General features: G+C 37.8%; 3 protein-coding genes across 3 annotated transcripts; all 3 read left to right on the plus strand.

Annotated features, from left to right (window-relative positions):
• Positions 1-15,556: 15,556 nt before the first annotated feature.
• Positions 15,557-18,234, plus strand: LOC139727578 (neutral cholesterol ester hydrolase 1-like). Its single transcript, XM_071638560.1, has 4 exons — positions 15,557-15,697; positions 15,984-16,221; positions 16,640-16,703; positions 17,208-18,234. The coding sequence occupies exons 1-4, from the start codon at positions 15,557-15,559 to the stop codon at positions 18,232-18,234; spliced, it is 1,470 nt and encodes a 489-aa protein (XP_071494661.1).
• A 3,438-nt stretch (positions 18,235-21,672) lies between these two features.
• LOC139727579 (neutral cholesterol ester hydrolase 1-like) lies at positions 21,673-28,515 on the plus strand. Its single transcript, XM_071638561.1, has 5 exons — positions 21,673-21,813; positions 22,759-22,996; positions 23,847-23,910; positions 25,047-25,633; positions 26,928-28,515. Exons 1-5 carry the CDS (start codon positions 21,673-21,675, stop codon positions 27,140-27,142), a joined length of 1,245 nt encoding a protein of 414 aa, XP_071494662.1. The 3' UTR covers positions 27,143-28,515.
• A 12,903-nt stretch (positions 28,516-41,418) lies between these two features.
• On the plus strand, positions 41,419-42,597 carry LOC139727581 (octopamine receptor beta-2R-like). The gene has a single exon (XM_071638562.1). It carries the CDS (start codon positions 41,419-41,421, stop codon positions 42,595-42,597), a length of 1,179 nt encoding a protein of 392 aa, XP_071494663.1.
• Positions 42,598-72,089: the final 29,492 nt, after the last annotated feature.

Below are 72,089 nucleotides of genomic sequence, written 5' to 3' on the forward strand. Positions count from 1 at the left end.
GAAAGATAAAACTGCAGAATGAAATATTCAGTAAATCGATCTCACTTACCGGCACCAGTAGAAATACTGAAGACGTTCTTTTAAGCGCACCTGCATCTATATATGCATTCACGTTCATCCCCGCTCATAACAATGATAATAATAATGACAAATTCTTATATAGCGCATTTCAAACTTGAAAAGAATTTCACTGCGCTTTACAAACAAACAAACAAACAAATTATACCATAATACAAAATATAACAAAAATTACAAATTACTAAGCACAATATATTAGAGTTGCCAGTACTACTGAGATAACTGCATTAATGACTTCAAATTTAACAATCATAGGCTACTTTGTATAGATAAGTTTTGAGTTTTAACTTGAAATTTTCTGTTGGCATCTGACTTCTCAGTGGGTCTGGCAGAGAATTCCATAAAGTAGGTGCGGCAAAAGAAAAAAAAACCCTTTCCCCATAAGACTTTGTTCGCATGGTGGGTACGACAAGTAAGTTTCGAGCAGAGGATCGGAGACATCTAGAAGGCTTGTATAAGGTTATGAGTTCTGTAATGTAGTGCGTGGCTATTCCATGTAGTGCTTTGAAAGTGATGAGGAGAATCTTGTATTGGATGCGATACCTTATAGGAAGCCAGTGGAGATCTTGAAGGATTGGGGTTATGTGTTCTCGTTTCTTGGCAAGTGTAACAAGGCGGGCAGCGGAATTTTGAATTCTTTGAAGTTTGGAGACCTGTTTGGCCGGGAGACCAATGAGGAGACTGTTGCAACAGTCCAAGATTGATGAGACAAGAGCGTGGACCATTATTTCAGTAGTGGATTTACTGAGATAACTACGAATTTTCCCTATTTTGCTCAAAGCGAAGGATCCGCGACGGCAAATGTTGTTTATGTGACTGTTCATGTTGAGGTAACTGTCCAAAAGCACACCAAGGTCACGGACAGATGAAGAAAAATTAACTACAAGATTGCCAACAGTCAAAGGAGTGAGTTCCTTACATGGCTTCATGTTGGAACGAATGTGAAGCAATTCCATTTTACTGTCATTTAGTACCAGAGAATTGTTGGACATCCACAGCGACGGACTTCATGCAGACACTGCACCAGTTCTTCGTGAGTGCGTTCCATGTCAACGGGGTCTACGGTGATATACAACTCTGTGTCATCAGCATACATGGCGCAGCTGAAACCATGCGATTCAATGATGTCTTGAACTGGTGTTGTGTAACACATAAAGAGGAGTTGACCAATCACTGATCCCTGCGGTACTCCAAATTCTAATGGTGTACAGGAAGATACATGTTGTCCTAATGCCACTTGCTGTCGTCTTTCCTTCAGGTAAGACTCAATCCATTCTGCTGGACGACCAGATATCCAAAAACGTTGCCTCATTCTATGGGATATAATTGTATGGTCTACGGTATCAAAAGCCGCAGTCAGATCAAGCAGGATGACCACAGCTTCCTTTCTTGCATCAAGGCTAAGGAGAAGATCGTTCATCACTCTCACAAGAGCCGTCTCAACACTGTGATCTTGTCGATAGGCAGGTTGTGATTTAGCTAAGAGAGAATGTGAGTGAAGATGTGCGGTGAACTGGCTACAGGCTGCTCGCTCGATAACTTTGGCTAAAAAAGGAAGGTTGGAGATTGGTCGGTAATTCTTCAATATTTCAGAGTCAAGATTGGGCTTCTTTAGAATAGGTGTGATTAAAGCAGTCTTGAGGTCACGTGGAAAGATCCCTGATGCTAATGACTGATTTGTTATATCAGTGATAGCTGGAAGGAGCATGTCGACACATTTTCCTACGGTAGATGCAGGGAGCGGATCAAGCTGACATGTCTTTATCTTGGATGTAGTAATAATCTTCTGAACATCAGATTGACTGACAGCATCAAATGTCTTTAACATGAACTCCTGTGGAGCCTCTGCTGAGTCATTCAATGATGCACTGTGAACTTCACTTGCGGTAAGTACAAGAGAATGGCATCAATTGATGATCAGGAACAATAATTGTTTTGGATTGTCAGAGCTCATTCGATTCCTTCATATGATTCCTTATAATTTTGTGTAACAGTTTTGACAAGGTCATACTATGAAATAATGAACAAGAACTGAAAACAAACTTTAGAAATCAGTAGGTCTTACAAGACTGCAATAATCATGTCTTTGTGGCTGGAAACTATGACAGTACACTAATTGTACTCTCCTGTCTATGCATCCAAAATTAGGGGAAAGTCTCCTATTCCATTCTCACCATTTATTCTACCTTTGATATTCAACATAGTTGTCTTTAGTATTCCAGGTATGCAACAATTGTATTTATGTGATGTTCAATACCTACTTGAATAGTGAATGTGATAGAGGTATGGCCAATCAACAACAATCAATGAACAATAAAGAACTAAACGCCGCAACAACAAAGGAGGTTCATTTACCAATAATAGGTGAGCGATTCTTGTCAATGGGACAATTATGGCAAGTGAGGGTGTATATATACACACAGGACGGCCCCTCAGAAAACGGAAACGAATATTAATTTTTTTCAAAACCAAAACGAAATTGTCCAATTTGGTTGTAATGAGTACTTCTCTTTCTAGACATGTTTTTGTTGATCATTAATTTCTTACTTTATTTTATCAAAGCTCAGCAACGGAGACTACCCAACAATTGAAGGTAAATTTTCGACAATAATCCCATTCAAGCATTCCACATTGTGATGTGCGGCCTCAATTCTTTGTTAGTCTCCCAAGGCAGTGGCTTTTGTTCAATGCTGAAATTTGTTGAATTGAGCTAAGAAATTTACGCTCGACCCGTCTTTACAAAAACATCTGTAGAATGAAAACTGCTCAACCAAATTGGATGATTTTGGTGTCATTCTTCTTCTAGATAGATTCTCTATAACTCTATGTCATTCATTTTGGCATCAAAGTAAAGCAAATGTGCAAATATTTGCGAAAACTCGCGTTTCCGTTAATTCTAGGCCACACTGTGTATAATGTGTGTGTGTGTGTGTGTGCATACTCTATGTAGTGCGGCAGTCATATTTATCAAAATGGACATGAAAACGAAATGTGTTAGTTCTATTCATCAACAAGTTAATGCTTGTTTAAAATCATTGACCCCAAGTTTCAAAGACGTACAGTATAGTATATAGTGCGGTGGCCATGTTTTAAAATGGCAGCCAAAACATAGGATGCGATGGTTGTATACACGAAAAGATGTATCCATTTAAATAATTGAACCTCAAAAACATATTTTTGTACCAGAATCATGAAGATGCATCCATTGGTTTTAAAGATATATGAATAGAATGTAGAGCGGCAGCCATGTGTTTTTGTTTTTCAAAATGGCCGTTAATGGTTTTATCTTCTCAAAAATTATTTGATTGGAAACCTTGACCCTCAAAACCTATACTTTGGTACAAGAATCACGACAATCGGACTTATAGTTTCCAAATTACACGACATTGCTATATCACATGGCGGCCATTTTGAGAGGCCGCCACGGCCGCCACGGGCAAAATCAGAGTGGCTTCCATATCAGAAATGACTTGTATTGGCATCATGTACATGTGTACCAAGTATGGTGCTTGTGCATAATTCACCGTTATGTGCTCTATATCCGCTTGACTAAAAATCCTTTTGTTTCGCAAATCATCTGTGTGAAACTCAGAGCCCATTGACATGACGTGTACAGTAAGAAGTTTGCATGAATGTATAATCGTTCACATGTTTAGTGTTGACACTAGGCGTGGCTGCTTTTTCGCGCCACGGCCTACTGATCTCCTCTGGTAATCAAGCCACTGCAAGTGGCACCTACGTTTGACGCATGTTGAACGGGTTGCTGTTTTAACACCCTGATTTCCATTTTAATAGTATTTGTACTGTATTTTTTTTCTTTGATACGTGTGTTAGTGGGTGCACGGTTAAAAGTCTCGCATTTAATAGCCAATGCAGATGTTGCAAGAAATGTACCTTAACTCCCCCTTTACTCCCCCCCCCCCCCCCCCCCCCAATACTGGAAAGTCTCACTGAACTTCAACTGGGCAAGTGTCACTGTCCTTTGATTCTCATAAAGGAACTCTAAAGCTTATAATGAACTTGGTAAGCTTGGAATGACCACCAATTATACATCTTGTTTGTTATTCGTTTTTCTTTTTAATGGTCACTGTATGATATAGTTGAGCAAAAACATCCAAACACGTTCAAGCCTCCGCGCACTTTCCTCCTTTGTATACACATATGGCTGCGTTTATCAACTTTCCCCAGTTTAAACGACTTTCGAAAGCCCTTTCGATAGCCCTTTCCATAGCCCTTTCCATAGCCCTTTCGAAAGCCCTTTCCATAGCCCTTTCGAAAGCCCTGTCCACTCCCTGTACTATTAATATGCCGCTTGTTTTCGTCGGCTGCGTTTATCAACTTTCGATAGCCCTTTCGATAGCCCTTTCGAGAGCCCTTTCCAAAGCACTGACTGCCTGTACTATCAATGTGCCGCTTGTTTTCTAAGAAGGGACGGTGAAAAGCAATTACCATCATAAAGACATATCTTCCTTTGAGAGTGACGAGTCATGATACAATGGCACATGAATCAATTGTCTTCCTATCTGTGAGGCAGCTCCAGTTTAGCACATACTTCAAATATTTCTGAGTGGCGGCATGAGACATGGGATCAAAGGGAATGAGACTGTTGTTACTCTATTTCTCAAACCTTGTTGGTGAAAGAAACACCTCCTTGTTCCAAGCATATGCGTGCATTACACACAGCTGTATGTATACACCTGTGTACACGTACTCGTGTGCACGTTACGTGGCGCGCGTCTTTTCAGAAACTGGAAACGCATGGTTGCGTAACCGCAGTAGGGCGACCTAAAGGGCTTTCAAAACAGCTTTGCGTTTATCAACTTCGAAAGGCTTTTACAAACAGGTTTCTGATAACCTGTTTAGGAAACCTGTTTGGATCGTCACAAATTTCGGGCTTTCGAAAAGGCTTTCCTAAAGGGCTTTCAAAACAGCTTTGCGTTTATCAACTCGTGAAAATTCCTTGAAAGCTGTTTGGATAACCTGTTTCTGCCGAGAAGGGAGAGTTGATAAACGCACCCTTTTGTAAAAGGCTTTCCTAAAGGGCTTTCAAAACAGCTTTAGGTTTATCAACTCGTAAAAATTCCTTGAAAGCTGTTTGGATAACCTGTTTCTGCCGAGAAAAGGAGTTGATAAACGCAGCCATAGATACACACACACGTGCACACATAATTTCCTCTACATCTATGTTTCCGTACGTGTAATGTCGACAAAGGGCGTGAATTGTTTCTCCTCCTCGCCACGGCTGACTGATCCCACGTCAGTCCACTGTCACTTGGTGCTCTCAAGTTGCATTGGGTTCACTGTGTAAATAGATTACTTGACCAGCCTGATTTAGTTTTTAAAATTGCGTTTTGTTTGTTTGTTTATATTTGGTCAGAATTTAAACTTTAATGAGAAAGTATGAATTATATGTTTTCTTTATTCTTTGGGAATGCCAATATACTTTAGTTCTCACAATAGGGATGTATGCTGAAGAGTTACTCGCAAAAATGTACGTTTAATATCTCGCATGATACACGTGAACGTCTCGCTGTGTGGATTGCGTTGGCGGATACGATATTTATTTTCCACAACATTTCCTTTTCTTCGTGTACGTGTTTGAAAACACAAGACCCTTTATACTGGGTGGTCCGGTTTCCCCTGGTGATCTGTTGTAATTGAGTAATTATTGTAACTGTGACCAAGATGGGTCTAATTTTGTATTGTATATTGAAACCCCACACACATTTGCACTTCGTACACACACCTGCACACTAGTATGCACTTGCAAAATGCACATTAGCACATATGCAGTTGTTGTTTTTCAAATCTCCGGTAATTTACATTTCTGTACTACAAAATGGCGTCACAGGTGAATACTTCCGATATTCTTGCTGACAATATGCCTATGCACGACAGTAAATATTACACACCTCTTGAATTCAATGATACCATACCGTATAGTCCAGATAATATTTCACTTCTTCATATACGTAAACTCTAGGAGTTTGAATAAAAAAATTGAATATTTGGAAAATCTTTTGCACTCTCTAAATAATTTTGAATTTTCTGTTATTGGAATAAGCGAAACTTGGTTACATCAGAACTCCCCAGATATATTCAATTTACCTAATTATGAATTGATTAGGGCTGATCGTCAAGGAAAAAGAGGTGGCGGTGTTGCGTTTTACATTGCTCAAAATTTACAGTTCAAAATCCGTTCTGAAATCACATTGAGATATGCAGAAACGTTTTTCATTGAAATTGATAACCCAGTCTCTTAAAATGTTATTATAGGTTTAATCTATCGACCCCCTGATCTGAACTGTGAATTATTTTGTGATGAACTGGATTTATATCTCCATAACATAGGTAATGAAAGTAAACATATTTTCATTTTTGGTAATTTCAACATTAATTTTTCCCCCACATCCGACAACAACAATTCCCTTAATTTTATGCATTTAATGTACTCATATGGTTTTTGTGTCGATTATCAATTAACCCACCAGAATAAATCCGCACTCATCAACTCAGATAGATAATATTTTTTTTTTCGAATGTATATAATAAAACAACTATGGGGGTATATTGTGTTCTGAAGTTTCTGATCATTTACCAATATTTTCAATTTGTGAATGTAAGTTAGGTTGTAAAAAAATATTTGATAAAATTTGGTATCATAAAGAATCAAAACGCAATGTAGAATTCCTGAAACAGAAATTATTTTTAGTGGAATGGACAGACATTTATAGTGTTAATAATGTTAATTTGACATATAAATGTTTTAATGAAAAATTGTTGTATTATTATGAAAATAACATTCCTTTATGTAGAATAAAAAATAACCGAAGTAAACCAAGAAATCCTTGCATTACAAGTATTTTGAAATCTATAAACACTTTGTATAAGTTACATATTCGTAACCCAACTGAATTTAATTTGAATATGTATAAAGTTTATCGAAATAAATTGACAAAATTGATTCGTTTATCCCGCAGATAATATTTTTCTGATAGAATGAAAAAGGTCTCTTCGAATATCAATGCAACATGGAAAATCATCAAAGAGGTCCTAGGTAAAAAGCCCGATTCTCCAGCAATGGATGATATCACATTGAATGGCATCAAAATAAGTGATTCCAATATGTATGCAAACTCATTTAATTCATTTTTCGTTAATATCGGTACGGAAGTTGCTACTAGTTAATCCTATTCATAAAAAAAAAGATGATCCCCATGAAATTAGCAATTATCGTCCCATTTCTTTGTTGCCTAGTATATCCAAAATTTTAGGAAAAATTGTTTATAATAGACTTCTTAAATTTATCAATAAGTATGATATACTTATTCCAAATCAATATGGTTTCAGAAAGAATTGTTCTACTGACTTAGCATTGATACAAATCTATGATAAAATTACGAGTGCTTTTGCAAACAAAGAACATGTTGCAGGTACATTTTGTGATTTGAGTAAGGCATTCGACACTCTTGACCATTCTATTTTACTCTCCAAACTTAGTTATTATGGTATTCGGGGTCAAGCACTTTTATGATTTAAAGATTATCTAACTAATAGAAGACAACATGTTATTTTTAATGGTTGTGAATCTGATCCCATTTTAATCAAATGTGGTGTTCCTCAAGGCTCAATTCTGGGCCCACTATTATTCCTTCTTTATGTCAATGATATCATTAATACATCCTCTCTGCTCTCTTTCGTTTTATTTGCTGATGATACCAATATATTTTATTCTCATAAAGATCTTAAGATTTTAAATGATACTTTAAATATTGAAATTAGTAAAGTATCAAATTGGTTTAAGTCTAATAAACACTCTTTGAATATAGAAAAGACTCATTTCATTTACTTTAAACTTCATTCTCATAATGCAGATACGCTGATACATATTAACATTGATGATATCCCATTAGAAAAGAAAACAAATTCAAAATTTCTGGGAGTATATTTAGATGAAAGTTTGACTTGGAATGAGCATTTGCATCATGTTACAACGTGTATTTCTAAAAATATAGGGATTATTTCCCAGCTGAAGTTCTTTCTTCCTCGTTCAACTTTATTTTTATTATATAATTCCTTAATTCTCCGACATATAAGTTATTGTAATGTTGTATGGGGAACTTGCGGCTCTACCAAAATAAATTCTATTTTCAAATTACAAAAGAGAGTTATACGTATTTGTACGAGATCGCACTTCCTGGTTCATACTGATTCTTTATTTCATGAACTTAAAACATTGAAGGTTTTTGATTTGAATATTATTCAAGTAGCAGTAATTATGTTTAAATATATTCGTGATCAACTTCCATCATCGTTCAATAACATGTTAAGGTTTAATACTTCTGTCCATTCGTACCCTACTCGTATATGTAGAAATTTCCATCTTTTGAATCCCAAATTATTAGTGACACATAAATCTATAAGACATTCGTGTCCGGACATTTGGAATAATCTCCCGGACAATATAAAATCTTGTTCAAGTATTTATTCTTTGAAAGCTTCACTAAAACGATATTTGATACAATCATATTTTCCCTACTCATCAAGATAACAAATATTTATGGTAAATGATTGTCATTTTTTTTCAATTTCTATTTTCTTCCTTCAACTGCATCTTGCACTTACACCTGACCGCACTGCACCCACCTGATCACTTTCCTCTAAGCAGGGAGGTGTCTCACCTCCCTGCTCTAAGAGAGTTGTGTCGTTGGATAGTCCTTTTATGAGGCCTCCATCCATTTCAAGCTTAATCGCTTACGATGGTGGTCTCCTGCATTCAATGATCTCTGTTATTTACTGAAAAATACTGTATATGTATTTTATTTTATGTTTTTGTTTATATACACTGCTCAATGCAATCACCTATATGTGTATCTATTTGTATACTGTTATTGATTTATTTCACTGCACTTGCTATTCTTTGTCTTTGTATTTTTAAAAATTTGTATTTGAATTATATTTGATTGAATGCAGAAATAAAACAAATCAAATCAAATCAAATCAAACTTTAAATAAACATCTTGTAGTAATTCTTACAATGACTTTCATGAACACTGTATGTTAAGCAATCAAACGGAAAAGACATGCATACAAGGGTGTACATAACGGATATTTCTCCTCCCACACGAATGTGATTTTACATTTTCCGACCTGAAATTCACCGATCTGGTGCAAACTTTTGGTGCAATACTTTGAATTTTTTGGAAATGATTAGGGCTTTTTCTTCAGGGAAGTGTTAATGGCAAAATCACGTCATTTAGCTCTTATTCCGCGCGTGCATCATCTGTGTGTATGTATAATTCCAGTGGGATAGAGGGGGAGGGTGTGGAAGGGGGATACCCCCTCCCGCTCTACGGAGCTTTTGCGTTTTTAAAATTGAAATAAAGCGATCTGAAGCACTTTTTTTGTGGGAAATTCGGAAATTGTCATTCCCCAAAGTGTGATAAGTCTACGGGGACCAATCAATGGGAGGGTGGCAAAGTTGAATTTGAGATATCTCATATAAGCATATTTGATGGAATATTTGGGAAATTATCCGAAAAAAAATGATCATGGAGCTGAGAGAGGAAAGGGTTGATTAAAAGGGGATATTACCCTTGTACATGAGGGAACACTATTGATTGTTTTCGGAATGTAAGTGATAAGTCTTGTGCACTCAGAATTACTATAGGTATAGTATTCAGAATCTTAAGGGGGCGACCGCCCCCATCGCCCCCCCCCCCCCCCCTTGCTACGCCGGTGCTTAGACGGGAACTTTATGTAAGGGCGGAATCTTTGGATATTCAAATTCATAGGTGTTGTGATTTTTTCCCCGATTTTTCCTTTTTTTTCCTTTCTTTCCGTTTTTTTTAAAGAACCAAAAGCGTGGGGGGGGGGGGGGCTGAAGCCCCCCCCCCCCCCGTTCCGTGGCCCCTGTATAAATCTGCAAGAAATTCCTCCTAAGTAGTGTAAGAAACCTTTTCGTTTCAACAACGGAAATGTCCAGTGGTTAGCACGCAAAATGTGATGAAAAACAGGTAGGATGTCTTACTTTTGTGGAGAGCAAGGAGTCCTCTCTCCACGTGCGACCTGGCAGATCCGGGCTACTTATAAGCAGTGATGGAAATCAGCCAGTACGTGTGTGTGTGTATAAATATGTGTGTGCGTCTGTGTGTGCGCATTTATGAGTGTCAAGTCATAGCTATCCTGCTATGTTAGGAAATGTTTCCGCACACACACGCCCTTTCGAATACATGCTGTCACACGACTTTGTTCTTGTGTTGACGTCCCTTTTGTTGAAAACGCGAGCAATTGCTTGTGCGGGACAAGCGAAAGGTATATTAAAGCAAAGATCCTAAGATCTTTGGTATAAAGCACAAGCAAAAGGTTTATGCGTATGGATTTAAGTAATTGCTTGATCTAGATCTTTTACTAGACGAGCTTGTGTTTGTGCTTGTGCTTGTGCTTGTGCTTGTGCTTGAAACAATTGCTTGTAAGCAATTGTTAATTTTTATGCATTCGGCCTACTGTCCGAGAACTTTCGATCTTGTGGGCTACAGTTGGCAGAAACTTCTGCCCACTGCTTGTAGCTGTCAAAAGAGTCATTGCCGAAAGTGTGGCATGTGGTACGTCTGGAGAAAGTTGGCGGTCATCTGTAGGCCCTAATTATTGTTTGCTTGTTTGTTTGTTTGTTTGTTTGTTTGTTTGTTTGTTTGTTCATGTTCCATCTGAAAAGATGGCTGGATAGCCCATATTCAGCTACGTTAAGCTGGTCTTCCATGGGGTCCAGTTGGATGTGAGGTGGGATCACTTCACCGGGTTAAACACCCTGCTCTTTGCGATGAATGAATGAAGCGGGATCTTTTGCATGAGTTGTTACTCTCTCATACACGGGACCTCCATTTTATGTCCTATCCGGGGGACAGAGTGTTTTGCCTCTTGCTAGAGGGGACGGTATGCTTACACACAACATAGATCAGTCCAGACTCGGGTTCGAACCCGGGCCGCGTGATCGTGAGGCAGACGCGCTACCGATTGAGCCAACTCACCACCCTTTATTTATTCCCTTTAATTATTCGTCCGTGTTTATGAATTTCTGTGTCTATGGGTGGTGCTGATCTTTTGCTTGGGATTCGAATGATTTTGGCTGATACGTTTGAGCTCAAAGTGTTTCCACGGCCAATAACATGCATTTTTGTTAATTGCCCCTTAAAATACCTACGAATACTTCATGTTTTGTCAGTGATGGTAGGCCTGACGTACTGGGACCTCGTACTGATTTATCACGCTTCCCTGCTCCCCTAACCACGAGGTGTATTCAGCTTCTTGTGGGTGGCGACGATTCGGGCACAATGGGCCGAACTCTAAAACAAGCAATTGCTTGTAAGCGATTACTTCAAGCACGATTGTTGATTTTTCAAAGGCAATTAACTCTGAAAAGGCACCTCAGCGAAATAAAACCTAAATGAAGGAAACGGTTCTTTTGCCAGTGACGATGAACGATTACACAATCGTCATTATCCAAACATCTGAATGTACTCATCAAGATACACATACTCAGGTGGCGGCGATGCAGGCCGGATCAAAGAAAAACCTCCGGTCATAATCCATGTGTGTAGTAGCTCCATGCTTATATTACAGAAGCAATTAGTTACAAACGTGTAGATTCCATCACCTTCAATATGATAATTTCCTCCAAACTTTCTTCATGGAAGTGTATTTACGCATCATTTCCATTGTGAAATTTGAAATATCATAGACATGATAGAAGGAACTAATCTTGAACACAAACGTCGATAAAGTACATGTACGAGTGTATATCCTTTTATCATTATGGGATTCTTGGATTAGCCCACAGGGGTTTACATATCCTTTGAACCACTAATGGATTCATTTAGCTTGGGGAAAAAGCTCATAACCCCTCTTTCCAGAAAGATTTGTGCTCACACAATGACGCATACAAAACGCAGTGGTAAACTTCAATAACTTGGATGAGACTCAAATTGTAATCTTACTGGTTTTGTTCGGGATTGTTGATGATTGGTTAGTTCTTTATCGATATAATTATCTTGATTCTTGAAGAGGTTTTCTGTTTGTCCTTTGGTGATATATACCACCGAAAATATCCCTGCTTTGTACAGTTTGGATATCGTGATATTCATACATTTTGTATAAAAACGTTCTCGCAGCAAATACATACAAGTAAACAGCCAAACCAAAATAGTTACAACTTCGAGGAAGTGACATGAAAGCTGACTTAAAATAGTAACACTGGATGAAAATAAATCCGGTGGACATCGGGCTCTCTTTATCAGTAGTCAAACATAACGAACCCACGCACAACGCACAGACCAAAAATAGTACGTGGTTTCGGCACTATCTTGATAAAATAATGCCGATTTTTAACACTGACAGGAGAAGAGAAACAGACACGGAAAATATAGAAATAAAAAGTGGTCATAAGAGTAGCGACTTCCATGCTGTATCATGAGAACTGTTTACTCGAGACACTGATCTATCTCCTTGGAACACAGTTATGTGTATAGTTGATAGAAATTAATATTTTAGTGCAGTGATACATAAAGCATAACAAAATGATTGTACATACATACGTGCATGCATTCATACATAATATTTATGTTTCTAGGACATTTACCCCCTGGACAATTACCCGGCCGAGACCCTAAGCTTCCCCTGACCTTATAAACCCTAAACCTGAACCCAAGCCTGACACTAACCCAATCTAAGTTTCTAAGCCTAAATTCTAATCCTAACCATACTATTGATCCTGAACTAACCGGTATTTAGCCGGGGTAATTGCCCTATATAATTATGATATGGGGTAATTGTGATACGCATAGGCCGATACGTACATGCATAGGCCCCTATATGCATTTCGAAAAAGAATTACAAATTTGAAAAGTGATCTGCTAGATATATACCTAATCATTTTGTTAACTCTGTCCCTATGCAGGAAGCTACTAGTAATTAAGATTGCTAATAATGGGTCCAATTAAATATCATTCAACTGAAATTCGTGTTCTTTGCGTGGCATCCTATATCCTATCTGTTTCAACATGTTTCATTTTGGTTATAATCCTTTGCAACAGAATTGAGGTCTCAAATGATGCAGAACTTAATTTCTGGTTATAAATACGAACCTTTCTTCTTCTTTTTTTTTAATGATTTTGAAACGGAACGCGTTTGAACGCCTCCACGGGATAAACGCCTGTTAATCAATTCTCCTACGAATTTTAGTGTATATCGTTTTGTGACGTTCAACTTTCACAAGAGTTGTAAATCGAAAACAAAATATTGATCCTCGTGAAGAGAATGAAATTGCAAATGGAAGAGACAAGCAATAAAAAAGATACGTTCATAAAATACCTTAATATTGAGCAATAATTGCTAATCATTATAATATAATCACCAAACTTTCTAATTCGATGGGCGAGGAACATACATTATGTACTTAAATTATATTTTCCTTAATTCAGAAAGGAAATTTGCCATGCAATAAAGAAATTGATATCATAGATAATAATTGTTGATTACATGGGACGCACACACACACACACACACACACACACACACACACAAACACAAATGCTTCTATAGACACATCATAGTTGCGGTGCAGGCCTTCAGTATTAAGCAGAAAATTTTCCAAGACACTGTCTCAGACAAATTAGATATTTGAAGCATGCATTGCAGGATATAATCACAATTGCCGGAACATTTGTTTGATTTAGTGTGGAAAAAAAAAAATCATCACCGGAATTGAAGTCATGGGCATGGGTTTATTTGTTTTGTTTTGTTTTGTTTGTATGTGTATTGGGGTGTCAGTTTGATTTTCATTTTAATTCTATATTTTAAGGACCGAGAGTGTTTAGGGGCTTCAGTCCATCTCCCTCCCCCCCCCCCCCCACTTTCATCAAAGCGTATAGCAAGCCGTTTTATATTACACGTTTTGACTAATAGAAGCCATCATCACCCTCCAATTGTCTTTTTCTATGTCCATCTCCCCCATCCCTCTCTCTCTCTCCCACTCTCTCTCTCTCTCTGTTTCTCTCTCTCTCTCTCTCTCTCGCAATGTGCATGTATGTGATTGGACATACAGTCTGCAGGAATCTTCAACTAATTGAAAGAGACAGACTTAACCGGAAGAAGAATAAGAACATAGACTTGTATTATTGTAAAGTATATTTTGTTAGAGGGCGCATGCGCATGTGCATGTGCATGGGTGTGATAGTTCTGAATTGATGCGTGCGCCCGAGTCGTGTGTACGTACGAATTTGCATTTCATTCCCGCTCACTTTTCATTTGTGCAAACTCTAGCCCCGTTAGCAGATCTATTACTAGTTTCTGAAGTAAATGTTATATTAACAATAGCAACATTTCTTCCCCACGTTTTCTGTATTTAGCCAGTTCAGGTACATCCTGTATGCACCACTTCACATTTAGGTCTAACACTTATAGTCAATATACTTGCAATACACGTGTATCGCTTTGCTTTAATGTTTTATACTTTGAATGACTCTTCGTTCCAATTATGGGTTTTCTCCATTCTGTTTCTGTAGATACTTTAAGGACACGTCTTTTCTTGCGTCAATTAGAGAAACTTTACAAAGATATTGAGTTACAGCGAGTGATACAAATAATTTCATGATTTAAAAAAAAATGTTCTTATAAGAAATAGTTTCTATGATGTTGGTCAAGAACTTGAGGGGGAGGCGAAATTCACGTTCTCGAGGATTATTTTGACAGCGCTGCCGGATCAAATATTCACCTGACAGTTATACAAACAGTTGTGCAGTTGGTTAGTTGTTCGGACACCTTTGTGCAAATCGTATTATCTTCTTAACTGAAAATAGCATACTATCGGATTAAAGGTACAAAAATAGAGCAGCCTGAGTCTAATATAGACTATTTTCTGTTACTCGTCAGTTAATCCGATAATTATCTTTATCAGGTACTATTTGTTTCAGCATTCAGGTCATGTCATTTTATTTTGGAAACAATTCCGCTCAAATCCATTTGTGAGACTATATTCTGTCGCACTATAAAAGACCTGCCTTGATCTACAAGTGGTAAAAGCTCTTCTAGTCTCGGGTCGCTAAGGTCAAGAAGGCTGACGCTTGGCCTTACCGCTATTTTTTACTGAATCCTTACGCTTTGGAGACTTATGTATTCGTCTTTCGTTAGTCAAGAAGACTAAGTGTGAAGGATTGTAAGATTAGACTGCCATCTACTATTATTGTTTTATATGCTATACTCTTTGTAATGAGAAGCATTCTCTGTCAAAATCTAAGAAACTTTACTCATTCAGTGGTTGCGACAGTCTAGAGAATGACTTTGTGACCATTTACCCTGGAGTCACCATATCGGACTCAAAAAATCTGACAGTTGAGTAGCTTCCATAGATATATGAATCACGATTTATTACTGAAGAGTCGGAGAAGAGAAATTTGAAGGGAAGGCACTTTGAAAGAGGTCAAAGATGAAGCTGTTGATTATCATATTTGGGTTGGTCGTGGTTGCCGTACTGGGGTATTTCTTCCACACACCAATTCCTGAAGGGCTCGTCGATCCATGGCACTTTCGACTCTTGGTGGCTGGAACGAAGGCAGGAGGCTTGGTGGTAAGGAAAATTTTATCTACTTAACATTTTTTAACAGCCTTATCATTTACCATTTATTTTACCTATCAATATCATTTTGCTTTTTGTTGTGATAAATTCAAAGTTCAAGAAGATCATGACAGTTTCTGTTGTGTAAAATTGGTCGCAAAATAGACATTTTGATTTCTGTTGCAAAAATGACTCAAAAACAAAAAAGCCGCAGCACTGCATGTCGAAACATTTACGTTTTCTCGAACATCTTATTCTCTTACTGTTATTTTTCTTCTTTTTGTTTTTAAATCTCTAGAGCAAAGTCCAACAATTCTTCAAGGCTTCCCAGCTTGACATTGTGAGAACGGAACGTTGGTTCACGGAGATGGCCATGTCAGCGCCAGACGTGCAGGTTAGAGGTTCGAACGTCTCCGCACGATACACCGAGTTTGATGGGATACGAGTTCTCCTTTATGAGCCTGTAATTCGAGGAAAAGATCCGGCTTCTGCTTTGATATTTCTTCACGGTGGGGGCTACACGTTGGGAAGCACAAGTAAGAGTCTAATTAAATACCTCTTAATCAAAAGTTTGACTGCGTTAGTGATGTGTCAATATGGATATGATATTTGTGTGTGTTTGTAGTTTGTCCCTGTCCTTATATGTAATGTTGACGTCGGTCAGTAGTTCTCAGATTACTTAACATTTTAATCGATGTTGATGTTGGCATACAGAAAATTTCACGTATTTCCTTTTCACTGATCGTGTACGAAAAAAACGTCTATGTCGGTATACATGTTGATAAACATTGTAGTAGTGCTATCCTACATACCCCAATCCAATACGAGAATTATAAGATCATTAATTTTTATCAAATAGAGTAAAACAAATTAAATAAAAGAAATACTTCAAGTTATTACAAATGCAGGCAGCCGTTAAATCAGTTTTCCTATTTCCTTGTTTGTATCCCACAGAACTACACGCTCCTCTGACGAGACAGCTGGCGGAAGAGCTAAACATGGTTGTTGTATCCGTCGAGTAAGTTTTCTGCTGAAATTTTACTTCTTCTTGATTAAGGAATCATATAGAACCGTACATGTATGTTTTCTTATCTGCCGAGAAAGTTTGTCGCTGAAATTGTATTTCTTCTCGATTACGGAAGCGCATAGGACCATAAATAAGAGTATTTTTTATTTTCTCTTGCTATTTCAAAGAGTAACACGAAGAAACGAACAGTTGTAATTGGTCCAGTAATAGTACAGAAGTATACACTACTTAAAGCAGATTAGAGACAAGCACAGTCAAGTGGCATTGTTCACCATTTTGCGTCAAACTGATATTTTTTTTTTTTTTTTAGATTGCATAAAACTTATCTGGAAAGGTTCACTCAAATTCTATAGTATCATTGGCACGCTTTTACTGTGTTATGAAAATTCGACACAAAATGTAAATTATTTTCTTGTTAATAAGTTTATCTTGCTGTATTCAGTTCAAACCCTTCAAACCTCTTGCATATATTTTACACCCACTTCTTATACTTAGATATCGACTGGCACCAGAATATCGGCTGCCAGCCCCATCTGAGGACGCCTACATTGCCACAAGACACTTAATGACGCATGCAGCGGATTATGGTGTTGACCCACATCGTGTGGTGGTTGGTGGCGACAGCGCAGGTGGTCACCTTACAGCGGTTCTCGTCCAACTTATTCACGACGACCCCATGTTGCCGAACATCAAACTGCAGGTTCTTCTCTACCCTTGGATTCAATGCTTCGATTTCAACACTCCGTCTTACCAGCAATACGAGAGTCTATTCGGTGATATTGGCTTATCAAAAAACAGGATTCTTGATATTGTATCCATCAATGACCGCAGGGTGGTGGATCCGGATTTGATTCGACACTTGCGTGAAAATCGACACACAAGCAAAGAATTTAAGCATTCTCGTTTGTATCGAGATCGACTGAGGCATGACATTATTTTTAAGAAGCTAGGGACAACGTCGACCTCGAATTCAGGAGTTCCGTCAACATCTTCGTATTCATTGTCCTCTGCAATGACTTCTTACCTTTCGTCGATCTTCACGAGTTACGTAGTGATGGAAAACTTTTTCACACAACCTTTAGCAACAGTATTAACGTCATTGTATCCTCTGAAATCGCATTTATCATCCTCTGGTTTTCTCCATAATGTTGACCATGACAACGCATCGTCGAGCATCGTAGATTCAGTGTTGGAATACAGGCCAGAAGAATTGTTCGATCGCGGCAACGACACCATGTGGGCAGAAATCCGAGAGTATTACACCCACACCAGCATGGCGCCGCTGTTTCGCGAAGACTTCCGAGGGCTTCCGAAAGCCTTCGTCGCCACTGCTGACTTTGACGCACTGCGCGATGACGGTATATTCTACGCACACGCCCTGGAGAGCGCGGGTGTCGAGGTCACGTGGACGAACTACCGAGGGGCATGGCACACTATTGCAGCTGCAGGCCCGATCGCCGATATTCCGACCGGAACGAAAATGATCGACGACATCGTCAATTTCGTCAGGTACAATGTTTGACATGGGCCAAACGCCGTCCAGATTTTCCCCAGCAATATCAGAAACTAGTGCTCATACAGCTGACTGTATCAAAGTGACAATGATGAGATTGTCGAAGACTTCCCAACTTGTATTAGAGGTGTTGCCAATGACACTTTAACGGACAATGAAATATTCGGCAGTGGGAGATTGCATTGGCTATTCTTCTATAGTGAAAATATTGTAACCACAAGATTTATTTTTGCTTCGTCCGAAGTTACCACTGCTATCGATAGTAAATCTCTGAGCGAACACATGAACTTACTTTTTTGCTACTACTGAATTATTACAAGTTGAAAACAAAATGCACTAAAATTAGTAAGCACAATCGCTTTGCTTGAGTTTCTAGTCATTCACAAAATTAGCATTGTGGGATTTAGGCATTAAAAGGAAACGTTATCCAATGATCAGTAAAATGTAAGAAAATTGTTCAAAGACTGTGATTTAAACACTTTACATGTACGCCTAAGATGCGCATGACTGAACAAATTTAGGGAAATGTGTTATTCAATAAGATTATGCTATTTTTCTGTTGGCGCAGAAAATTCCTCTTTCGGTATAATCTATACTTTGTGGTATGTTTGATATGTATAAAAGTATCATCACGTACACACACGTACACACGTACACAAAGAAATCAACCAAGTGTTCAAAAAGTAAAACAGAAAGAGAAAAGGACTTGTAGTGATCTTATGCCTTAGACTTTCCAAAAGACTGGCTGGTCAATAATTTGTTTTTTCTATTAAAGCACAACTGCAGCAACTACCAGTGTCTAAATATTCCAGTGCTTCTCAGTTTGTGTTGATGTGTGAAACGGCTTCCAAGACAAACCATTATCGACAGCTTGTTAAAAAAAATGTGGTAACATAATTATGTAGAATACTTATGTACAAATTTGTAAAGTTACGATATACTACATGTATATACCATTTTTTTTTAATTCTTGCATATGCAATAAAATCAATGAAGAATTCGAGTCGTCTCATTATTCTTTATCTTTCTCTCATTATTCATGTTCTTTTATGCAATTTTTTTTTTGTTTTTGTGTTATTTCGATTTCATTCGTTGTTGTATATTCAGCTTGAATGTGTGAATAAACAAAAAGAATACATGAAACAGAATATCTCCTGTCAAGGAGTGCACAGGAATCATTCTACTTAAAGTTCAAGTAGACCACAAAATATTAACATATACCGATATATATATATATATATATATATATATATATATATATACTCGCATCAAAATGCATCCTGTCAAGGAGTATATTTAATCATTCTACTTGAATGTTCATGTAGTCAAATGTACCAATTTTCAAATATACACAGCATTTATCCACTCAATGTATGCATAAGTGCACAAGAAACATATAAATGAAGTCTTTTGCATACAAATCTTTCTTTCACACACACACATACATACACACACACACGCACACAAGCACGCAACATCTCCAGTGATTTTCTTCCTCCATGCGAGGATGCAAGGACAGAGGATTCGGCAATGATATTTTTCCATTAGATTTCTCATCGAGTACAAAGATGCCCTTCAGCGTGTCATCAAAGTGTACTAATTTTCAAAGTGCTTGATACGGCTTGAGGAAGCAAAGTGGCTTTTTAGCCCCTTATGTGGCCATGTAGGTACCTATGTGAATATGATGTCTAAGAGAAGGGATGAAATAGAGTGATAATAACACTGTTAAATAGCAGCTCTCATTAGTGCCTTCAGTGGTCCTTTTCATGAAAGCCATCACATAATGAGAGACTTTTCGCTCAAAAGACACACTTATGAGAGACTTCATGAAATGGATTTTACTTCACTTTGAAAATCTCGCATAGCTACATTGTGTACATTATGAGCGACTTCATGGCCATTATGAGATTTATGCAAAAAATGTTATGAAGACGCCAATACTCAAGTGATTGCTGGAGGAGTCCTGCAGAACAAAGTATATAAAAGCAAGTTGGACAGCATCGTAGTACAAAGCGCACTTGTACGAAACACACTGAGACAAAATCAATATCGCATGTAAGAATCATTAAATAAACTAGATTCCCATAAGCAGACACACCCCTCTTTCTCTGTGATCATCGAGAAAAATCAAAATAATAAAAAAGAATACTTTATATTTCTTGCTCTTCTTTTTTTTTCTGAGTCTCCCTGACATCATTGTACTTGTTTAGTCGGACTTTGAGCTTATTGAGCAAATCCCATTTTATTTACCATTGACACAAAAACTGCAAACTAATGCTTTGTTATGTGTGTGTGTATGTGTGTGTGTGTGTGTGTGCGTGTGTGTGTGTGTGTGTGTGTGCGTGTGTGTGTGTGTGTGTGTGTGTGTGTGTGGATCTGTGTGAGTGACGGTGTGTTTGTTTTGTTTTGTTTTGGTTTTGTTTTTTGGGGGGAGGGGGTAGTGCTCCACAAAGTTGGTCTATTCATCTTCATGTCGGGATCTAAGTGTCTTACTAGTCACATTGTTTATTATAGACAATGTCTCCTCAATAAATCAGGATAAAGAGTGCAGATGGATATCAAAATGTAAAAAGGAAACATTTGGAATTCAATATCAATTTGAATCTGTCTCCATATTCTTGACACATTATCAAAACTAAATTTTTACTATAAAAGCCAACAAGATTCCTGATGGAAAATGTGTAATGTAACCGACATGGTATTATCTTCATCATTATTACATAATCTATTAATAGGTAAAGTTTGTCTGTATGATTCGTAGTCAAATTGTTTTTAAGCTTTTCTTGTTCCAAGTCCTCGTCGTTTCCCTTCAACGTGTGAGATTGTTACATTGTATAATCTAATATGTGAAAGGTAAATGGACATAAAAAAACGTTGTTATAATACCGTTTCTTTTTAATAATTATATCTTATTTCATCAATTTTGTATATATGACTCAACATTATTTCCTCTATAACTGGAACTGCGGTTTTCATCACCCAGTTTTGTGAAGCTGGGACCTCGGAACGGGGAGGGGGGAGCTGCACCCCCCCCCCCCCCCCCCACACACACACACATGCACACACGCGCTTTTCAGGGGAAAATCAGAACAAAAATAATTACAAAATCATAATAAAACTCCCAGAGATTCTTGCCGTCGAAGGGGATGGGGGGGGGGGGGGGGGGGAGGAGGAGGGGAGCCACAACTAAACCTTGACCCCCAACGACCCCCACCTTCCTCCCCACGCGCACTGAAAAAGTTACGTTCCGCTGGCCATTTAGGGTATACAAAGGACTGCTATTTCATTTGTAAGCCGATACACATGTGTATTAACCCGTCTGCCCGTGACCTTTGGAACTTCCAATGCCGGTCTATTCATATTGCGGAGGCTAGTCTGATCTCCCCTCTTACAGTCGAACTTTTGGATCCCTTCCATGTGATATATTCTCAATTCTTCCATTCCACCATGAAGACGAGTATTACGATCCTGGTCCTGTGCCTGGCCCTTCTTCTGGGCCATTTGCTCAACACACCTGTGCCAAGCGAAATGGCAAACCCATGGCAGTACAGACTGGTGGTAGCGGGCTACAAGCTCTTTCGTCTCATAGTAAGCACGCTTTATCATTAGGTTCTATAGAGTGTCCTATATTAGGCCGGACTTAGTTGTGTATGGTCCCAAGGTGGTAGCTAGTATTTTGAAATCAGGGAGTTGAGACTGCTCGCTCCTCTTCTTATAAAATCAAAACCAATCACGCTATTGGCGAGTATAGAATTTTACTCAATTCAGCTCTTCGAGTGCATGTGAAAAAAAAAATTAACAAATCTAGTTACTGGATTCAGGTGGCATGTAATAGATAGCGATCATAAGTTTTCAGGAGAGACTCTAGTCCCTGATTTTAACAAAGTTTATCATGCATTCAGTTGGATAGTTGTATAAAACTACTGAATAACTACATCTAGCTAGCTGGATAACTAGAATAACTAGCTGGATATCATGTATTATTCAATTTTGTTACTTTTGATGTATTCTTTATTATTTATTGAGAAATATGAAATAAATGAAATGAAATGAAATGAAATAGAAATGAAATGAAATGAAATGAAATGAAATGAAATGAAATGAAATGAAATGAAATGAAATGAAATGAAAGGCTAAGCACTAAGAACAGCCAGTCTTATTCATCATCTTTTTTTTTGGGGGGGGGGGGGAGGTGAATGTGATGAATGCTATAGACAATCTAGACTGTGTCTCCAGAATTTTGTATGCTTCCAATATCTTTGCGAATCTTGTCTTTTCCTTTTTGTTATTGTCATTGTCGTTGTTCATTTGTCCTTCGTCTTCATGTGAACAAGGTTTTTTTATTCTCATCGACTAACATAAATATATCATCAATAATCAAACAAATCTGACATTTGCAAGCGAAGGAAGGTACATTGAATCTTTATAAACAAACCAGCAGGTAATGAATGAATATCACAGGAATATCTAAAAGTTTACAAGCTCACAACAAAATGTGAAATTCTCATCTTTGTGATCATGGGTGCATTTTAGGCCGCCTTGAGGGGCTTCGTGCACCCTGCAGACGACAACCTCTTCAAAACTTACAACTACTTGATGGGATTCGCACTTCCCGCTGCAGATCAGCATGTGCAGGGGTCGACTGTCCAGGCGAGGTACACGGATTTCGACGGAACACGAGTGCTGCTCTACGAAACCCGATCGGGTCGAGAGGGTCTCTCCCCAGCGTTGGTGTACTTCCACGGAGGAGGATATGCCATGGGGAATACCAGTAAGAACAAAGAGATAACTTTTTAAGTAGATCATGACAACATTTTGTGATGCTCATATAGAAAGAAGAGATATATATGCGATGGTTGAGGGATTGGATTGAAGAAATGACAAGAAAAAACAAGCAAGGGTGCACCTCTTAGAAAACGAAACACATGCGTTTGCCTTGTGTCTGAATATGCTTCGATTGCAGTAAAGGTGTTATTGCTTCATTCCATTTCATTAATTTTCATTTTCAACAAAAAGTGTAAATGTACAAAACATAGCTGAAAAAAGAAAGAAAATAATATATACACATATTCTAGATACACTGTTTAACATTCCACACCTAATGATATCATTGTAATCACTCCATGTTTCCTGTATAATATATACATTCCTTTGTGTGTGTGTTGTAGTATTCCCCTTATAAAGGGGAAGGCTAGTAACTGATCAGTGGAATCAGTGGGAATGCTGGAGGATGATTGTACCAATTCTTTTGGGATTCATTTAAGAGTGCATTATATATCTATTGTTGTGTGAAAATCATTTGCTTCAGAATGGTCTCATATTCAAATAATGTGCAATTTAATGTTTCCAGGTTAGCGTGCCTGGTTAGTGACGGGGCATTAATCTGCACATTACTTGAATATGAGACCGTTCTGAAGCAAATAATTTTCACACAACAGTAGATATATAATGTACTCTTAAATGAATCCCACAAGGATTGGAACAATCATCCCTCAGCATTCCCACTGATTCCCACTGATCAGTTACTAGCCTTCCCCTTTAAATCATGAGATGATATCTTGAAATTCCACACTGCGCAAAAGAAGTAAAGGAAAGCATTTTCCGTGGTTACTTTATTACAGGAGCATATGGCCCCTTGACAAGACGATTGGCCGAGGAATTGGATATGGTGGTAGTATCCGTCGAGTAAGTGCTACACCCATACAAGATTATGATCCTCCTTTATACAAACACACACACACACACACACACACACATATATATATATATATATATATATATATATATATATATATATAATATACGTATATCTTTCTCTCGCATGTTAATTGTGATATAAAGAGTACATTATAACAAAATTGATGTTCTATACTTTTCTCTTATGCAAGAGAAACACATATCAGTCAAAGAAACAGTGTGATAGAATTACACGAAGGCTAATCCTGTATTGGTAGTTCTCAGTGAAATATAGAAAAGTGGAATTACATATCGTGACTGCATGTTCGCTATAGGCTAATGAACACATTAACTTCACCAATTACAAATTCTCTCATGAGAACCCAAATGTAACACATATAGACGTTCACACACATGCACAGACACCCGCACACACATTTATATTCCTATAAACTAACTGATGAAATATTTGTGCAACATAAAGTACTCTAAGAACTATTAAAAACGATTTGCAAATAGTCTAGTTTTTATAATCACAACTGTTATCAGAAAAAAAATATGTACCTTATAAAATTGTAGCAAACTCAAATTACGCCATACATCGTACGAATATCCAGTGGTGCTAAACATATAAGGTCTTATCATGCAGAATGTAAGGAAAGCGTGATTCATTAGTCCTACCAAAGGACAAACTTAACCACTCCCCCCCCCCCCACAAAAAAAGTCGTTTCCATGGAGAGCATACTCAAGAGGGAAGGACATGTTAGCTATTCATTTTCCCCAGAGTTTACCCAAATAAGTAGCGAATTTCCCTTCTTCTTTACTTCTTACAGAAACACTTCTCGAGCATTCTACATTTTTCCAGTCGTGATAGAAACACGTCTTTAAATACCCTTCCCCACATTCAGTGCATGGCATTTCAAATGTTGTTCTCTCAGATGGGACGTAGCGTAAGCCTATACAAGTACTAGAAAACAATAAGAGGGATATGTATGATTCCATGCAAGTCTTAGCTCTCATAATACTCATGACAATGTAGGCCTACCTGACCTTCATTTTGAATGCACTGTGATCTTTTCCCGTTCTGCATTTAGGAAAAGAAAGAAAATGAGGTAATATTTAAATTGAATTGAATCTTATTACAGGTATAGACTGGCCCCCGTTCATCCTTTTCCAGCAGCGATTGAGGACTCTCTGAAGGCTACCAAATGGTTTCTGCGCAATGCGGCCCAGTTCGGCGTCGACCCCACTCGAGTAGCCGTCGGCGGGGACAGCGCTGGTGGTCATATATCCGCCGTCATCGCCCAGCAACTCGACGATGATCCTTCTGTGCCCGATATCAAGCTCCAAGTCCTTATTTACCCTTGGCTTCAGATCTTCGACTTCCACACGCCTTCGTACCAGAACTATGAACGAATGTTTGGGGACAGTTTCGCCGTGTCCAGGCCACACGTGGCCGAGTTTGTATCAGCCCTGGTGCTCGGGAGACTTGACAACCACTTCATGGATCAACTGCAGCGCAATGAGCACACGAGTGTTTCATTTAAGAAATCTGAACAGTACAAAAAGATTTTGGACTATACCATCATAGCGAAGAAACTCGGCCAAACCACATTGACCGAGAGCGGTGACAAGCAAAATACTTACAAAGGAAACGAGACGCTATGGAAAGAGCTAAAGGACAAGCTCCTTGATCCTAGACTGTCGCCGATGGTCCGGGTTGACTTTAAAGGTAGTTGATAATGTAGTCTATCCTGGGCAGTTTTACCGCCTTTAGGCAGAAGATAATAAGTCCTTTTGGTACTTTGAAATTCAACAATTTAGATGATAATGAGATTGAAATTCATTATGAACGTTTCATGGAATGAAAGAACAATTGAAAAGAATGCGCCTTTTGAAAGGAACAAACACTACGACAATGACTATCAACAAGTCCCAACCCACAGAGGTACACATCAATACAATGTATATTCTACATTCATAGACACGTACATCCTTACACACAAACGCTCCGCAATATACGTACAGTTTACACTCACTCAGTGCGCATGCTTGTATAAATATCCACATTTAAATACGTGGTATTGTTTATTCTATATTCTTTCATTCGCCCTTTGTCTCTCTCCCTCTACCTTCCCCTTGTTTATCACGTTAAATGTCTTTACAGACTAACAACAGCATTTGATATTCTATTTTGCCAGTTCAAAGTTAAACTTTGAACTGACTTTCAAAGTTCCTATAGGTACATGTAGGTCTTCAGGAAAACTTTGTTATAGCTATTCTAATTATGTATTATATGAAGGAGGTGCATAATGTAATATGCAGATGACTGTTTTCTTTGGAACCTAATTTACAAAATTCAAGCCATCTATGCAGCACTTTTATGTGAATTTTCACCATCTGCTGGATTTGTTTTTTTTAATGTATTTGTTGGGGTTGTTGTTGTTGTTTTTTTTTGGGGGGGAGGAGCTCTTCTATCACAAAGATTCATCTATCATTTGGCTAGTCTGTGGTTCAGATCGGGGTCACTGCAGACCATTGCTAAATGCGAAATGACTTAATTTCTTTTTCATCACTCTACGCTAATTACCTTGAACAGACTGTTCGCAATAATTTGACTGCATATTGTTCGTAATAATTTCCTTGAAAAATTCAGGGTTTCTCAATTGTTCGTGTATCACTACAATTTACGCATACTATGTATATTTCAATTTCAATTTTCAATTTTTTTCAATTTTATTTTTCATTTATATAGGTGTGTATTTTTTTATGTCTGTGTTTTTAAGGAATGATTATTCTGGATTCTTTTGTTTGTAACGATAAAATTATTCTGGCCTAATTTGTGAAAAATGCAGAAACCAAGTCAAATCAAAATGTGATTTCACTTCACCGTGACACTGAGGGGCAAACTGCGATCTCTCCCACTTTACAATATTCGCTTCTTTATTATGATGTTCTTTGAATTACTACCGGGTTTAGGAAACCAAAACCTAAATGAAACTTGCCACTCCCTGTACGAATCGCAGGTCTACCCACGGCATTCATCGCCACGTGCGAACTGGACAGTCTGCGGGACGACGGCATTTTCTACGCCAGACTTCTCGAGGAGGCGGGCGTCCGCGTCATGTGGAAGAACTACGCGGGAGTCTTCCACGGAGCGTCGGCGGCGGGACCGATCACGATTCCCTCTGGCGCAGAGATCATCGACAACGCCATCAGCTTCATCCGAAGCAATATATGAACACTGTATGTGATATCTGCAATTAAATCAAGATGTGGTAAATTTACATCAAGAAGCTATCTAAATCTGAGGCAGATTTTCTCCTTTTAGGCCAAAATTACGTACATTCCATTGGTGTGTGTCTCAATAGTTTTATCGCAGAACGAGCTAACTCCATTCTTGTTAGGTTGAGATATTTGTAATTGCAGCTGCACAAAAAAAAACCAAAAGTAGTAAGAACATATATACAAAATAGTTTTAATCATAACTTCAGAAATATTCCTTGTTATGATACAAAGTTGAGATGTCACTGGAAAGGTCATCGCTCTATTCTGATGGTGGAATTACTCTAAGATATTTTAAAATGGCGCTTAGCACATTTTGCCATGATAGTCTTCATAAATATCTATTGACACTAACAAAAATTCCCCTGACAGTTTTGTTTTGTTTTGTTGTTGTTGTTTTTTTTTTTGGGGGGGGAGGGATTTCTATTCTAGGTGAGTCCTTCTAATGATCCTAACAGATAATAGAAACATTGTATCAAACCGAAATAGAATAATTTTATACTTTTTATCCTTAAAAGCACATTCCCTCCTTAAAAAATGACATTTATTATACGTAAAGAAATTTATTACATTTGCCAGTATCTAAAGTAGTTATTTGGTACTTGTTTTGTAACTTGGAGAATCTGTCATTAATTCTCGGTATCGCCAATGCTCAGAAAACTTCTACGCACGCAGAAGAGCCCTGTCACAGATGCACTGTGGGATCCCTCGATTGTTATCAGCGTTTCTCAGTTCCCAATGCAATTTTCGTCTGCTTTTCTTTATTTGGTGTTTTTTTTTTTCCTTCGGTCAGAATTAAGCTACAAAAGAATTCAAAACTTCTGGATTTTGCTGATTTGAGGTCACTAGAGCCATGGTTCGCTAATGCGAGGCTTCAATGTGATGGTGACATGAAGAAATCTTCAACAAAAAATACCCGTGGATTAAGACGGAACGTGACCTGAATGCATTGCAGCCAAAACCGGATGCAACTTTGTCCCCTTAGCTATCCCATAATGCATTTAAAACACTGCTCGCGGCAAAGCACATAGTAGGTACATTGTATTGGCGATAGTGAGAATTAGTTTTTGTCGACTGAAGCTATGTTATACAGCGGGCATGTACAATATAGATCAATCAGCCCCTGTAATATCTTATTACTATAGTATTTCAATTTCAGTTGGTCAATTCTCGAAATATCTTTCATTTCCTAGTATTCTTTCAGATTCTAACAGGAACACGCACCTATTTTCCGTTGCCATTCACCAATACTGGACGGAACGGTATGTACAAAATAATGTCCACGAGGAGACGACTGCGATGTGTCTAGAAAATATCATAAAACGGGCTTTAGAATCTCTGCAATCTGATTGGTCAACTGATTTGTGTCACGAAATCAATATGTACCCTTAGTTGCATCTTACTTTGTGTATGTATTCTATTGGTAAAATTTTGTTCAAAGTGAATAAAATGAAATGAAATCAAATGCATTGTCATCATTCCGGTCTTCTTACTCACCCCCCCCCCCCCAAAAAAAAAAAAAAAAAGCCGGCCGTGAATTTGCCGGAAAGTGCACGTCGCCTTAATGATGCTCAGAGTGTATGAACAATATTTCAGCGTCAATCTTAACATTATTATCTACATCCATGCAATAATACTGTACACCCATAAAACCACATCGATATCACAGCCCAACCCACAAAACACTCGAAACTACGTCCTTCCTACTCCCACGCCAATGTCTTTAAGTGCACTTCGGTTTTCCTCAATAACACATTACAATGTTCTCAGTGGAATAAGGGTCTCCAAGTGTAAATGATTCTCCGTGATCACTCAACGACGGTGTTAATGGCTACATTCAATTTGAATACGTGTACAATCAACTTCTTTTCTCTCTCGTTTCGGTACACGTGTATTTTGTTACTTGTGCCCTAGGATAATATCACTTCTTCTCACTTCGATCTTTAATCTTGACATTTATCACCATGGCATTATCATTACCATTTCCACCATCATCTTCCAATTTGTTATCGTTGTTTCATTACCATCCACATACTTACATTGTATTTCAGTGGTTAGTTTTACAAATAAGTCAACGCATGATTGCAATAGATAATGGCAACAGACTGGACTTTCAAATAAATTAAATTGTGTGTAGTTGTTGTTGGTGTTTTTGTTTTTGCTTTTGTTTTGCAATTGACTGACAAACCGCCCTCATTGACGTGAATACGCACAGATTATCATTTCTCCTACTAAAACACTGAATAACCGATGCTTATTTACATCGATGAGGGGAAAGTTGTTAATCACTTGTAGCAGCAGCAGCAACAACAACAACAGCAAACGACTCGACACAATAGTTTATTAATGAAGGAATATAAACACAACGCAAAATTCGTCAATCAAGGAATATAAACACGAAGTCCCAGCTGCTTTAAGGATTAGAATCAACACTGGCCGTCGGGCGGAAGCTCGTTATTAACTGGTGAATATACGACGCCTATATAGTTATCAGGCCCTCCATTTATACTGCTACAACACTGAACAATCGGTGTACATTTACGTCAGTAAAGGGCAATGTGCAAGTAAGTTGCCAAAGAAAAAAGCCGAAGAAAAAACAAACAAAAATCTGATAGTAATAGTAAAAAGAAGAAGGCGTTCCTCATTGTAGTGAATTGTCACGCATTAGGGAGATCACATCTGCTTCTACACCTAAGGAAATAATGTAAGGGATTATAACGTATCGACACACCTGTTACTCTGTCGAAGACATGTCGAGGACAATGCCGCTTTTTAGATGCTGTCGAAAGAATAACGTTGAACTGACTACAAAATTTTCAATGTAATCCTTCGTTTCACTATGCAATCAAAAGTGCAACAAGGTCTAACATCAGCCACTTCCGTTAATCTGTTTAAGACCTTTCTGAAAACTTGTCTCTTTTTTCCGTTCATTTCAAATTTATTTCATATTTCCACTTTCTCGATGAAATTTCAAAATGATTGGCAGTAATACAAGTAAGAAAACAAAATACTTACAACCATGTCTTTTGATTGAAGAAAAAAACAATACAACACACAACACAAATGTATATGGTCATATCATGATATGAAAGTGTCACAAGGAAATAACAGAAATACGATGGGGCCTACATAAAAGCTATAACGCTTGTAAAACTGTAGGTTCCCGAATACATATAGGCGTGGAATTATACGTATATATAACGGATATGCTTATCTTCACCAACTTGTCCAAAAAGAATGATTACTCAGCCATCCATGACCGTTTAAGAATAAATAAGATATCATTGGAAAGAGGAGATATGTGGCTTTAAGATGTTGCTACTCACTTTGGTGTAAAGGTGACACAATCTTCACAAATTCGAAATTAAATCTTGTTGCGCTTTTTTTTTTTGATACGCACTATAGTTTTTGCTTTTCGTACTCTTTGTCGATGAAACTGTATTAGGAATGAACTTGATCTGAGAACTGAGACTATAACGGGAGTGCACTGTATATTTTTTTTTTCATCGTTATTGCGTTAGATACTCTATCTGACAATACTACCCATTGCATTGATCATAACCGATGAAATGAGAGTTTTCCACCCGTTCTTAGTAAAATTTGTGATTTTTCTTTGAAAAAGAAATGAGATCAACAGAAAGTGTTGAAATACGTGTATTCCATGTTTCCCTGAAGTGCGGGTCTCTATGATTTTTTTTTTCTTCTAATGAATCATTAAAGAAAATAAGTCATAGAAACATCCTGTACATATTCCAGCTAACTAATACTCTGTGACACATGCGATATATTTGACAGGTACCTCATGATATCTACATGGGCGCAATCATGTGTGATTTGTCACCGACACTTGTCAACGGTGACACTGCAGTTGCTTATGAACCATTGTTGGCAATATTTGCAAAGTCGAATCGAAGCCCGCGCCAGTAATGAATGTATCCATTAGAGCTGAATTTCTCGATGTTTGCTGTGCACGTACTTCTTGGCCTATACGAAACTGTAGCAAATGAATGACGATCGTGTCCACTTCCACATGGCGGGTGACAATTCAAATAATGTTTGCTGACATACGATGATACCACTGTGAGAGGCAAACACGGCACGACAGAATGTCATCGATAAAAGGGAACCAAAAAGCGTTTCTCTAACTGCATCTAATTAACATTGCCGAGACTATCGGAGTTTCAACCCCTTGCGAGAGAGTAATAGTTCAAAGATGGATGATATTACTTATTCCAATGGAGCTACAGTCGAGATACAACCGCACAACACTCTCCCCATTTAATGATGTGATATTTCATGAGTTTTCAATGACTGTTATACGATGCGACTTAACAATACTTGGATACACATTAAAATGTGGGGGTTATATAGGTAGAAAGACATACATACATACATACATACATACACATGAAAAACCCGGCAATGTTATAAATGACTTTAAAGGGGATGGCTAGTAACCGATCAGTGGGAATCAGTGGGAATGCTGAGGGATGATTGTTCCAATTCTTGTGGGATTCATTTAAGAGTACATAATATATCTATTGTTGTGTGAAAATCATTTGCTTCAGAACGGTCTCATATTCAAGTAATGTGCAGATTAATGCCCCGTCACTGACCAGGCACGCTAACCTGGAAACATTAAACTGCACATTACTTGAATATGAGACCATTCTGAACCAAATAATTGTCACACGACAATAGATATATAATTTACTCTTAAATGAATCCCACAAGGATTGGAACAATCATCCTCCAGCATTCCCACTGATTCCCACTGATCAGTTAGCCATCCCCTTTAATGGGATTGTACAGTTCTGGTTGAGACCTAATATCAGGTTTCTAACATTTTTAGGGGAGATAATGAGAAATCTCATATGAAATATGAAAGAGCATGCAATTTTATGAGGAATTCAATGTTTATTTGATAAAAATTGGTTTTGAAATGGCTGAGATATCCAAAAAAGAACGATTCTAATAAAGTGTGGGACCCACACTTTGTAACGATCGCTTTGTTTTACTTTGTTTTTGGATGTTTCAGTTATTCCAAACCCGATTTTCATCAAATAAACTTTGAATTCCTCTTAAAATGGTATGCTCTGTGCTATATCATAAGTGTTTTCTTGGTATCTTGCAAAAATTCGAAAGCCTATTTCTCATCACAACCAAAACTGTACTATCCCTTTAAGGCTTTCAAACTCATTAATACACATATGGCGCGAAGCGCAATATTTACGTATAGATATACATACAACCAGATCCCTGCAATGGTTGGAGATAAGGAGATTACATTCATCTCAAACCCATTCATTCATTTTCCACAGATCGCTATATTACAGCTGATCACCATTTGCGTAATCCACAACTTGTTATAGCACAACAATATGTAAGACATCATGGACCAGTTATGGAACTCGTTGTTTGACATGTCTGAGGATCTAGACGCAGTGTTTTTCTCCGCAGTGTTTTAAATTGTCTTATCAAAAGAAAAAAATAGATAAAGAATAGATGAAAAAACCTTTTTGACAATGTATCACTAGAACAATAATCCAACTCATTGATTAAAATTTATACCTCCTTCACAATTCAATTGTTATTGCTTCTTTATTATCCACGTTCAGAATCTCTACGATATAATTCAAAGGTAATAATTATTATTTCTTCTTGGATACAATTAGAATGTGGCTCAAAGCCTTGGTGTTCTCTCTGTGTCACGTATACCCTTAATTCTGTTCCTTGTATTCGTCTCTGTATGAGCTAAATCTGTCGTACATAGTATGAACTATAGGCTGAAGATACTTTTTTCCCCCCGCCATTGCTCCTTCAGTTCAAATAAGAATTTTGATTTCGTTGTATACTATAATTTGTTCCAATGCCGTTCATCCTAGTCAAACACACTGCTAATAATTGTGTGTAACGGTCTCCTCCACCTATTTTATCAAAATATGTAAATGTTTACACGTGTATGTTATTTCTTTCATAACTGCATGTTTATTCATGTTCTGAGTCGCATCATAGCTAAATTGTCGTTGATTTACCAGTATTACGTCTTTTTGTTGTTGTTGTTGTCGTTGTTAATATGATTATCATTATTATTGTTGTTGCTGCTGCTGTTGTTGTTTGTATAAGTCGACAAATAACAGACTGAAACAGACTGAAATGTATTCATAACACGATTCCTTCGTATTCCCGAAAAAGAAAACAAAGATGCATTACTATGAGTAAAAAAAAAAACGTCCACAGACACATGATAATGATGATGATGATGATAATAATGATGATGATAATAATGATAATAATAATAGCAATAACGATAATAATATAGACATTTATAACGTGGGTGCTCATAGAGGTGTATGACGTCATGGTGAAGTGACGATTAAATAGTGACAACTTTGTGTGTGTGTGAGTGTGTGTGTGTGTGTGTGTGTGTGTGTGTACTGAATGGCGCCTGATGAGGCGTCTTTGTGATCGTTCAGCGTTAATCTGTCTGCAAAATGACAACTATTCTGATCGACAGCCCTATCGACTGATACTATCTTCATGCGTGATCGACACTATGTCCTTACTTATCTCATTGGAATTTCACTGCACTCCATAGCGATAACAATGAATAATTTATTTTGATCATATTTTATGTATTCCAATCCACTTAGGAACGTTTTGCAATTTCTGAAATGAACCAATACACTAAGGTGTCACATGACACTTTCATATGATCAGTGTGTATTACCTGCAAGGATTTGAAGAGTTTGTTCGCTTAATGAGTTATGGCCAATTTTTAAACATTTCGAAGTAAGTTCATCATCATGAAGAAGAGAATATAGCCTGTCTAGTGATAACTCACACTCTACATAACAAAGAATATTCTTGCAGTTATGATTTAAAATGTCCCATTATTATTGTCTTATCATTTTTTGTATGTTTCTTTATCAGCTTTTATCGCAAATATGTCGCTCAAATTAGAGAGTAAACATCATTTACTTTCATAGATCGACCACTATATTCTATATGTTTGCATTTATTCCATTATGCCTCTTAGGTGAATATCATGTATTATTCAATTTTGTTATATTTGATGTATTTTTCATCGAGAAATATGAACATGAATTGAATTGAACTGAATTGCATTAAAAATTAACACGAATCAACTTATCAACTCGTGTTGCGATCAACTCTCTATTTATAGGTGTTACATACATTTCGATGACTTCTGTTGTGTATATAAAAGACTCTTTGAGCACATCAATACGAATTACATTATTATGTTATGCTCTGACGTCATAAAACAGAAATATTCCATAAAATGCCTGAGATGACGTCTTTGGAGTCTCGATTGTGTCCCACATGATAACCTGTAGCGCTAAAATCATTCTTATTAGATTTGCTTTGATTTCTGCATTTTCCCATTCATGAACATCTGCGTATATTATGCAGTTTTGACAGTGCTTCAAAGGTAATGCAACTTCTCACGACTGCACCAATATTTCGAACATAGCGAGACCCTACTCTTCCTCTCTTACCTTTCCACCTTTCCTTTCACTTACGTCATTTCATCTCTCTCCAGTCCTTAACCCTCTGCATACCACTTTAAAGGGTGTGTACAGTTCTGGTTGTGGTGAGGATTTAGCTTTTAATGTTTTGCGAGATATTCATAAACCACTCTATGAGATGTCAAAGAGCATGCAATTCTAAGGGGTATCAAAAGTGTACTTGATGAAAATCGGTTTTGAAATGGCTGAGATATCCAAAAACAAGGTGAAACAAAGAGATCCTAATAAAAGGCATGGCCTGTCGTCTTTTATTATTATCACTTTTTTGGATATCTCAGCCGTTTGAAAACCAATTTTCATCAAATAAACGTTGAATCCTTTTTAAAATTACATGCTCTTTCATATTTCATAAGAGGTTTCTCCTTATCTCACTTATTGATGTTATAAAGCTGAATCCCCACTTCAACCAGGACTGTACAGTCCCTTTAATCTCCTTTCCATTATGTTCGCTGGTGAAATTTGTGCACATTTTACTCATTGGAGCAGAAAGGGTCAACAGAACTATTCATTTCATTTCATTCATTTCATTTCATTTCATTTATTTCATTTCCAACAACATTTTCATACACAAAATAACACAACATCAATGCAATGTAGTAACAAAGAAAAATACGTGAAGTTGACAATACTACGCATCACAAAAGCAAAGTAAACAATGAAAATTGAATTGAAACTAAAGTTGCAGGAAATGGAGGAGACATGCTAAAAAGCTAAGCTTGTATTTTGCAGTCTCCTCGTGGACAAAAAGACTAAATAACATCAAAAAGCAATTAGCTAGACATAATATATCGGTGTACAACACAACAGACCTATACATATAAACAAACAAACAAACAAACAGACGGACAAGCAAACACAAGCAACCTCTCTTGTAAAGAGAAAGATAAGAGAGAAAAAAACAAAACACAGTAAAGGAAAAAGAGGAAAAGAGGAAATTATTTTGAAAGAAGAAACAGAAAGAGACAAGAGGACAGGGAAAGGCGAGAAAGGAGAAGAGATGAAGGGTCTATACCAGCACACGCGAGGCACATGATGCGGTGGATCACCGAGGTATATGTACATAATGTAGGAGAGGAATAGATAAAAGAAAAGAGTGAATATAACGAATATAAAAGAGGGCTCAGAATTAAGGCTAATTGAAATATAACTCATTCAACTATATAAGAATTTATGAACAACTTCTTCAGTTTAAATGTGAATGTGTTTAAACTTAAAACTTGCTTCATACTATTATCGAGAGTGTTCCAAAATTTGGGGCCAGTAAAAGAAAACATGGATTTAGCAAACATAGTCCTAGTTAATGGCAAATGAAATGAGTTGGATTGCCGGGTAGGATAAAAATGAACAGATCTATTTTTAGTGAACATGGACTCAAACACAAATGGGAGAGAATTATTGGTAAGTTTGTACATGAATTGTCCTAGGTGTAACAAATACAAGTCCTTAACTTTTAAGATTTTGTTTTCATGGAATAACACATCAGTATGACTTCTCCACGATTCATTGCAAATAATGCGAAGAGCTTTTTTCTGTAACAAAAGTAGTCTTTCCAAATGAGAAGAATGTGTGTTTCCCCAGGCGAGTATACCATAATTCAAATAAGGTAAAATCAGAGATGAATATAACATTAAAAGAACATTTTTGGGTAAACAAAATTTAACTTTGTTTATAACACCTATATTTCTTGAGATGATACGGCTTATGGAATCAATATGTAAATTCCAAGTAAGTTTACGGTCAATAATCAAACCTAGGAATTTGATTGAAGAAACTTCTTCAATAACTGTATCATTCAGATATACATTTCTAGGTACATTTTCTAAAGAGTTACTAAAAATCATACATTTAGTTTTTTTAATATTTATGGACAATTTATTTGCTCTTATCCATTGAAGTAATTTATCCAATTCAACATTTAAAACATCAATTAGCATATTAGGATCAGAATGTGACAAAAAAACATTAGAATCATCAGCAAATAATAGAAAGGAAAGAATACTTGATGAATTCGGCATGTCGTTAATGTAAAGGATGAATAAAAGAGGTCCAAGCAAACTTCCTTGAGGCACTCCACAATTAACATTTTGCATGACAGATGTATGCCCATTAACATAAACAAATTGCTTACGGTTAGAAAGGTAACTTCTAAACCACTCCAAGGCCTTTCCTCTGATACCATAATATGATAATTTATAAAAAAGTATATTGTGGTCAATGGTATCAAAGGCCTTGGAGTAGTCCAGGAAAACGCCGATTGTATGATGAAATTGATCAATAGCTTTTGAAACTTTATCTAAAAAGGTAAGTATTGCGTGGGAGGTGTTGTGGTTTTGCCGGAAACCAAACTGATAATCAGAAATTATTTTATGAATATCTAAAAACTTCAATAATCTAAAATGAACAACTTTTTCAAGTAATTTCGAAATAGAAGTCAACAAAGATATAGGTCGATAATTGCAAACATCTTCCCTATCCCCTTTTTTATAAATAGGAATTACTTTAGAAATTTTCATATCCTCAGGGACAACTCCGTTACACAAAGACAAATTAAAGACGTGTACTAATGGATCAACAATAAAATTGATAATATTTTTCAAAAGAACATTATCAATACTGTCATGCCCGGCACTTTTCTTGTTTTTCAAATTCTGAACAATATCTAACAATTCATTTCTCTCTAAAGGAACAAAAAACAGTGAGTTAGGATTACGAGTTTGTAAAAAATCAAAAAAATTCTTTTGACTATCCGGAACATTGTGAGCAAGATTATTGCCAATTTGTGAAAAATACTGATTAAAAATATTTGAAATGGATGTAGCATCATCGATAATCAAATTGTTATGTTTGATTGTGGTAATACGCGGTTTCTCCGTATTTTTATTAATAGCTGTATTAATAATTTTCCACGTATTTTGAATATCATGTTTAAACAAAGATAACTGATTAATAAAATATTTACGTTTCTCGCATCGTATTACTTGCGTGAGAACATTCTTATATGAAGTATATTTATAATGAGATTGCTGAGTGCGTTTAAGTTTATCAACATAATACAAATTATTCTTACGGTTAATCGATCGCAACAAGGATTTAGATATCCAAGGCAGCCTAGGATATCTTTTGTAATTGTTACATTTTTTTCTAACAATGGGAACATGTTTATCCAAAATGGAAATTAACCTTTGCATAAACAAATCATAAGATTCAGTTGGATCCTCTTTATCATATACATCAGTCCAGTCCACTCTGTTTAGCTCGTCTTGTAACCTAACTATATTGTCAGGTGTTATTTTCCGGAAATTTACCATATCCTAGGAGGCTTTAAAGAAATTCTACGGTTAAGGGGTATATAAGTGAAGATAGGATAATGGTCAGTTAAATCTGATAAAATAATTCCAGAGGCAGGTAAAGGGCTGATGTTACAAAATATATTGTCGATAAGTGTTGCAGAATGATTGGTAACACGAGTTGGTTTTGTTATAAGCGGTAAAAAAGACGAGGAAGTCATTATATCCAGAAAATTTTGGGCATTGTTTAAAGTCTGAAACTTTGACAAATCAACATTAAAATCTCCCATAATAAAACAATCTTTATTATTAAAAGTTGGGTTTGATAATAAGGATTGTACGTAATCAAAGAAATCATAGATATTTGAATTAGGAGGCCTATATAATACTGACACAATTATATTCTTTGAATAAGGGACCTCAATTTCAATAACAAGTGATTCAACAATTTCACTCATACAGTTCAATTCATCATGAATAACATAATCCAGATTTTGTTTTACATATAAGGCAACGCCTCCGCCCATTCCCTGATTTCTACTATTATGTATGAAATCATAACCTGGAAGTGAGAACATAGAAGTAGAACCCTGAGTGGTCCATGTTTCACTAAGACCTATTACATTAAAAAAGGATCCATGAGTGCCATCCATAAATAAGCGAAAATTATCAAAATTATGATTCAAACTCCTTATATTCAGATGCATTAAAGACAGATTATTGTCACAATCATTACCTTCAACGAAAGATTTGATATTGTTAATAGTGAAATATTCTGAACTTGGATATTGTTCATTGTTATTCTGACAAAAATTAACACTATCCTCATAAAAATTAAAAGGTAACTGATAATCTTTACTAGAGGGGTCATTATTTGCCTGTGTTTCCGTGTTATTACTGAACATTTCAAAGAACTCATCACTGTTTAATGAATGAAAGGCAAAGTCTTCGACTCGCATCATCTAGGAGTCAGAAAGAAATAGGACGTACTCGGTGCCATCGAGCGCCAGTGTGCGTTCGAGCATGCATGGCAGAGACCCCAGGAGGATGAGATAAGAGAGAGCATAAAAGAATGTAAGAGGACGAGAAGGAGGAGGAAGGAACAGAAAAAGTGGTAGAAGTAGAAATAAGAAAGAAAACGTAAATACCGGAGAATTACAAGAGAGCAAAGGACAAACAGTAGACAAGAACAAGATAAACACCACAAAAAAACACATACCTATCGACTCATGACCAAGGTACATTTCCGAAAAACTAAACCCAATCATCGCTCTCCCTGCCCCCCCCCCCCCCCCCCCCTCCCCGAGAAAAGTATGTCAAAACTGGTCAGGCAAGATAGACTCCGAATAATGCATTTACAATTCTTTTTGTGAGTACAGTATTCAGTTAGTGCACTGTATGAAAGTTGCCAGTGAACCCGATGTTACACTTGCTCGTATGGGCTAGGCTGAAGCTTTTCATTGGTCGAGCCTCGTCACGCCACGCTACTCCGTCACCCAACACACAAACTTGACGAGAATGCGTTCACTGGTGCATGTATTGTAAACCTTCGGTATATGTGACAATTATTGTTCCATCTCAAAACTGAACAAGATCAAAGCGTTCGTTACCAGTACATTGTCAAATATATCGTTAGATTTCAGTGCATCTGGGCAGGGGTTCACCGAACCACGCCCCTCTGTCATTTACATCTCAGTTCACACATTATCATATTAACGAAGTCTCATTACGAACACACTATACAGAAACTTGTCCAATTGTTAATTTCTGAGTTCAATGCCTGTACCAAAGTAACAATGATATATTCCCGGGCGGATCCAGAAATTTGCGACAATAAAAAGGGGGTGCATGCACCCCTTCCCCGTTTTCATTCACATGACAGTTGCATGGTAAACCACAACTACTTCTCACGTAATGCAATTTGTTATGCTACGGTAAAACTGTATACAGCAGGGTTTATGGAGCTTAAATCAGTATGTTTATGGAACACGACTTATGTTGTAATTTAAAAGCACAATGAAGATTTGAAAAGGTTCTTATTTTTGATACGGAAGACACAGTCTTTTAGTGAAAAAAAAAATGATGATTGTTACCTTTGAACATAATGTATTACACTTTGCATTCCCTGCTGCGCACATGAAACAGGTGGCTATAAACCGTACATAAAATAACATGAAATACAAATAACATTTCAAGTTTATTTACGATTATTCCTTTCCATTAGCTCGCTGCTTGTCAAGCTTGTTGAATCTAATCTGAATATTGATTACATGTCATCGATCGAAGATGATGCATTAACATGAATAAAAAAAACAGGAACCAAGATCTTTCAAGGATGACATTTACCCGACCCTCATACACACGCACTACTGTTAGATGCATCGACATAATGGACATCAATGATAATGTACTTAGTAGTATTCGTCACTATCTAAAAGTAGCCATGCGAAAATAATGCTTGCAGTTCGATTCTTTGTGACCGGTGCATGATATCGAAATGTCGGCGATGAAACGTGGGTATGCATTAGAACATCTTCCCCAAATTCTATACACGGATCTCCATCTCCAAGACTGTCTGTCGTTTGTGCTTGAAAGCTTTCCTTATTCTTCAAATCAAAACCGCTACGCTCCCGCACCCAGCCCAATTAGAATTGCATTTTACCTCATCGACGGCGTTCAACGAATGATCAAGCTAATACAAACACAATGCGCTACACCTTATGAACAGCCGTGTCAAGGTCTATCAGCCAAACCGACCTAAATTATGCATCACGTGACTCCCCGTAAACTCTTCCCATGCGCATGCCTGCTTTTTCTGTGTATCGAGGGATATTATTTTATTCGACACATGCAGGTGGAGGTGGAGTTCAGCATGACATTTTCTCTCAATATTATCTTAAGAGCAGCATACCCCACTGCTGCGAGGAAACAAGAACTTTCACTGGTACGAGGGAGATCGAGATCGACTTCAATAAAGAGATCCGGTGTGTCTCGGACTCAGGCTTGAGTTAATTGTCACGAACTTGCTCCAAGCAGGTGCTTTAGCATGTATGCATCAAGTACGTCGCGCGCATTACTTCGTTTCTGAAATCTTTCTTTGTACAACATTACAGTCTCTTAGAGACCGCTGGCTAATTTTGTTTCCTTTTCTGATGATTATGTTAACCAAGTACTCGAGTTGAATGAGGGACGTGGATTGTCTTTTTCTACCATGTGAACTGTTTGACAAACTTGAATACTGAATTGGGAGCAGATACAGATGATACTCTGCTTTGATATTGCTGCCATTTCCTGCAATGCACGGGATAGTTCGGCTGCTTTAAGAACATAATCATAATTATCTGTATCGCATGGAAAAAAGCCGAGCCGTTCATTAGCTATCAGCAACCATCACCATGCAGTCACTCACGAGTCTTAATGGTACGAGGGTGCTCGAGGAGCAGGCCGAGGAGACGGGGTCGAGCGTCACCGTCGTCAACATCTTCCAACTCATTTTCGGAAGCCTGGGCATTGTCGGGAACCTTCTCTGTATCGTTGTTTTCAAACGGAGATCGAAGCAAAATCAGACAAACTTCCTAATCATCATGCAGGCCGCTGTGGACATGGTGGCATCTGGGTTTCTAGTAGTGCTGACCATCACCACCATTCTTCCCGTGTCCGCTCCGTCCCCCTGGGTTTTTGGTACCATCTACTGCATAATATGGAAGTCTTCTGTACTCTTATGGGCATCGTTTGCCATCTCAACCTTCAACTTGACCATAATATCGATCGAGCGATATATCGCAGTGGTACACCCGATGCAATACACCAGTCTTTTCAAGCGCTCATCGACAATGTTCATGGTCGCCTGCACTTGGTTTGTGGCACCGTCAATCAACATTGCCTACAACGGTATCGTCAACGAATACCACGGAAAATGCACGGAAGTGTTCAACAGACCGCGAACTGTCTTGTCAATTACGCTCTTCTTTTGGGAGTACTTCTTTCCCATCTGTGTCATGATCTTCTCCTTTCTGTCTATAGCTTACAAACTTCTGAAGATGAATCGGGTGTCAGATCTCCTAGCGTCGAGCAACATGACGGAGCACAACCAGAGTTCCACTATGCCCTCACCTTCGTCCTTCGTGGACAATCAGCAGAACCAGCCGTGTCCGGGTGGCGCGAATCAAGCTCGTCTCGAGACCAACACCAAAGCCACACCCGATGGCGTTCCTGCTCGCGATAGTCTCCAGCCCCCGTCCATCTCTCTGGCCGTAAAGCAACCTGTGTTGACCAACGCGGGAACGCCCCGTACTGTCCGTGAGGGCACCCGCAGATCAGGGGCTTCAGTTCGTCGCTTGAAGATCACCAAAGTCCTGCTCCTGGTGTCTCTCGGATACATAATCTGCTGGTCTCCCAATCAGTGGTATTTTTTGCTCGTCAATCTGAAGGTGATCAACCTGCGGCAAGTGCCGTATCGAGTGACCGTTATCATGTCCACTTGTAACACCTGCCTAAATCCTTTCATATACGCCTTGCAGATGAAGAATTTCAGGGATGATGTTCGAGCTTGTTTTAGGTGTCTGTCACGATAAGTTCTGTGAAGTTTTATCACGAGATTACGCTGACCTCTCCATGTTTATCATCCCTTACCACTGGAAAAGAACAGTGACTTGTTTTTCATGGCAAAGGTTTATGTAGGTGTCACTTTATTTTCACATGCAAAATAAAACAATTAGAATCGGCAGCCTATGTCAGCTAACGCACAGATTCAACGTCCAATGTTCGAGCTGTCACTATCAATTTCACTGTTGTTCCAGAGTGTTTATTGTCATTCTTGCTGCGAGATGGACCAATTCAACTGTCGCAGATATACAGACATTTGCAATATGTTAGATATCTTTTTTTTAATTACCGCAACAAATATAGATATACAAACATATTTTGCAATATACTAGTTATACATCTTTGATTTTACCGTATCTACAACATGTACACATTGAGAGAAGGAAAACGCATTCTTAACTTGATGTTTTGACGGTGTCAGATTTGGAGTTACCGTAAGTATTTTGACTTTGAGTTAATTGTAGCCCACTTTATATGACTCTACGGTGATTTTAATGTAGTAACCTCTAAATGCTAAATGCAAATTTTAGGATGCTATATGAGAGAAGATCTTAAAGTGAGAATACTATATGTGAGTGAATATATATATATATATATATATATATATGTATATATATATATATATATATATATATATATATATTATGTGCATATGTGTATAATATATAACTGCAGATTATTTCTGCCTCTTTCACAAAGGCTCACATCTGTGAATTCACTTCGAAGATCTGTTAAGGAATTTCTCACCCACTACTGTTGGGCATGAATAAATTGCCGACATTTCTGATTCAATTGTAAAGAACCGTGGACTGAAGTCTCACTTTTAGCGAAAAATTATTAATTTAGGGCACACGCACCTTTGAGACTCCATGTTGTATTCTTCAGAATTGGAACACGTTCAAAGCTGAGAGTGTGCATCGCGCTTTAACCTCCTTTAGAATTATCTCAGGCTGTAAGTGGTTGATTGCCAATCTCTCTTAAATTTGATTTTATTTGATTTAATTTCTGCACATTTTTCTTGCAAGAATACAAAACTAATTCAGTTTAGAATATTGAATACAAAAGTGTGATGTAATTCTGTTCTGTGCAGGCTGTACATTACAAAAAATGCAAACGAATACACAGTTTTAGTGGTGTATCCAGAGGAAAGGACCATAATTCGTGAAGAGAGTCGAGTACTTGCGAAAATACAATCTTATTGTATTCCACTTTTATCATCTATTGAACATTTCTTCAAGAAAAGTTGTTAAATATGACACACTTGAGAAGGGAATGAGGTTTGAAATGATCAAAAATCTATATCTTACAACAAGTATACGACAATTTAATATTTCGGTTAAGACCATGGTCGAGTCGTAATTGGCGGCTACAAATCACAGTAGGAATGTAGTCCTTGTCCAGCGTTAATGCTGTCTTCGTGTTGTCTTTTTAACTATGAAGAGAAAGTCAGTGTGTTCTATATGCTCTGTGCTGTTATATATCTTCTGTCAATAAAATGTAAATGATTTGCGAGCTCAGCGTTCCACCCCTCAGCACTGTATACTGCATAAACCGCAGTTTTCCAAATGGCACTATTGTTTCCACGTTAACATTGCGATTTCCATGCCCTTTTAGTGACTGACGCAAATCCGTTCCCCGAGAAACAGATTTTGGAAAAAGATTTTCAGCATTCAAGCACTTTAGACATGTTACTTTTCATTCGCTTAGATATTCCAAGTAGATATTTGTGTAATGATCACAGTTGGAAGTGTTTATAGAAGACGTGTTTAAAATTGTTTCATTCTTTCCCTCTATATAACATAATCACTTTTCACCCGATGAGATATTTCAAATAGATATTTGTGTAGTGAATGTCGCAGTTGCAAGTGTTTATACAAGACCTGTTTTTAAATCTTTTCTTTCACTCTTTCTATTCACATCATTTGTGTTGTCGACAAGTGGGTGATACTATTGTTGTTATTGCCTTGGGATACTTTAAACCACTTTAAGAGAATCTCCTATTATACGTTCATGACATAAAAGATCTAGGACAATACTTGCTCGTCACATACAACACTAGGTGATTAAATTGCAACGCGTTATTGCATTAGTGCACGCTTTCACTTGTCCTGAAAATGGAGTGGCGTGCTCCACTTCATTAAAAAAAATCTTTACTCTTTTCTTCTCTGCTCCTTCTCCTTTCTTCATGTTCCTCGTTGTTTTGTAATGACAACGTGTTCTCTCGTCTTGATACAATGTCGAGTCTTTTGTGCATGTGTCTTTTTTACGTGTTTCGGCAAATATGTGTTTGTGTGTATGTATGTGTGTGTGTGTGTGTGTGTGTGTGTATTCCTGGTTCTGTTCTGTCTTGTTTTGTTTTGTTTTTTGGTCACCATATTTTCTGGTACACATTCACGGCCTAATGAATAACATTAAAATCGTATTTTTTTTTTAATTTGTATATGTCCGATGTATAATTTAATGAAATTAATTTACTTTAGTTTCCCACAATTTTATATTGCGTGCATTACATTGAACAGTAATTACAACGTTACATTCTATATTTCTGTACATAATAGATTTCGGATGATGTACGTTATCTACACAAAATTATTTACTTAGTGATCCATGTATTTACAAACTCTTCTTTTCATGGATCACTCTTTTCCATCATTGTTATTCATTTTAGAACCCGCGGAACGTTTCATAGTGTTTGTGTGCGCGTGTGTGTGTGTGGGGGGGGGGGAGGTGGTTGGTCCTTGGTTTTGGTAAGATTTATGTTCTCCCCCCCTCCCCCCTCCACTTCGAAGGGAAGAATCTCTGGAAGAGTACTTGAAAGTCATGGATCTTCCTGCTGTTTTTTTCTTGGGGGCGGAGGTGGGGTGCATTTATTTATTTATTTTTTAGGGGGGTGCAAAGTTTGTAGGGAGGCTGCAACCCCCCTTCTCCCCCTCCCCCGGTTCCGCATCCCCCGTGCTCTTCTCTCAACGTTATAAATTCTACATTGCTTCTCTTATTATTCAAACATTTGTACATATACATTTTGTAATATACTTTATAAGTCACCTTGTACTAAACATATTTCTCACAACTTAATATCAAAGCAATCGTGATTTGTGATTTGTGCTCTGTATGATGTCTTGCCCTATTGTTGATTGAAAATAGTCTATTACAAGTACTGAACTTAATTCAACTCAATTAAATGACATTTGTTTTCTTACTTTTATTCGTGCAGTGTAAACAAACTGAAAAGGATGTCAAAGAAGGCGACACGAATGTTTATTTCGGCAAGTGCGCACAACAGTCATTATAAGCTAAGATGAAGCTAATACCTCCTTCATACTTTCACTCGGCATATTGCTCAGGCTTGGCTCGGTCCAACTTATCTGATGCATTCATGTTAGACTCGAGCGCAAGGCGATGCAGTCTGAGGTACGCTGTAGATCCAGAGGGTCAATTGCCACGCTGGCACACAATACCGAAGTTGACATAAGATGACCATACGAATACAGAATTTTCAATCTTGCACGAAGTTGGCCCCGAACTTGGTTAAAAGCCGATAAACTGCCGAAGCAAAAACGATGCCTGTACAGAAAATGACACGCTGACTCCCGAATCACACTAAGAAGGCTACACGAAGATGTGAAATGAACCTTCGCAAGATTATTTTTGGGGGCTTGTCAAGGACTTTGCCACCGTTCACGAAGTTGCTATCGGAGTCTGAGAAATTCCGTCGGTGATCACATACGATGGCTTAAGATTCCCTCACGAATGACCTGAAGTTTACACGATCAGAGCCGAATTAAACATTTGATTTTATCATGTGTCCATCTTTGCTCAATTTCGGGACAGTGTGGCGCCTGCTTAAGCCACGGAGCTAGATCGCGCCTATAGGTACATTAATTAAATTAAAAGAGAAAATCTCATTAGAATCTGCTAAAAAATGAGAAAACTTTGGAATCTCAAGCTTCACATGTGTTTTAGAAACACCAGTTACTATTGGCCACAGTCTCGTCCGCAAACTGCATGAGACAGTGACAAAATGATAATAATAATAACAACAATAATGATAATGGTGATAATAATGCTAATCATAACAATAATAACAATAGTAATAATAATAATGATAATAATAATAATAATAATAATAATAACAACAATAATAATGATAATGATAATAGGGTAGCCTCTTCAGTGTTGCCACTGCTCTACCAGAGGGCCATGCCATTATTACTCCAAAGTTGCCAGGTACCCATTTATGCACCTGGGTTGACAGGGACACAAGTGGGTAAAAACATCTTGTCCAAAGACGTAAGCACTGGACTGGAATCGAATTCAGGTCCTCCGATTGGGAGTCGGGAGTCTTATCCATGCACTATGCCACGGCGCCCCCACTAACATCAATGCTTCACAATAATTCCATCGTCTTTTGACATAATGCTGGTGTGAACATTGTCTTTGTAAATGAATCGTGGACTGTAAGTAAAAATACGGCTGAATTTTCAATGGAATTGACGCCAAGATTGCAATTGGAGTAATGTATCTCTTTAAGCATCAGTCAAAAATCTTTAAATCCAAGTTTTATTCCTTCACGAGACAAATGCATTTATTTTAGACCACGTCGTGATGAATAAACAATTTGATTTTTTTTTTTCAGATAACTTGTTTAGCACAAAATTGCATGATACCATTTTTCATGTATTGGTATATGTCTTTGATGTATTAAAATATATCAGAATTTATGAGAATATATCATTGTGTACTTTGTTTGTGCATTTTTACTCAATATTATTACTTTATTTTTGTTAGACACTGTATCATGAAAGAGCAAATACAAATGAATTGGAAAATTGAAAAATGAATTGAAAAGAACAATGGTGACCCACACAAAAACTGCGGAGTAATTTCTTTCATTGATATCCTTTTCTTTTAAATCCTTGGTCATTGGTGAGATATTTCTATCAGGGAAGAAAGGATGAAAAAGGGTCATTAGCAAGAAGTTCTGAAAAAAAAAACTATAAAATGACATCAAGAATACCTCTTTTAGCCATGATTTACACTTTTGAATAATACAAGGACTTAAGCATGAATCCGTCTGTGTCTGCTTCTGTTTGTATGTCCCTCTGCCTGTCTGTCGGTCTCTCTCTCTCTCTCTCTCTCTCTCTCTCTCTCTATATATATATATATATGTATATAATGTATATATAATATGTATATATTATATACAATAAATATTTAGAGAGTGTGTGTGTGAAATAGTGAAAGAAAGGAGAGAGGTGCCTATCTATTGTGTAATGTAGTGTTTGTTACTATTTAGCTTTGAACTCTTAGTATTGTTTGTAATTCTAAGAAGTTCACGACCAGTGTCATGGCCCTTTAATTTCATGTAATCAAAGCGGTAATAAAAGGAGATCAATAGATGCAGTTCGTCATTAAATTTGATTAGAACGTCAAACATCATTTAACATGAATAAAGATTTCCGTACCAAAATATTTATGACATTTGCGTTTTGTTGGTCTTATGTTACATAATTATGTACGTATGCATGCATACGACAATAACAAACTTAGTTGCTTACACATGTGATACGCTACGTCTTCGAGATATAGCTACACATGTACAGCAACGGCTTATAACAGTAGTATTCAGATATTGCCTTCCTCATTGTGCTCCTGATAATACCCTGCCGAATGCGTTGGTTGAGGGCAATTCCTACCGGTACTCCTTTTGTGTAAAGGGCTCACTGGTCTTTTTCTTTTTCATGAGGTCTTTTCCTTTTCCAAGGTTATGGCTAATACCTTGTGGAAATCCAGTTTGATTGTTAATACAATTATGCACACGCGCTATTTTGCCTGTTTTTCTGTAGATTTTTTTTTCGTCTTTAATCCCCCTCCCTTGCTACTCCTTCCCTCTCTTCATTTACCGCTGTTTATTGTTATCTCTTTTATTATTCATGGTTTTGACTTGAAAATCATGGCAAAGATCTATGTCGGAGGTCTGTGCCAATATTATCCTAAACAACATGAGTATAAAGGAGCTCTTGAATAGCAAAAGACGACCTCTCCCGTTCACGCGGTAATAGACTTGGGAAGTGATCAATATCTTACCGTGGATGCCCGTATCTCATTGCATCGCGTATCTTTCTCCGCAATGGCAAATCCTATAGGCACACCGAGTGACGTCACTGCGCACAGTCCTTGCCTATAATTGCTTTTCGTATACGATACCCACAGTTCCTTTAATGGCTTTTAGGAGTGTATACATTTCCCCCACTTGCCGCTTCCCCCAATAATCATTCACAAACAAAGGCAAGCGATACTTTCAGATACTAGTAAGCCATATATTTTTGTTCCATGTTATATACTCTTAGATGTAACTGATCCCAAACTTGCGAATGGTGTTGGTCAATATTCCATCTACAAATACGAGACGACAGCGAGGGCCCCTATACTTCAATTATTTAGCCCCCATCTTTCAGGAAGGAAACTTGGGCTGAGAATGAAATCTCCTTCGGAGCACGATTGCATTAGACTGTGAGCATACCGCAGCTCCAACCGTATGTATCTCCTTTATTTTCATACTGAATCAATATTAACCTCCCTAATACAAGAAACTCACGCAGGGCAACACGACTGACATTTGTCAGGCATGAAAAGATTTAGCCAGTCAAAGTATACTGCATGGTGCAATGCTGGAGTGTGCGGGTTGTCATCTAAAATTGTTACGCGCTGAGCAATCACTCGATACAGAATATGACTTGACAAGATGCGATTTACCCCCCCCCCCCCCACACACACACACCACCACCACCACCACCGACACCAAAAACAAACAAACAAACAAACAAATAAACAAGATTAATGAAATGAATAAAACTAATGATTACACATATTATACTGATAAAAGACATTTCGAAGCTATATAACCTCATTATCACAAGTTCTAAGGTTCAAGCTCCCGGTAAACATAATACAGAATCGGACAGAGATTTAGGAATGTACCGAAACAATCGTTCATTTCATCCAATAACCTGCTGGTCTCATGGCTTCCTGAGGGTTTTGTTTACCATACTTGCTCAACAATTGCTCAACAATCAATCTGAATTAACAATCAATATGAATTGACAAATGGATACTTCATTATGTCTCACGTTTTGTTTGATGCGAATAAAATCATTGAATTGAATTGAATTGAACTGAACTGAACTGAACTAATCACTTCATAATGACCAATCGCAGAGAACGTCCCTGTAGATCAGAACACAAAAGATGACAAGCGTTTATTCCAGTGATGCTAATCATGGGGTTTGTTTAAAAGAATCATCAACGCTCATCAAAGCTCGTGATGATTATGTCCCTTGGACCAAGATGCTCCTCTATTAAAATATCGTGTGACGACACTGTCGCGGACACACCTTTCGTATATTCAATAAAATGTGATTATATCTCTCTCTAAAGACTAATTCAGTAATGTCATCGTTATAAAAGCTGGAACGAAATATACAACGTATCTCTATTGACTTTTCAAAGTCTTGTAATTTGGGCAGCTGACGTCAAGATTTCAATCCCCTTGCGTACCTGGCCTAGCTCCTCTTTACGGGGTCAAGAACGCTGGAGTGATGGTGCACGAGGGCTGATCGAATCAAGCACAAGTAATGACAGTGCTAGCGATTAAGGACATCATTATTTTTAGCTCTTCTCGCTTATGCTTCGTAGAATATCTAGAAAACGGTAGATTGAACTTCACCTCTAGGGAAACACACAAAAAAGACACGCACGCACACACACACACACACACACACACACACACATACACATTCGGCAAAGGTACTAACCGTGGCAAAGAATGAAATCGCAGCATGGCTCTATGAGCACAGGAGATATATTCGAGACTGCCGTATAGCGCCTGATGGCAAATTGCTCTTTGAAAGCTTTGTAATCGGGCTACTGGGATCTGATTTTCTTCGCGTAGGATGTGGAGCAATTAAGAAGAGAAATGGGCGTCAAGATTGACCTTTAAATAGTGTATTGATTCCTACTGCGCGATAACATAAGGTTTGCGATGATTCGTCACAATCATTAGGCGCCAAAACGCTATCACAAGGGGGAGGGGAGAGAGAAAGAAGCTAAGTCTGAATTATTTCTGAAATGCTGACCGCAACTAGGCAGATTCTCCTCCATCGACCATTGGCGCACATGATTTTTTTTTTCCTGTACAGAGAGATCTAGACGTCTAAATGCATACATATTCACCATTTTTCTTCCACGACCGGGTACACAGTTAACAGCCTTCAAACGTAAAAACGCACTCATCTCCACTGACGCATACGCAAATATGTGAAAACATGGACTTGTCACAGTTCTTTCCGACAGGAGGTGCGCGAAGCGATTAATTGCTGGCTGGAATTGATGGACTCAAATTTGACAGTTTCAAGGATATTGTTGACAAAAATGTCTACTCTTTCCTCAGAGATCAGAATATTAAACATCAAATCGAAGTTCCTCTCCGAATAAACATTTTGCCTGATTACATCAAGCATGTCATCGTAAGTAGTCTAGTTACACGAGTATATGATTAAAGGCATATTTTACCATTTGCAGAAGAAACAAAAATCCATTATAAGTGCTTTAAAATAGTTCTAAAATGTGAGTTAGGGATAGAAACAACCACTGTAAAAATCTGAATCCGTATAATCGATATTTTTAAGTATTGTTAAATACACAAAATGTGAAAAATAGCTATAATAAGAATGTTTAAAGACTAAACGGTCTACAGTTAAGTTTTAATGAGAAAAATACTGATATCTCCTTATATTTTAGGCTTTATCGCAAACAATTCATATGGTAGGATGTTTTGTCTTACAACAGACATGCACACATGCATCAAAATGAGATATCTTGAACATTTTTGAAATCACTGCTCCCAAAGGTAAACAAGACCTTTAAGAACATCTTCCCACTAAAAGAGTCGCTGCAAACGATGGAAAACTGTAATGACTGTGTAATATTGATGGGAGCTGCCATCACATACATGTATAATCAACTATACGCCCTTTCAGACAGAGTTGATGATATCGCAGACTGCATACAACCATACGTCACCGTGAACGAACTTTATGCTAGTAAATGCGAGGAGGATGAAGATTGATATATACATGTACTGTTAACATGTAGTCAAAAACGGTTTAGCTATCAGAGGTGTGAAAACTAAATGGGGTCGTGTTGGCAGTTGATCTTCTTCCAAGATCAGGGGCGGATCCAGGAATTCTGTAAAGGGGGAGGGGGGCGTGACTAATATTTCTGGTGCAACTTCCGGGTTTCATTTCATATTTTTTCTTTTTATTTCTTTTGTTTTTAACGATAAATAAAGGGGGCGTGCAACGGTTGCGCCCCCCCCCCCTCTGGATCCACCACTGAAGATAAATGTTAGATCTACTTGAACGAAATGAGATGACAAATTATTGTATATGCACATCCGATCCTACATGCTCTCGTTTTACACATTTCACACGGTCATTATTCATCGCCATAATCTTGTGCACATTTCCCTTTTTAACGAATCCTTTTACGGACAACGTAATGAACTAAGTTATCCGAATAATCGGCTGAAACATGACATATGCCAAGGTAAAAACAGGATCCGAGGAACTGAAAGAGAGAGAGAGGGAAGGAGGGGGAGAGAGAAATCAACACATGATTAAATTTGAAACTCAGTCATGCCTTACTGCTTACATGGGAAGCATTGAAACATGACATTGAAACATGCATGATCAAACGTCTGCAAACCAATGCAAAGGTTAAAGTTTTAAATTCTGCGTACCCTCTCTCTCACTCTCTTTCTTTCTTTCTTTCTTTCTTTGCTTGAAATTAACTCACCAGACTAAACAAACTTACAATATGAATTGGGCACGCCACTTAAAGGTCCTTTACTATGCAATTAAAGTGCAATGCGACTGGGTGCACGTCATTTCTGTATTTTTTTTTTTATTTTAATTCTTGATTCCTTAATCTTATCCTACAGCCCACGAGTCATATAGCCTGTGAGCTCGACGCTGGGCAAATAAGGCCCATGCGTCCGACACTAGGCAAAAAAAGGCCCCCGAGACCGACACTGCGCACATTAAGTTCCTTGATGTAATGAGTGTCGGATTCGTGGGCCTTTTTAATGTTTGCCTACTGTCGGACCCATGGGCCTCATTTGCCTATATAGTTTCGAGCTCGTGGGCTCTATGACTCGTGGATGTCGGACTCGTGACGTGCACCCCCTGCAGTGTGCATCGGCTGATGATAAAGAAGCTAAAAAGAACTTTGACAGAAAAGTTCGAATCTATTTCACTGCATACATAGAATTACAAAAGGTAAATATTACACACTCATGCGGAAGAATTATTGTATTGAGTTTCGGCAAATAATATCTTAATACACTGCCACAAAAACATAAAAAGGTAAGATCTCTGGCAATAGCGACTCCACAGACACTTTTTATTCACTTTGCAAGTGCAGAAATGTGTTTTCAAAAGTGGCAGTGTTTGTTGATGATATTGAGCTGAAATGGAACAATCTCATTATTTGTTTTCAAAAGTGAAATATACTCACATGTGTCACGTTTCGTGAATTATGCATGGACGAGAAAACATGCTGCTCAGGAGGCTAAATTTGCAAATTTTATTCCTCTCAACACAAACTTGAAAGAGAAACTTATACACTCTAATGTTGTTGGTTTTTTTTTTACTGAAAGTGCATGCACTCTCCTTGGTGTGTGAAATGAACTTTAAATCCACAAGCTATCACAAGCATGCACTGGGCAGCAATCTTTATCTCGACATTTCCAATGAATCAATTTCATCAACGTCAACCCCAATTTTAAGAATTTAAATTGGGTCCGAATGAAATTGAGGAGCTGATCATGTAGATGGTGGTGCATCCAAAATTAGACACAAACTGTTTGAGACTTCCATAAGAATGGTTTAGATATTTTCAAGGAGTTCGCCGCTTGGTCATTTCTTATCCGTTCATATTTAGACGCCTGGTTTTAATAAGGGCATCTTGTGGCACGCGCGTTTGATCTAATAAATTATAGATGTTATATCATTGGTACCGTCTTTGTAAGCTTTTTGCGAGTTCATAATTTCTGTTACGTAGCGAGGAGAGTTAAAAAAAAAACAGTAAGGAAGGAAAAATAGAAGAGAAAAGTACAAAGACCAAAAAGGTATAACATCCGAACTCAAACTAATATATACATATATATATATATATATATATATATATATATATATATATATATATATATATATATATATATATATATTTATATATTTATATATATATCGCTACTGTAAATTCAATGTAACTAACCTTATTACACATACGATTGTGATTCTATTACTCAATGCGGATTACAACTCACTTTTTGAGCCAAAGTCGAACATTCTGTTTTTCATAGATTTTTTTCATCCTTTCTTGATGTAGATGTATGCATGTGTTACATGATGGAGTCGTTTGAATCTATGAAAGGCATCCAGTCAATGCAAAGAGCGAAAACGACCCAGATATTTTTCAATTTGCTCCCTGTGTAAATACTGGAGGAATGTCAGATTGTCATTAGGCCTATGTCATCCGAACAGACACGTCTCCCTCCTCCTCCTCCTCCTCCTCCTCCTTTTCCTCCTCCCCTTCTCTTCCTCTTCCTTCTCTTCCTCTTCTTCTTCCCCTCACTCCCTCTCCTTCTCACCCTCCTCCTGCTTCTACTTCTTTTCCTCCTCTTCCTCTTCCCCTTCCTTTTTTTCCTTCCCATCCTCCTTCTCCTCCTAATTCTCTTTCTCCTCTTCAGCTTCCTTCTCTCCTTCCTCCGTTTTCATCCCTTCATCCTCCTTTTCATTCTCCTCCTCCTTCTCCTCCTCTTTCTCCTCCTCCTCCTTCTTCTTCTCCTTTTACTTGTACTTTCTCTTTCTTCTCATCCTCCTTCCCCTCTTTTTACTCCTTCTCTTCCTCCCGTTTTCCTTCGTCCTTCTTCACCGCCTTCTCCTCCTTCTCCTTCTTCTTCTCTTTCTCCTCCTCCTCTTGTTCCTTCTTTTTCTCCTTCTACTTCTCTTCCTCCTCTTCCACTTTCCCCTTCTTCATTTCCTTCTCATCCTCCTTCTCCTTCTACTTCTCTTCTTCCTCTTCAGCTTCCTCCTCTCCTTCCTTCTTTTTAATCTCCTCCTCCTTTTCATTCTCCTCCTCCTATTCCTTCTTCTTCTCCTCTTCCTCCTTCTCCTTCAACTTCTCGTCATCTTCTTTCTCCTTTTTCTCCCATCCTCCTTCTCCTCCTCTTTCTCCTCTTCCTCCTACTCTTCATCCTTCTCCGTCATCTCCTCCTCCTCCACCACCACCTCCTTCTCCGCCTCCTTCTTCTTCTCCTTTCACTTGTACTTCTCATCTTCTTTCACTTTCTTCTCATCCTCCTTCCCCTCTTTTTCTCCTTCTCTTCCTCCTCTCTCCCGTCGTCCTTCTTCACCGCCTTCTCTCCTTCTCCTTCTTCTTCTCTTTCTCCTCCTCTTATTCCTTCTTTTTCTCCTCCTACTTCTCTTCCCCTCTTCCTCTTCCCCTTCATTCATTTCCTTCTCATTCCTCTTCATCTAATTTTCTTGCTCCTCTTTCTCCATTTCCTTCTTCTCCTTCTTTATCTCCTCCTCCTCGTTCTTCACCTTCTCCTCCTCCTCTTCCTCCTTCTCCACCTCTCTTTCCTTTCCGTCATCTTCTTTCTCCCTTTTTTCACCCCCTCCTCTTTCTCCTTCTCTTTCTCCTCTTCCACCTTCTCTTCGTCCTCCGCCATCTCTTCCTCTTTTTCCTTCTCCCCCTTCTCTTCCTGTTCCCCTTTCTCCTCCTCCTTTTCTTCTTCCTCCTCTTCATTCTCGTCTTCATTCTCCTTCTCTTCTTGCTCTTCCTTCTTCCCCTCCTCCCGTAATCCTCATTCCCTTCCTTTTCTTCCCCTTCTCTTCCCCTTCTCATTCTACTTCTTCTCATCCTCCTTAAACTTTGCTGGCAGAGAAGGAAATATGTTTTTTGTTTTGGATTTTTTTTTTTTTGGTTTTATCTCAGCATCTTTTTTTTCCTCTCTTTTCTGGCAATTATGCGACGGCTAAACCTCAACAACTTTTAGAGTGCAGCAGATCTTGAAAAATCTAATGCAACAAAAAGCGTTGAAGATATTCTGCATTCTGAGAATATTCTGAGACTCTTGTACTGCTCTAGCTTGTACAGAGTACACTTCTAATTCATTGTTATCTTTCCTTCTGCATTTTTCTTTGTCTCAAGTGCCTATTGTTCTTTACATACTTAACTACTTGACCTTTTGTTAGCCCCTCTTCAATGAGGACAGGACAATACACATACTACAGATTGTGACGATTTATCATTTATGCTTGCTTGACTTAAATAGTGTATTTTGAGATGACCGTACGACGAGAAAAGCAAATTAACGGCCACAGGCATATCCCTTTTGTCAGACTCTGATATTTTTGATATCAGCTGAAATAAAAAAGAAAGAAAATTCTTCGTTTCCGTTTCATCGCACTTACGTCACAGACACTTGATTCTGCCCACGTCTATTCTTCGTCTCTTTCTTTCAAAATACCAAAATCTTGAGATTTTTCAAACAGCTTGTTTTCTCGATCTTGGAGAGTAATTTCTGCAAGTCGCGAAGGATTGAAGCAAATCGTAAGCGATCTTCCTCTTCTACGTTCTTCTTCTTCTTCTTCTTCTTACTCCTCCTCCTCCTCCTCCTCTTCTTCTTCTCTTCCTCCTCCTCCTCCTCCTCTTCCTCTTCTTCTTCTCCTCCTCCTCCTCTTCCTCCTACTCCTACCCTACCTCCTCCTCATTTTTCTTCATTTCAATGTGTGGCATTAGTATTTTTTGTTCTCGATGTATGTGAGAGTGGTGTGTTTGCATGCTGAAATGACGAGACTGGAAAGCAGTGGGAGAGGAACGATGCTGTACAGTTACGCCCTGCTCACTGGTGAGGAAATGATGAGTGGTTTCACACTTTAAGAAGAATTCGTTTGTAATCATGTCTCTTGCATTTAGAATTTTCATTAGAGAGAGAGAGAGTTTAGATTCTGAAAGGAGTCTTCTCTACACGACTCGATGACCGTTGAAAGACATGTTTTATACACCCGGTAAATTGAATCTCTACAGTCATGACGGTCTCCCAATCAAAAAGTAATATCTGATATACGCCCCCACCTGTGAATGCGGTTCCATGACGTCTGCTCCCATGAATCAAATACCTGCATGCCGAAATATCTGCCCGCCTAAGCCAAACATAGATTCTACCCACAAACATCACCCTAACCCTAATCCTAATCCTCACATCAAACTAAATCTAAGACCTTGCCACAGTCCTAACCCTAACCCTAAATCCTTGGAGAAGATAAGATTGGAGAAATTGTTGTAGGAGCAAAATGTTGTGTTACCGCAAATGTGAATGTATGTACGTATAAATGCACGCAGCTTGACAAAAGTGAATACAAGATAAATCTCAGCTCCATATCCTAAAATCGCGTTTTAGAGATTAACTGTCAAGATCGTAAATATGAATTCGAGCAAACCTCCATTTGGAAACACCTTTAGACAACGATTCGGTCGAACAAGATTATTTTAAAAAAATTAGCCCAATTCTAAACATGAAACGTCTGTCTAATTCCGCTTACTAACGACTTCTTAGCCTATGTGAAAGGGGGCAATGAATTATGCGACTTTGCTTGTTATTCCTGAGAGACCCTGAGGGGGAAATGATTGATAAATCATAGGTCACAGGTATGATAAGTTTATACACTGTATACAGAAAGGAAAAAAAAACCCAGCAAGTCGCAATATTCAGACTGCAGACTGCCGTGAAACTCATAATGTTTTTTTTTTTCTTTTTCAGTGTTTCTCAACCTTTAATTGCAGCCGCGTTGTATGTAGAGGATATTACACGCAAGTCTGTGTTTATTCAGTCTGAGTTATTGTTCATGTGCTCTTTCCCGACGCTCCCCCCCCCCCCATTCTCTCCCCCTCAGTCTCTGCTTTTCTTCATCGCTCTCTCTCTCTCTCACACACACACACACACACATACCAACATACACATTTGTTATTATATACACACACATTCTCTTTTCACTATCCTCCCTCTATGGCCCGAATTCACGAAGGTGGTACAAATGAAACCATGGTTTAATCCATAGACAAAAACCATGGAGCGCCAAGTGCAGCACGGAATATTTTCGTTACGAAATTGGTCATTTCGTCGACAAAATGACCGTTTCGTTAACGAAATTATCATTTCGTGGACGAAATGTTCATTTAGTTACAAAATGTTGTAATTTCGTTACAAAATAATCATTTCATCGACGAAATGACTGATTTCGTAAGGAAATATTCCATGCCACACTTGGCGCTCCATGGTTTTTGTCCATGGTTTAAACCATTGTTTCATTTGTACCATCTTCGTGAATTCGGGCCCATGTGTCTGTCTGTCTGTCTGTCTGTCTGTCTGTCTGCCTGTCTTTCTGTCTGTCTGTCATCTCTCTCTCTCGCCCTCGTTTTCTTTGATTCTGCCTAGAGAGAGGGTTCAAAGTGTGCATGCAAGTCGTCGCAAACAGTGACTTCATCGGAGGATGCTTTGAAATCTTTTCAAACCATTCTGGTTAGAACCTGTGATATCATCTGTTTCCTGGTAGCATCATGTCTTGTGGGTTTTTCTTAAAGCAAAATCGGCAAAATCATTTTTCCCCCGAACATAATCATCGAAATCATCAAAATTCATTTCTTATCGGGATTCATATTTCTCGGCTTGATTGATCTCATCTGTCAGTCATAATTTAGGGATTTTTGTTTAAAGGATAATAAAGGTTATATCAGGCTCGAACTCGTCAGTTCAATTCAGTTCACTCCTTTTTTATTTTCATCTCCAAACAATATATGAATGTTATAATCGTTAAAATGATAGTGATGTTGATGATGATGATGATGAGTATATTTCATTTAACATGATATCACACAAAAACGCACCTTGTTTCATTAAAGACTGGAAATAGAAATTGCAGGGTTGCCCAAAAGAGACTTGTATACTGAAGTCTCCTCACTTACGGTACATTACCATAATTACTAAAATACGTTTATAGAAAACTTACAGCAAAAGTAAATGTAAAACAATTAACCATAGCAAAAACACACTTGTCATTATATCAGTGGTAAACATAACGAGTACACACACGCACAAGTAATTATAGAGACGTACGCGCACACTCTACTAGCATAGAACAAAACAAACAACAAAAGAATGTCACAAGTAAGTGGTCACCCAGTAAAGAACAGTGAAGAATGAGGGAAAAGAAGACAATTGATAGAGAGAGGGAGAGAGAGAGAGAGAGGGGGGGGGGTGGGGAGATAGACAGAGTGAAAGGCGGGTCAGACAATCCCGAGTCAGATAAACTAATCATGAGGTACGTACAAATTAATGAAAATTGTTTTTCTTAAAAGAATACAAAATGATTTAGAATATTGCAATGGGAGAACCTTATATTTTCTTTCGAGGGAATTCGCGTTCAAACTCCTCATATCATCTGTAAATAAAGTCATCAATACCACGATGCCAATTGTTTGGGTTCCACATTTGCTTCACACGTATTATTCGTACATTCAATCATTGAACATTCATTCATTCATTCATTCATTCATTCATTCATTCATTCATTCATTCATTCATTCATTCATTCATTCAATCATTCATTTATCTTATTTCCACACAGGCACCTGCTTTCTAGGCATCAAACAAGTCCTAACAGTGTCAAACTGTACACAATAAAGGGATGCATGTATACTGTCCAAACAAGGCAAGCAGTCACTCTTCGCTATTTATTTGGCAGATAAGGTATTAAGAGCCACATCTTGTGGCTGTACCGACGTACTAGTAGTTCCAGTACTTCTCGTGATAGCGCCCTCACGTGGCTGTTAAACAATGTACAGCTGCGGCAAAATGTGATCGTCTCCTACTATTAGAAGACGATGTTCTGTTTAGAGTTAAGTGGAAGCAAGCAATTATACTTCCTTGGTGTAAATGGATGTGTTTGTCAAAACATTTGCAGTGGGTCGCAGTGAGAAGTAGCATTATTTATTTTTTTTCAGACAGAAGAAAATTAACATAACTAAAGTTAAAAATGCTCTGTCGTGTGAGGTACCGACAAGAAGAATAATAGATTTCGCAGAAACGGACAAAATGTCACTGGATCAATATTAACGATTTCCTGTACCCTGGTATCATTCGGACCGTGTTGGAGGAGTGAGCATTATGCCTGTGTACAGTGTGCATAATGTCGCCTATGTTTCAAATCCCTAGAACAAAGCTAAATGATAGGTGCTGTTGAAAACATCTCTATATATGTCATTTATTTCCACTGAATCCATCTATGCTATAGATCATTGGATCGTTGGACATAATGAGCAGCAGAAGAGCAATTAAGTCATGATTATGCATAGAAAGAGAAATATATAAAGCGATTCCTGTCTGAATTCAATCTTGGCATCTTTGATGAGCCGATGAGCCGATGAAACGTTTGTAGCTGATGGGTCCTGCTCTGCTTCCCTGGTATACAAACCAATTACGTCATTGGAAACAAAATGATTGTACCCCGAGAGAATGAGAGTAAAATATCCCCCGAAGGATTTTGTATGCAGTAGAATTATACCCCGGACAGATAATTGATCGACCATACAAGAGGTATATAACAGAAGAAATCTGATGTGGGCGATCTACACGTACATAACATTTACAAAACGCATTCATCATTCATGTGACTGATAGTGTATTTCATTTCACATGTATGCTATCTCAAACTCTTCTACATTTTTGCTCTTTGTTCAGATCACACCTTCACACAATAATATTCTACCATGTTTACTGTGACTTCTTTTCGGAATGCTGGAGGAAGGGGTGGGTATTTCGCCTTTGATGCTGATCTAATCCAGAAAATTTACACCGCTCAACAAACTGTAAAAACATGAATGTGGCAGGTGAAAATGAATGATAAAGACCGATGACATTATCATGCACTACAATCTCTTTTATTTTAGTGCTATAGTCGTTTAGTCCGGTTATAGTCTCGCAAGAGCCTTAGAGAGGACAAGAGATTCTTCTTTGTACTATACCCATGATGTTGGAGTGTAGACATTACAGACCAGGTTCTCTACAAATAACTGAGGTGGGTGTCACACTACAAATGAAATCAACCTATCTGATTTGGGCACACCTCGACTGGGATAAATCGGGTCGTATTTGTGGTACATAGTATTATATCTTCGCACCTGTCGTCTGTCCGCCTACGGTATGCCGCGTAATCAACTCCATTAGACGATATGATACCGTCAAAACTTTTCTTTTTTTTTTTTGCTCTTCACAATCAATTTCATGCTCCTCTTCCTTCTCCTACTGTTTCCTCCTCCCCCCCCCCCCATTTCTTTTTTCTTTCCTTCTTTCTCCTTTATTCTATTTTTTTTTTGTTGCGTTGCTTATTCATCAAATTCTGCGTCTTGCAACGCCGTGGCGGCAGAGTGCATATGGCTACCCGACTCTCATTGGAAGAACCCGAGTTCGAATCCCGCCCAGTGCTTACGTCTTTGGACAAGATGCTTTCACCCACCATGTCCCTCTGGACCCTGGTGTAATGAATGGGCAATACTAGGGTAATAATAATGGCAGCCTCGGGCCCTCTGGTAGAGCAGTGGCATTACTGAAGTGGCTACCCTCGATAATGAAGACATTATTATGATCAATATCATACCCTGGACAAAGAAGACGTTACTATTATCAACATCATCTGTTCTACATTATTTTCTCTTCCTTTCTCTCTTTACTGTCTCTTCTTCGTCTGTTCATCTCCTTCGTCTTTTACTTCTTTTGTTTGTTCTCCTTGTTCGTCTTGCTCCTCCTCCTCTTCTTCTTCTCCTCCTCCTCCACTTCCTTCTTCCTTTTCTTCTTCTTCTTCTTCTTCTTCTTCTTCTTCTTCTTCTTCTTCGACTCTTCCCTCAGTCTCCTCTTTTCCATTTGCATTGTTCATATCTTTTTTTTTTCTTCTTTTCTTTCCTTGGAGAAAAAAAGAAATGATTTTACAGTATTGTTTCACTGACAGCAATCAGTAAACCCTTGAAAAGATTTTTTTAAGGGTCTTCAGCACTTATAGGACAAAGTGCGTATTCCAAGTTATCGGAGAGGTTAACAAAAGAGCCAGATAGAGTGAGTCATTTAGAATTTCTGTATGGTTAATGAGATTGTTATTGCTCCTCACTAAAGAGAGTGAAACGTGACTAGAAAAACACGTGTCAATGCGTGAGAAGCTTCAACCGTCTATTCTCGGAATTTTTAACTTCTTGCAGGCATAATGAAGACGGTCTAAAAAGACATATAGCAGGATCATTGGGATATCGAACACATTTGCATTATTCGATTGCATGCTCCAATTTTAACGAGCAAGTTAAGGGACAAGTTCACCTTTATGTACATGTGGATTTAGTGAATGCAGCGATATTAGTAGAACACATCACTGAAAGTTTGAGGTAAAACAGACAATCCGTTTAAAAATTATGAATTTTTCGAGTTTATATTGCGCAGCCACTGCTGGATGAGAAGACTACCACAGCTTATAATGTCATATGCGTAGAACGATCCATAACCCATAACGAAAATAATGAAAAGAAAATTTCACAAAAGTTCATTTTTGGAAAAAGTACACATTCCCTCGACTTGTCACTGACATATGTTAAGGGTAATATTTGCCTGCCTTCTAAAAGAGGCAAGTCAAGTGCTCTTTCATTATGAAATAAAAGTGAAAATATGTTACATTTTCTTTATAGGCCTTCTGTCTTTATATCGTTCTACACGCGTGACATTACAAACTGTAGTAGTCTTCGCATCCAGCGATGGTGGCACTGAAACGTGAAAAATTCATAACTTTTGAACGGATTGTCCGATTTTCCTCAAACCCTTCCTTCACTGATGTGTTCAATCAATATCGCTGCATTTTCTTAATTCAAGTGTATTATGAGTGTGAACTTGTCCTTCGAGACAAAGCTTGGGCGGCAAAAGACAATACGGCTACAGAGAACGAGAGAGGGCCCTAGATAAATATGAATCTGTCATTCGCTTGCTTCACCGTAGAGGGCATATCGCTCTACGTCTCAACAGAGCCCTTTAAAGGGCTCTACATTTCAAAACCCATTCCTACAGCTTTTCATGGGGTTAATCGCTGGGGATTAGAGCGAGAGAAGTGGTATGATTCCATTCTGAAGGCATAAGGTGAGGGATAAAGGTAGATGAAGATATTTACAGATATACATAATCACAAGGTGACAGAGATTGATCGTGGAATTAAAGTCATAATCATTTGAAGAAGAGAGAAAAAAATGGGAGGGGATAAATAGTGTCAAAGATGGATTGAGTCCTGGCAATGCATAGGACACAATTAATCACAGGAATTCTCAATGACATTACCATTTTAATAGCTATCGTGGCAGAAGAGGCAAATGCATTATATGTTTTGCAAAGATAAAGCAGTAAGCTCTTTGGAGCCGAAAAAACCCTGAATTTGTCTTTCTTTGAATCCCTCAATTTAAATCGGCTTACAGCAGTATTACCAATTGAATATTCATCGTGGTATTAGAGACATAATGAAATAAGTATCGTTAGATATCGTTTGATTTGATATCAGTGCTGGCTGGGGCAAATCATTTCCAGTAGGGCCCCACTTTTTCTATAAACAGTGACACAAAATGAGCAACATATTCTGCGAAGCTCTTGTCAATGAAAGAGTTTTATTTTCAAGTCCACCTTCATATACATAAGGATTGAGAGAATGCAGCAATATTAGTAGAACACATCAGTGAAAGTTTGAGGAAAATTGGACAATCCGTTCAAAAGTTACAAATATTTTAAGTATCTGCGCAGTCACTGCTGGAAGAGAAGACTACTACAGTGTATGATGTCACATGCGTACAACTATATAAGGAAAATAAAAAGAGAATTTCACAAAACTTTACTTTTTGAATAAAGTGCACATTTCTTCGACTTGCTACTGACGTATGTTAAGGGTAATATTATTCCACCTGCCTTCTGAAAGAGAGAAGTCGAGTGTTCTTTTGTTATGCGAGAAAAATGGAAATATGTTGAATTTTCTTTATTCTTTCTTTATATCGTTGTACTCATGTGACATCACAAGCTATAGTAGTCTTTTCATCCAGCCGTGACTGAGCAGAAACTTCAAAAATTCATAACTTTTTAACGGATTGTCGGATTTTTCTCAAACTCTCACTGATGTGTTCCATTAATATTGCTGCAATTCACTCAACCTACATTGTCTGTGAAGGTGAACTTGTCCTTTAAATTTGGATACAAATTGACATAGTGACCAAAGTATTTTGCAACGATTGGATATCAAGCTGTTGACAAGTAAGAGAGCGTAGTTTCTCTGAATATCAGGATACAAAGCAAGTTCTAAATTTATCATTGCCTCTCGAACTAATTGTCTTGATTGTCACGTGAAAACCTAAAATTTGATACTAAAAGCATCAAGTGGGTTCTAAATCCTTTAAATTTCATTACAGTGTGCATCGCAAACTGAAACTAATTTCTTATGATTGTGACATCATGTTTATATGAAAGTTTCATAACATAAGCATCTTTTTGAAAAAAAAAAGTGTGATAAAGTGGTATATAAGATGTAATAAAATGCATCTTATGGCCTTGGAGTGTGCCCAGATGTAGATATCTATCTATCTTTTGCAAATCACGTATGATACACATGAATAAAAGATTTTGACATAGAGCGTCAAATCAAATGATATAAAAATAAATCCCATCATTTAAATAGTCATGAGAGCATTGAGCATTCAAACAACACGCGGATCCATTTCGTGAATGAATGTACTTTTGCCATGCATATCCACGGGGACCCCACACGGTCAAGGTTGTCTGCGTATAGTACTAACAGCATGAGGAGAGGCTGCAAATCGTGTAGCCATTCGCGCCCGAGCACCCGCTCATGGGTGTCTGACGGGGGCCCCGGCCGTTCCGGCAGGGCTGAACAGACAGGGGTGTCGTTTTCAGCAGCAACCCTCCCGGGCTCACTTACCCGCCCCAGGAAGGCTTGACAATTTGATTTGAACAAGTCAATTTCACATTTAGGAGAAGAGACTACCTCTTGCTCTCTCTTTGGAAAGCTAGTTGAAGCAAAGCCAGAACAAAACCTCAGGAAGAACAAAAATAATTCTTCATTCTTTTTGTCTTCCCTAAATGAATATTTATGCGTGCGTAGATCAACTTACTGTAAGAGTATTGTCAGATAACTTCTACATCTGAAACAATCCTAGCAGGGTATCTATGGCGTTGTACAAGAAAATTGTGAACCATAAACTTCTAATTTAGATGAAACAAGACTCATACTTGCATGCATGCATAATACGAAGAATGATTAAAGCAGTTCGACCAGCGAGTCTGATTGATTTGTCAGCCATTTCGATTTGCTTTTTGTCTACATTATGAAATGATGTGTTCTTTAAAGATAGCACAGAAAGCCACTCAATTACATATAAATTATACAAAAATAAACAGATTTTTAAGTGCATACTCTCATCTTTTGATTGATAACTATGCTCGTTTCAAAAGGAACAAACTTCATAAACATCCTTCGCTCAAAAATCGTGACAACACTATTTCTTGCTTTTAGGTGAAACGTTGCTTGTTATACGGTCATACTTCAACTCACAAAACAACATATCATATATAAGAGACATATCGAGGGAAAAAATGAATTCATGCTAACTGTCGGAAATGAAAATTGACGTTGTCTGGGCTCACGCAATCGGGAGCAAAGCGGAGCGCGGCGCGATAGATCACGCTGATCCTTAGCTGCAATTTGTTCATGTGATTACCCCTCCAGCGAATCACGGGTTGAGCTGCTAATCGTTCGAATCTACCCCTTCGAATTCCTGTAATAAGTCCGAATCTGCCCAATTTAGTCGAAGTTAAGTGGTGTCACGCAAACATCAGATTCGAAATCAAGTACCATTGGTCCTTTCACGAGCCGCTTAGTGATACTATATCAAATGAAAATATAAGTTTGTGTGATTTTTATTTTTCTGTCACTCGTGTAATTTCATCATTTGCAAAGTAGCTCCAATGCTTACAGAACGCTGTCACTCAATTGATTTGTCATGACGTATCCCCCTTTTAAATCAATTAAATTAACATTCCTTAGAATTCTCTCCATTCTTACGCTTGTAACAACTCCAATTCCAATAAAAATGTATTTCCACTTCGTGAAATTTAACATGACGCAAGCTGAACACGTGCAAGTTTAAGACACAACAGGTGACGAATAATATGTGACAAAACACTTAACCAAGTGAGACAACTTTAAAGTAGAGAATTTCGAAGAAATAATCTACATCTGCATATAACTCTTTTATTCCTTGATACGAGTATACTTATGTAGTTCAGCTGATGATCATTCTAAATCATATCTACATTATACCAGAGACATCTAAGTCAATCTGGCTTACTTTAAAGTAAAATCGTTAAGTGTTATTTCACCAGGAGGGTCTTCGAATTGCGTTGCTAAATAGCATGAAATTCGGACGAAATTTGTTGTTATTATTGTTATAAGATTTTGATAAATTTGATTTTTTTTTTGGCTTGAAAGGATGAGTCAATTTTAGATGCTAATGAGGAGAATATATACATGATGTAGGTTTGTTTATTAGTAATGGACTAAAGAAAGTCGAACCAATGATCTAGTTCTGTAATATGACCGCTCTTATATTCGTATGAAGAAGATTAACAGCGCACACAGAGAAACACATACCCACGTATTTTGTCATAATGTCTAATAATTTCGTTTGATAGCACATGATACATTCTCCACACGGACTGAAGTATATAACATATCTTATCTATAAGATATCTTATCTAAAGATCTTATCCAAAGATCTAAAGATGAAATAATAATTACATTATCTTTAGATGTATGAAAATGATGACGTACGCTAAGCAACATTTGAACATCAATGTCATACCACAAATTACAAGTTAGAATATATCAAATAGCAGGTTGGCATGAAATTAATAAACACATATTCCATCGCACGTACAATCATAGAAACACACCATTACACACATATAGCACATGCCCACACACACCTCGCCACCAGCGACTGAGCACAATCTGAAACAGCTCCCTCTACGTTATATACCAATCATTGCACTTTCTGGGGTCAAGAATATCTCACATCTCAGCTTTTCTCTATCACAATCTTTCCCATGTTCACCAAGAACTGTCCTTCTTTTCTTATCATTCAAGTACATCGGTTGTACTCTCACATAAGAGCATTTAAAGATGGACTGCTTAGGCGCCACTAATCAATGGCAAAGTATTTTCAGTGGTTTAGAATTATTGGAATCCATTTATTTTCTTGCTTCTTTAATACGAAAAGCACTTTGACAAAGAGAATCATATCTCTGACGTGATTTCCAGAGTAGTATTGATGTTCCCATCACATTATATGCAGTTTTATTCCCATGGCAACTGACAACCTTACCAACTGCGTAACGGATAAACTAGTTAATAGGAAACCCATTGCTAATAAGATTCAAATTAAATCCTCTCTATCCCGATGAGTAGGGGGGGGGGAGCTAATGACATTTTTATCCCATCACACTAGAAACGTATTCTATCACCTGAACATTTATTTTCTTTTGTACTTTGAATTCATTAAGTTTGTTTGCCCCTTTAAATAGTCTTTGTTTCGAGCCAATACGTGATACCCATTCATCACAAAATTAATAAACCATATCACTGCCATCGCCGTAGTATATATTGTGTAAAGTTAGGTGTAAATTTAAAACTGCGTGTTGTCTGTGGTCCCTACAATCATCTCTGATTTCTTTCAGCTCCCATCGTCGTTAATTACGCGTAATTTTTCACATCTCTGACGCTGTTGATGCTGCTGCTGAAAAAGAAAAGAAAAGAAAAGAAAAGACTTGAAAAATGTCGACCGACAACTTACAATACACCTGGGCATCAGCTGTTGGCATGGTCGGTAATCAGCACTTCAGTTCAGTAGACTTCTCTTGGAGACATTTACATTGTTTCATAGCATGTTATCGGCAGACCACACGGGACCTCACTATCGTATGCATCAGTGCGATGGCTTCAACATCCGGGACATTTATACCCTCTCACACTTAGTTATAGCATGACAGCTTGAGGCCACAAGTCAATGTCATAAATATGATGCGCATATTAAGATGATGTAAGTATAGGCTAGCTGTGTATTTTTGTGTGATTAATCTATCCATTCATTCATTAATCCTTTCATTTATTCGTCCATTTACCCACATTTTGAAATAGGCCTAAGTAAATTGATTTTAACTATTTATCTATTTATTTTTGTTATCAATACAAAGCCAGTCTTCTTTGGGGTCAGGGTAAACGACAACAAACACAGACAAACAAGATTTCTCGTTAGATACTGGTATGTGCAACAGCATTTGATAGGACTGCTTCATTTTGCAAAGATGAAAAAGGCAATGGTAGTATCCATTAAAGAAAAAGACACACTAATCAGAATTTCGCGATGTAAAGACTTGATTCAAATGACACCTAGTTATGCTTTATTTTTCGACAGCTCCTCGGGAATCAGAATTTGGAAAATTTATACACCGTAATGTGTATTATATGGTCAGAAAAAAAAATATGACCCTTGAAGAAGGAATGATTTAGCATTAGTTGCTTACACTCTATTTTTGCTGTGAAACTTGCTTCATAATAAGACTTTCTATTGTATTCTCTTCATACAGACTTATTTTTATATAATTCCATATTGTTCTTGTATCCTATTCTTTTCTTTAGTCTTTGATGTCCATGATCGCGAAAACGTCCAACATTTACCGTTGGATCAGAAGAAAGAATGTTGTTGCATGGCAACCGATGTCAATCCACAAGAGGTACAAAGATTCATGCAAATACGACAAACTTCTGGAAACTTCAATAGCCGTCCATTAGCAATCACTCTTAAGGATACTAGTTCCCACGCAAATCAAAAAAAAAACCGGTTATGAGTTACTGGAAGGCACTTTCAAATTGTAACTATTGCATATCCATGCCAATAAAAAGATAACCGTATCTTTGATGCTATTTTGTTTGGGCCGTTGTTTCAAGGTCATTCGATTATGAGGACTGGTATACAAAAACAAACGCACAAACAATCAAGCAAACAGTACGCATGTATCTGTAGATTTGTTTAATTTTAACTTTTTTTAACAGGAAGAGGCTTCAAAGTGTGCGATGTCTCGACTTAGATGGCGCTGTTCTGAATCTTAGCACCGCAAAACACCTCCGTTGCACCGCAGCGCGCAAGACGTTGTGACGAGATGCATTTTTGGACTCTAAAGCCAGGACCCCAGGTGCAAAACGTCATAAAAATATCGAAGTGAGGAGGTGATACCTGAGACACCCTTTGCCCAGACTGTGGGTTCATTATCGCCCCCTCTCTTCTCCCCCCTCAAGTTTGTTTTCGTTTCGCTCTGGTCTGGATAACTTCCAGTCGCTGGGTCAAAAGCATCAAAGTCGTCTGTACACTTTCGTGTTTCACTCTGGCGCTGCATTAGCACGTGAGGGATAGAACTGGAACACGCATTGGTTCTCACGCGAGAGTGGAAATAATCAAGATTATTATTACTTCTTACTCACGCAGTCCTATTATTGATTCGACTGATGTTGTTGTCGTTGTTGTTGTTGTTGTTGTGGTGGTGGTGGTGGTGGTGGTTGTTAATGTTGTTTGCCCTTTATAGTCGGCGCATTAAACGCTGTCAACATCAAGTGCACGTCATTTTGTAGATTCCCAAATTCTTGGTCGTAGTTACGGATCTTGCATAAGACATACATTAAAAGCAATTTATTGTGGTAAAAATGTCATGAAGAAAACAATCAAACATTTAAATAAACAAATACACCATAGCAACATGCAGGAAGAACAATAATGCACACAAAAGTGAGATATCTTAAAATGTTTTCTGTTATATTATATACTTGATAAATTCCTTCAACGTCATAAATGACACTTTGGTTAGTCTTCACAGGAATATTATCCATATCACAGATATTTCATTGGCATAAATATTAATTATTATAACATGTTTTCTTCAGCTCGGCGGTCATTTCAAAACGGTTATCTTAAAAACTTCACTTGTAATGGAACATATCCGTGAAAAGCTTGAAAATGTTAAATAAATCTTAATGTTTTGGGGTAAATGCTTAAAAAGATTGATGATAATTCACTTAAAATTTATAGGGTTATAATCACCACAGTTTAGAGGGCCATCATCCTTTGACATATTGTGGAGGTTCGAATATCTGTTGATTTTCGATAATGAAATGAATCTGAACTTCCGATATAGGGACTAAGAGGGGTTAATTGTTTTGAGCACTCTATAAGCGCACACTTGATCGTAAGGGCAGGACCCTATTGAAGAAACCACTCTGTGTAGACTGTGTAGAAAAGACGACCACGTTGTTCTTATTTTCTTTCAGTTCAGTTTAGTTTAATTCCATTTTCATCTATCCATACAATTTCTCAAAGGAATAACATATTCTTTGATATTGGTATACAACAAATAAGAATGCAAATGTAAACAGTCATGTCTTTTGGATTGCACATTACAAAATAAAGAACGCTGTGAACACAAAGTTAAGTCAAAGGTGGTCATACTACGGTACAAAGATGTCTCAAAGAAGTAGCAGAAATAATGATGGGGCCTACATAACATTTAGCTTGTAAACTGCAGGTCCTAAAATTCATGGGTGTGAAAATTATGGAAACGGATAGTAATGTCTTGACCAAAATAATAAAGTTATTGTAATAATAAAATCAATATTGAAGATGAACTTGCGCAAACCACATGTTTCTTCGACCTTACTTCGATCATTATCATTATAATGGTCACTAACATCATCATCATTATTATTATTATTGTTATCAGTATTATTATTATTTTCATTATTATTATTATTATTATTATTATGATTATTATTATTATTATTATTACTTGTAGCAGTAGTATAGTATCGCCATCATCATTAACAACACTGTTAATATTATCATTATTATCATACTTCCCTACTCTGTTGTGCATCAGCAAGGTATAAAATTGAATGTTAAAGGGTGCAAAAATGCAGTATCAAATCGGTATAGCCTACTAAACCCCCTCAATACCACTTCCTTCTGTTGCTAAGGTTCAGGGGCATGGAAGATGAGCCCCCCCCCCCCCCCTTAACAACTGTATGCTGCCCCCCCCCCCCTCCGCATCGTTATGGATTAATTTCGGATTAACGAACATAATTCAAGTTGCAAACACGTTTGTATGCACACTGGGAATACCAGATATTGAAATTTTATTTTGATGGTACTGGGACTCTGATGAGCTCGTGACTACATCTTCTTGTAAAACTGGTAAAACTAGCCATGAATCTGAATGCATGAACAAGCCGGTCTATTGAAAAGTACATCGGATAGGCCAGGTCGAAGAGACTAGAGGAACAGGACTGTCATCTAGCTGTCTGGTAGACATAACAACATTCCATCGGACATGCGGTTGTCCCGGTCGCGGATGAGGGGTGCAACTCTTATGTAATGGAGACGAGGGATTGTTGGTATTAGTTCCTTGGTTCCATCCAAGACTCCTGAGAAATCGTATATAGCCGCGAAAACCTTCTCCTTGAGGACGGCAGAACGAGAAAAATTCTTTGAAACCGAAACGCATCATTATTTGCGTTGCGATGAAGAAAAATACGGAGGTGCGATAACTAGCTCCTTAAAGGTACAGTTGGTGCTCTCCTTACGCCAACTTTTGGTGTTATAGTATGTTCTATTTGCTCTTTTCCCAGCTCCTGAACCCAAAACATCACGTTGAGTTTATAAGCAGACAGCGCAAATGTCGTTTAATGAGTCGTTATCTTATTCATACATGCCCTTCACTTCCATAAAACCATTTCAACTCACATCTAAACTCTCTTACTCTTCTATATCAATCGATTAATCCATAAAACATTCTATCCTCTCAGTCCATCATTTTTTCTATCCTGTCCGTCTATTAATCCTACATCGATTCATCTATCCATCTAACCGTCTTTTGTATCTCTCGGCCCTATGCTTTGTGTCAGGTCAATCTGTTCTTTCATATTTTTGTTCTTGGTGTTTTAGTCGTCTGTTTGTCTGTCTGTCTGTGTTTTTGTTGGTTGATTTGTTAATACTGTGTCCCCCCCCCCCCCCGCCTCCGAGCTGGATAAAATGTAGGACACCCATATTACGGCCTTTCCATTTTCAATGTGTAATTCTAAGGTTTCTGCATATGCTTCAATGATTTATGTTATTGTCTTACTGCATTACTTCAAACGTTCTGCTTTGATTTTTAACA

The sequence above is a fragment of the Diadema antillarum genome, unplaced genomic scaffold, assembly GCF_040938485.1.
Source record: "Diadema antillarum isolate AM-2024a unplaced genomic scaffold, OU_Dant_1.0 seq00000136_RagTag, whole genome shotgun sequence".
Lineage (NCBI taxonomy): Eukaryota > Metazoa > Echinodermata > Echinoidea > Diadematoida > Diadematidae > Diadema > Diadema antillarum.

Bases quoted from the DNA above. Each gene is read 5' to 3' on its own strand.
- LOC139727578 (XM_071638560.1), top strand. From the start codon at position 15,557: ATGAAGCTGTTGATTATCATATTTGGGTTGGTCGTGGTTGCCGTACTG. The intron at 15,698-15,983 runs GTAAGGAAAATT...TTAAATCTCTAG, and splicing joins CGAAGGCAGGAGGCTTGGTG to AGCAAAGTCCAACAATTCTT. The intron at 16,222-16,639 runs GTAAGAGTCTAA...TGTATCCCACAG, and splicing joins CTACACGTTGGGAAGCACAA to AACTACACGCTCCTCTGACG.
- LOC139727579 (XM_071638561.1), top strand. From the start codon at position 21,673: ATGAAGACGAGTATTACGATCCTGGTCCTGTGCCTGGCCCTTCTTCTG. The intron at 21,814-22,758 runs GTAAGCACGCTT...GGTGCATTTTAG, and splicing joins ACAAGCTCTTTCGTCTCATA to GCCGCCTTGAGGGGCTTCGT. The intron at 22,997-23,846 runs GTAAGAACAAAG...ACTTTATTACAG, and splicing joins ATATGCCATGGGGAATACCA to GAGCATATGGCCCCTTGACA.
- LOC139727581 (XM_071638562.1), top strand. From the start codon at position 41,419: ATGCAGTCACTCACGAGTCTTAATGGTACGAGGGTGCTCGAGGAGCAG.